General features: G+C 35.4%; 2 long non-coding RNA genes across 2 annotated transcripts; both read left to right on the top strand.

Moving 5' to 3' along the window:
* The first annotated feature begins 33,588 nt into the window (after positions 1–33,588).
* LOC149415781 (uncharacterized) lies at positions 33,589–55,362 on the top strand. Its single transcript, XR_016303545.1, has 4 exons — positions 33,589–33,648; positions 35,794–35,946; positions 36,054–36,085; positions 55,354–55,362. It is a non-coding gene; the product is annotated as an uncharacterized LOC149415781 (long non-coding RNA).
* Positions 55,363–60,269: 4,907 nt separating this feature from the next.
* LOC149415780 (uncharacterized) lies at positions 60,270–61,261 on the top strand. The gene is made up of 3 exons (XR_016303481.1): positions 60,270–60,410; positions 60,510–60,688; positions 60,883–61,261. It is a non-coding gene; the product is annotated as an uncharacterized LOC149415780 (long non-coding RNA).
* The last annotated feature ends 10,828 nt before the right edge of the window (positions 61,262–72,089 follow it).

Below are 72,089 nucleotides of genomic sequence, written 5' to 3'. Positions count from 1 at the left end.
CTGCTCCTTCAGTCTCCTACAGTATTCCACATCATCTCCTCCGGTTAGCAAGTCGTCCATATAGAAGTCATTTTCTATGACATGACTAGCTCTAGGAAAATTAATATGGTTATCCATACCGAGTTGTTGTAGACACCTCGTGGCTAAGAAGGAGGAAGGTCCTAACCCATACGTCACTGTCCTCAGTCGGTAATGCTTGAGATCCTCCTGCGGCGATTCGCGCCAAAGTATCTTCTGCAGATTGCGGTCAGCTTCACATACGTTGATTTGGCGGTACATCTTCTCGATGTCAGCTGTTATGACGACTTGATGTTTCCTGAAATGTAACAGTTGGGTGTATAAATCCTTTTGTATAACCGGTCCTATCATCAAGGCGTCATTGAGTGAAATCCCAGTAGATGTTTTAGCTGATCCGTCGAAAACTACCCTAACCTTAGTGGTGGTGCTTGATTCTTTTATTACCGCGTGATGTGGTAAGAAATAAGAGTTACAATCCTCTTTTAATTGGTCACATACTTCCATATGGCCTAGTTTCTCATATTCACGCATGAATTGTATATATTGTGAACACAATTCGGTATTTGACAAAAATTTCTTTTCCATATTTTTAAATCTTTTTTCCGCAGTGGCCAGTGAGCTCCCCAGCTGATCAATGCATGCTCGGCGCGGTAATTGTACCATGTATCTACCGCCCACATCTCTAGTATGAGTGTTAGCGAAGCTGGCTTCGCAAGCCTTTTCCTCATGATTTTGAATCTTAATAGGATTAATTTCCTCTAGTCTCCAAAATTTTTCTATTTGATTACTTATCTTGTTTATAAATAAACTACAAAAATCTGATACAGGCCTTTGCTTAGGGTTCATGCTGATTGGCCCTGATACAATCCATCCCAGTTGTGTGCGTTGAAGCGTAGGTCCAGATTCAAGTTTTAGTCTGTCGTGAGTCAGGATTTCCCAGAAGCTCTCTGCGCCCAAAAGTATGTCGATAGGGGCAGCTATATGAAACTTCGGGTCCGCTAGCTCCAATCCCGACGGCAGCTTGAATTCCTTTTTAGCCAGGGTCACTTGTGGGAGGTTTGTCGTAATTTCCTGCAATATTAGACAAGATATTTTACGTTTATATTCAGTATTAAGAGAATTCATGTTCACTGAAACTCTTTCCTTAATGTGTGTGATGTTGTTATGAATTCCAGATATGGGTTTGTTTATCACTTCACATTTTAATTTTAATTTATTTGCGAAATCTTTTGTCATGAAGTTAGATTGCGCCCCTGAATCAATCAGGACTCGTGCTTTAAAAATGTTATTGTCACGACCTACCACTCCTATCATGACGGTTGACAATAATATCAAATTTTCTGCTATTCTGGCTGCAGAATGATTCGAGACTGACACCTCGGCATCAGAATCTAAATTTGAAGTATCCCTCGGATGATCTTCTTTGTGTAGCAAAGTATTGTGACTTGCTTTGTCACAATGCCTGCAAGTAAATGTTACCTTACAACTCTGTGCAAGATGACCTAATTTTAAACATTTAAAGCATGCTTGGATTGATTTGACCGCTTCGATCCTATCTTGAATTTTTAATTTGTGGAATTTCTTGCAGTAATATATTTGGTGCCCTTTTTCCTTACAAAAAACGCAGCCATTCGGTTTTACAGCTAAAAATACCGATGAATCTTTTTTATTGTAGTTGTTGCCTATTTGCCTTGGATGTTGGTTGGTATTTTTTTTCTCGGAAGTATTCATTAATTCTAACACCTGGGCTCTAGTGGTCAAAAACTTCAACAATTCTTTTAACGTAGGTAGATCACCTTCCAACGTACATTGTTCCCATGTTTTACGAGAAACCGTGTCTAATTTGGATGAAATTAAATAGATGATCAATGCGTCCCACTGCTCTACTTTAACTCCGATATTTTGTAACGCTTTCAGATTAACATTCGTTTCGTCTATTAAATATCTCAACGCGACCGGGTCCTCCTGTTTCATTTCTTTTAATTGAAACAGCATATGGATATGTTTATGAACGGTAGCTCTTAAATTTGAGTATCTCTCCTGCAACAATTCCCAAGCCGAAGTATAATTTAATTCGGAGATTTCTAAATTGGCAATAACCTTCAAGGCATTTCCCTTCAGCGTGGATTGCAAATAAAAGAATTTCTGCACGTTATTTAAAGAACTATTATTATGGACCAGAGCTTTAAAGTTTTCGACGAAGTTAACCCAATCTTTTTGATCGCCATTGAATTCGCGCAATTGTAAATGTGGCAATTTTATTTCAACTTTGCTTTGTTCTACCGAATCCATCGCCCCCTTAGCCGTTGCTAATACTGCGAAATATTGATTTTCGAACGCTTCCCTCTGGTTGTCGTTGTCGAGTTCGTTTGTTTCTGGTGATGATTCTATCTGTTCCTGAATTGTTTCAAAGTCATCCCAGAGTGATTTTATCCGGTCATATCGTAATTTGATCTCAATTGCTGATAATGTATTTATTGCCTCTGCAAAACGAGTCAATTTTCCCTTAATCACGCCTCTTTTAGACACTAACAGCTTTAATTTCTCCATGTTTGTTGTTTCCGCACAACAATAATATTATTTATTTATTAAAATTTATTTCCGTGAGTGCGAATTAAATTAATTTGACTAAGCCGTTTTAAAGATACAACAATGACACCATTCAAAATTTGTACCTGAAATTGCTATTTAACTATCACTATGCAGTTTCTATCGTGTAGGTAGTGAATTATTTTTTGAACACTGATTCTAATATTCAAAAACAATAAAATAACACGTTTTCAATACATGAGGCTTGACTAAATTCTGAAAGGAGCTGGAATATGATATAGGAGGCACTTATCTTACGTGACCTGAAGCGTAGTCTCGATTTCAATGATCATCCTCTTCTTGCATTCAATCTGGCTTCCAATTTGATTTATATCCTGGCAGCTGGTTCTTGTTTTTTATAATCCTTTGGTTATAATCCGGTTATTAACCACTGGAACGATTTCGGTCGAAAAATCGACCACTTTTATTTTTCTGCGATTGATATCGGTCCAAAAATGGACCGATTTTTCTACCATTCGTAAAATATTTATTGTAATTATTTAAAACGTTTCCATGGCCAGCTACTTGTTTTATCGAATAGCTGATAATATATTCTCTTTGTCTATGAACTTATCCGTTGTCTTTGAAGTGTTATTTAACGAGTTTTCGCGGTTTTTTTATGGCGTCCTGTCAAAAACAAAATTATAAATTTTCAACATTCACGAAATTTTGGACTCTTCCTAAAATGCCGTAAGTAATTAATTTATTGGGTTTTTAACGCATAATTATATATCTGTGTAATCATGATTGACTTATCTATCTTTGAAATGCGTTTTTAATTCGTTTGTTTGTATTATATTGTTTTGGTTGAAGTTTTTGTGTAAGATTACGTCAACTGAAGACGTCATCTGTTTTTGATTTACAATAATGTCTTAAATACTGCACTCGCGCATTTGAAATATAGATATTCCATCACAGTGATTCAAAACAAAGAGATATATATAAGTTTTATTTGAATTGGTTCATTATTAATACAGATATTTGTTAACCAATTATTTTAAGTCATATGTCAAAAAGTTGACTCTTTTTCACATGTAAAATGGTGTAAAGCCTTCGTCACACAATAAAAATTTAGTAATTTAGTTGTATAATTAATTAATTTGTTTACTTTTACCAAATTTGTGCAGAAACAGCTGTCGTCCAGGGAAAGGGATCACTCCACAACCCAATAATTATTTTCAAATTTTATATTAGTGCAATATTTAACAAAATTTAAACATTTAAGTACTTACATTAAGTGTTTTCAATTTAAAATTTATAGAGCGGTGCTGACTGCAAGAGGAGGCAGAGGAAAAGGGAGACGTGGGGTACGAGCTGGTGCCGGACTACCTGCACGTGGACGTCAACGCAGAGCTGCAATTGCAGCCTCGTCTGGAGTGTTAGTATTTTTTAATGTTTTTTTATGAAAGTACTTTGCTGTGGCCGTTGAACTCATCATATATTTGTATTTATTTAAACAGCGACCCTGCTTTGCTACTGGTGCGAGAAGATCGCGTCAAGGCCCTAAAGGCTGTTAGGGCCCTGCCTGCTTCCATCCGGCTAGAGCTGGAAAGCCGAAAATTGAAGAAGCAGGCGGCGCGCATTTTGCTCCCTACCGCACCTCCAAGAAAAACTAAACAAAAGTAAGTAATCGTATTTAGATGCTTGGTACAATATTATTGTTTTTTCCTGACAGCGTTCCACTCTTACAGTGAGAGTTGGTAAGTTCAGCGCTCTGTGCATTTGGCACATTCAGTGCATATTTTACAGAGTTCTTATTTTATTGTTTATTTACATACTGTACTTACTGTTTCACACGTGAATGAGAACAATTTTCTATGATTTATGTAAATGTTTTCAGAATTCCATCTCCGGAGAGAACAACGTGTCCCTTTTCACAAGGGACGCCTTCACCGTTGCCACGACCCGTACCACCACCGTGGATGTCCACTCCCGCACAGACCCAATCAACGGCTCCCAATGCACCAATTATGCCTATCCGTGCAGCATCTCCCGAGCCGTTACCTGGGACATCGCGGAGTGGGGAACTCTTCTCTCCGGAAGCCGGCTATCACAGCGAGCTGTGGGTGGACGTACCATTCTACGAAGAATTGTCGGCGTTTGGGAACGGTGAGTTTATTTTTTGAAATGTCATACCAGGGGCTCAATATAAAATCAATTATCTATATTTTATATTGATATCCCTAGCACAGTTTCACTGTTGGTATATTGGCAGGAAATAAGCATAGTACTTAAAAATTCCACATAACAAACATACAAAATGTATTGTTGTTATGTCGTGGATGCATCATTACACATCTTTTTTCTGTAACGGGTATTGCAGAGTGAGAAATAAGACATGCCGAACTTCTTTGCGAGGATTACATTTGATTCACCGGCTTCTAAACGGTGTAATACAGCATTTTTTTCTTAAATTGAAAAAACACTTTCGCTTCACGGGACTCATTGTGTTGCGAGGCTGTATTGGTAGGTGGGTTTTGTAACCGGACAAATTATCATTAAAATAGGTCGCTTTACGTAGTTGGTCACTTTAAACGGATACGTTTTCCTACTAAAAGCTATGAAACCTTACTAGAGTTTACATTATCGTCACTTAAAACAGTAGACCGTTAAATGCAAAGTCATTATATCCAAATTCTACTGTAAATTTGTGTTTTCTTTTATTTCAGAGTCAGACATGGGCAGAAAAAGTAACGTGGACGAGGCAGCTGTACTAGAAGAGTCTGTACTTGGAAACCGTGAGTTATAAAACTAACTAACTTACCTTCACGCCATTTCGGTAGGCAGAGAGGATGAACCACCATGCAACTCGATCTTGGCACACACACTCTTTTCTTCATTCCATACCTACCTGACTGTGCTATTCTGACTCCTGACATTGCCCGCCTCAAGTATTTGATTAACTTTTTATATTTTTTTTTATATGAATACCTCACAAGAGCCTCAGCTGGAGCCAGTGAGACTAATGCATCCCCAATTGGGGGATGTTGTGAGGCTGAAGGTAAGTGGGGAAGGGAAAGAGGAAGATGGGGAAGTACCTGGCTATTCAGATCTAGTCACTAAACACGGCTAAAGCCATTTGGAGCAACGTTTCAATTCTGAATGGTGGTCTTACACCAGGGCGATACTGGTAGTATCTTCCACTCTGGAACGTGCCGCAAATATACTATATATTATTTTAATTATTATTTTAATTAATTAATTGTGAAATAACACAAATCAATCAAATAAAATTTATTTGCGCACGCCGGGTTCGAACCGGCGACCTTCGGAATGGCAGTCCAATGCGTTACCACTGGACTATGCCGGCCGTCAAAAGCCATTTCAAGCAACGTTTCAATTCTGAATGGGGTCTTACACCAGGGCGATACTATGGGTATCTTCCACTCTGGAACGTGCCGCAAATATAATATATATTATTTTAAATGAATTTTGTGTGAAAATAACACTAATTATTCAAATATAATTTATTTGATTTGATCCCGCGACCATCGTATTGCGAGTCATAAGCCGTACCAGAGGCAGTGGGTTATCGTAATATAGACACATTAAATTAATTTGGGTTTTCTGTTGTTTCAGAAATGGACAGATCGAGCGACGAGGATGACGAAGCGAGTGACGTCGACCACGAAGAGAGCGATGAGGATACCTTCTGCATGCCGCCAATACCTTATCATAATATTATCAACGTTTCACCTAACTCCGCTATGGCCATAGACTTTAGTAGACAAGACCAGGTAGATAGTGAGGCAATGCGTTTGATTCTGCCGCCTGAAGGTTACTCTTTCGATTGGTCTAATGATATCTTACGTTTTACTGGGATAAGGGAGACTTTCACAGGCACGCCGGGACCAACTTTCAATACCGACGAAATGGGCAAACCTGTGGATGCCTTTCTTAAAATCTTTGATGCAGATTTCGTTGAACTGATCGCGAGAGAGACCAACAGGTATGCAGATCAATGGATTGCGAAAAAACAATTTAAGCGTCATGCGCGTACCAATAAATGGGCTCCCACGAATAAAGAGGAAATGTATGTATTCTTGGCAATTTTAATGTATCAAGGTATTAGTCTTTTCCAGATCTAGTCACTAAACATAACTAAGCCAATTCAAGCAATGTTCAATTCTGAATGGTGGTCCCTCACCAGAGCGATACTCAGAATCTCACTCTATAGCGAGGCACAATGATATTATTATGTATTGATTTTCTTAAATTATGAATAAACCAATAAACTGAATACATTTTTATTATGACAAAGTGTGTAAACAATGTTTAAATCAAAATACTGCTCTTTCATTGTAACCATACAACTGTAATATTGATTTAAAAGGATATTAGGGCTTAATAAATAAATCAATTATTGGTTCCATCAATTATTTTCCCCTCATCCATTTTTTTTCGATACCTTTGCGTTTAGATATAAAATTATCACTATGATTTTATTTGCCATTCTACGGTCATACAAAGGTTTGATATATATATACAAATTTATCATCATTTTACATATTCCGATATACCCTATGTAGATTGACCTTAAGGTAGCTGTCAGTAGTGATTTTTCGTCAAATATTGGTGAATTTCATCAACTTTCAAAGTATCCCCCTGAAATATTGGCAATGTTTATATCTATGATGTATATCTCATTTTAAGCCTTATTTCCTCGTTTTGCACGTTATATAAAAACATGGTTACAAATCTCCAGTTCTAATTTACAATTATTTAAAAAGTAGCACCATGATTTTGACATCGTGAAATAGGCTCTCTGTATAATTCATCAAATGAATAAAATAAAGCCAACACGGCGACTATGCTTATTAATAATTGTAGACAGTTAATGTATCTTCCTAACGTAATACCAGTTTTTGTGGTAAATTTATTATATAGTATAATACAGTGATTTCAATTTTGACACGTCACGCACTCAAATTTTAAAAAATTATTTTCTAACCAAACTTTTGAAGAGAGCATAACGTACAAAAAATTATTTTCCCATTATATTCTTGCATCTGTGGTTATCAAACAGGCCATAGAGAACATAAAAACGTAGAAAATATTCTATAAAGATATTTAAAACTGCCACTGGCGGCAATTTCAAATCACAAAAACGCTAATTTCGCGCATTCATAAAGTTTAAGATTTTTTAATAATTTATCTATCAATTCTAAAAATATAGAATAGTTATAAAAATATAGGTGAATTCATTGGCTGTATAGCACTACAATCAGTTTTATGTCTCCGTATTAAAATTCGGAGGTTTGATTTTTTTAATGTTGGCGGAAAATATTTAAATTCGTCGCCAAAAAACCGCGAGCAATCGGAGAAAAAAGTTTTTTGACGCGCGATCGTTCGAGTGGGTAAGGACCATTTATATTTTTCTGTTTTTGGAACTTGATTGGAAACACTTTGGTCGTATTTTTAACTGTTTTATTACGAATCACAAAACATGCTTTTTAAATATCTACGTTAACAATAACTATTTATTGATAACGGGCCTCGACCCTGGTACAGATAAACACTGTTTATTGTAAGAAATTTCTGAAGGGAAGAACACTTTTAGACTGAGAACAGGCCCTTTATAGGTTAGAAACACTAACATTGACAGTTGTTGATATACACAAGGATAAAAAAGGGAACTACTTATCGACAAAGTAGAGCTCTAAAATGTTAGCACAGATTCACACCATTTCTAATGATTAACTATTCAAACAATACACAGATGGTGACTGTATCCAGATTTTTAAATTAATAAAGAACTTCATTACAAAATTGAACAAAATGAACTGCGTAGGTTAAACAGAGTTTTGAAACAGGGTCAAACCACTGACTGAACAAAACACGTGTCAATTAATCAAATAAGTTATGATTAGACAATAATAAAGTCATAGACAATAATTTGAGTTATCATGAACCCGGCATTTGAGGTTCGTGATAATTTCATCGAATATAATATTACAGAGCTATCATATCTTCAACCTATTGACAGGTGGAAGCCGCAAATCTTGAGAAAAAATTTGCACAGTTGATTTGGTAATTGATGGTGCCAATTGCCTGTCTTACTATATAGGCCAAACAGGTAGATCATTCTTAATTTTAAATTCCATTTGATGAAGTTCATCCATATCACCCAGAAGTTCAATTAACCTTTCACTGTTATATTTTTTATAATTTCTGTATTTTATTAATTTGCTGGTTTTCGTATAAGTTCTTTTTGTGTTATCTGTAATGTGGATAAGGTTATGGTCGGTTATTTTTGGCTCATCTAGAACTTTTACATTCAAATCTAATCTGTTGGATATGACAAAGTCAATTAACGTCCAGAATTTATCTGCTACTCGTGTCTTACTTTTGACAAGTTGTTTCATTCCCGATGCTTGGATAATTTTTTTCAGTCTTTTAGTATATGTATCCTTCAAATTTTTGAAATTTATATTAAAGTCTCCAGTTAGGATATAATCTTCTTCTTCTTCGAGATTTTGGGTGCACCAGTTCTCTATAAATGATAGAAAGTCTTTGGTACTTGCATTTGGAGAATGGTAAACTACTCCATAGCTAGTATCCAGCAGTTCTTTACGTATTGTATGTGAGAAACAACTTCATATAATAAGTCTTTTTTAACACCTCGACTCCGGTGATGGGTCTGATTTGACCCAGTGTTTTTTAAATAAAAGATTTTGACGCAAATATCTCGTTTAGGCTAATTTCCTTTTGTCTATTCTTTCATCAAATATTTACCCGCATTTCGATTGAAAAATGATTTAAATCGGACACGTTTTAAAAAAGTTATTAGAATAATTGTGTATAAAAACACGCAAAAACTCCATTTCTTCTCAGTTGAATTCGAGCAGCCGACGAAACAGCATATCTCTTGCTCTGTCCTTCCGTCTTTGTCTCTCACAGTCCCGCGCAGATGTTGTCAACCATTCGGGCACATTTCTAGTATGTATTGTGATTTTTGTTTGTGACTTTGTTTTAATTTTTTTTTCGTACCGTACGAACGCAATGGCAAGGCAAAATTATTTATCTCATAATGAGATCGAAAAGCTACTTAACAGTTCGAACAGTGAGATCAGTGATGATGGCGACTTGGAATTCGAAACATTAGATCCAGAATTTGTAGTAATAAATCCATTTGGTGTTTTGTGTATGTATATAAATTTTATTAATCGTCGAATCATTTTTGTATTTTCGTATTTAGAATATTGCTTTTATTCCTTTTTTTTAAATGAAAATTGTTAATTTAAATTTGTTTTGTTGAAAAATAAAAGTTTTAGTATTTTTAATGTGTGTCATTCAATGGAATAATTGTGACAAATAAATGTGTGAGGAAATTAAATACTCAACTTGAATTAGAATGCCATTATATAATATTTTCTAATATTTGCATAAGCAATCATCGTTTAATATGGCTATAAATTGAATTTATTTTCTCTTTACACATCTTTGTATTAGAGGTACAGCCACAAGGAAGTTATCAAATAAGTCATTTTATTTCTGGTATTTAAAATAATACACGATATTCTTGTAAATGCACACCATCGAAAATTTTAATAATTATAGAAATAAAAAATTTTGTTTCCGCTGACGAACGCTTCCTGTCCCCCCCTCCCGCACTGCCCTCCTCATTCCCCTGACCATCACCCGGCACTAGCATCGGCCGTGCGTCGGGGCACGCTGCCGTCTTCGATTCAGTCGTTGATTAGCTGTTGCGCGGGATTTCCGCGCTGCTGTATATCGACGAACCGCAAAATTTACGGAATTCTAATTTCTAAAACTTCCATCTTCATACAAGAAACACAAGGGATATGTTATGAGTTAATGAGGAATTACATAATATCATATAAAAGTAAGGATATGAACGAAAAATGCATAAAAAGTCTTTTTATTTCATCATTTCAGCCGGGTCAATCTGGACCCACCATCGCACCATGTGTTTTATTTTGAACCTCCGGGTATTACGTGTTAAGTGACATTTCAAGCATTTTTCGAGTGCCAATATCCACTCACGGAATAATGTTTCAGTTCGTATTTGTTCAATCTCCTGGATATTGAACAATCAAACACTCAAAGTTATGAATATAATATTTTTTAAAAGTTCATAGATATTTGTTCAACATCCCGCCGAACGTTGAGGTCTTGAATGTTCAATCTCCACTGTCAACCAATCAGGAGCCGGCTAGTTAAAATGTGCGGCCATGTTGATTTTTAGTTGTATACTAACAACTAAATTGTTCCACTCAAAATACGTTTAATTGCGAATATATATGTACTGTTATTGAACTAAAAAATGACTTCACCGACTCCAGAATCAATAAACCTTAGAACAGTAGCTCAAATAGAAAGGTAAGTATTAAAATTAAGTCATTTATAGGCTTTTTCACCATATTTTACATGTACTTCTTGAATTTCCAAGCAAATATACAGGATGCTTCATTTATTTTTTATTTATTCAATTATTTATTTTAAAACTTAGGACTTTTACCTAAAATGTGTATTAATAAATTATATTACTGCATTAAAACTTATTTTTATTCAAGAAATATAACAAACAGCCAGGACATGGAAATGTGCAAAAAGTCGACTGTCCTCATAGTCTGATTGAAAGACATCTACGACACATATTAAGTCCGTTATCACTGCTGAGATCGCTGATGAAAACGAAGTCCAAATATTTCAATTTTGAATTCTTTCAATTAAAAGTTTCTGATTTTTTTGTTTTTTTTTGTCAAATAAAAAACAATAAACATATTCTTATGTAGGAAGTACAATAAAACCAACTAGGCAAACGACTAACAACAATAAATGTAATGTTAAATAGCGCACACCCATAACAAAAATCGCGGGATATTATAATTTTAGGATTTTAAGAACTGAAAGTATTTAAAAAAATAATATTTTATTCACGATAATCAACATAAATAATAAGCTCACGGCAAATAAGACCTTCCGAAAGAAAAAAAAATCTTCCTGAAGTAAGTTTTCAGATATATTCTGTTGCTTATTCTGTGGCTTATTTCTGTTGCTTTTATTTTTGTTGATTTTTCGTTGATTTTTGTTGATATTCTGTTTCTATAATTAAATGTAATTTTCTTATTGTACAATATTTTGTAGTATTTTTATAAATATTCTTTTTCCATTTTTGTAACTATACATATTATTATCTATATATAGTATATAAGCACATAGACTAGCTCCCCAGTTTGACCCGAGAATATTTCTCTACAAATTGGGTAAACAAAAAAAAATGATGTCTGGTATGTGAGTATCTATTCAGATTTGATCACCAAACACGGCTAAAGCCATTTCAATTCTTATGGTGGTCTTTACACCATATCTTCATCTCTGGAACATGCCGCAAATAGACTATTTGTTATTTTAAATGAATAATTTGTGAAATAACATAAATGAATCAAATAAAATTTACTTGCGCACGCCGGGATTTGAATCCGCGACCTCCGGATTTCTAGTCAAGAGTACCCCTAGACCACAGAGGCCGTAATACGTACGATGTAAGAATATTTCACATCACGCATGCACCGACAGCCGATAGTAGTATATCAGCGGTAGGTACCTTTGTACTTGTGCATTGTTTTCAAACATCCAAAATATTGGATGATTTATATAGAGCAGTTTTTGTAAAAAATCAACTCAAGGACTCTGTTTGTATGTTTTAAAGTAATACTTTTAAGTTAACTACTTACTAAGATAAAAGTAAAGTATTTAAAATCTGTAAATCACCCTGTATATACAATTTACCACTAATTGGCTAATTAAACAAAAAATACCTCAAACTTATGGGAGCCGAATCGTTCAATCTCCAGACGATATGTTCAATATCCAAAATAATCATTCATCATTTTCTAGCCATGTTCAACGTCCACCTTTAAAGTCATTATATGGGCTTATTATAGCTTCAATCTTCGAAAAATGATCTTTAATAATATCCTGTTACACATATGTACTAAACGAAATGACCAAAATCGAGAATTTTTTAGAATTTGCCCGTAAAAACAAAAAAAACGTCTCCTGTAAAATTTGCTAAATTGTCTATTGAACATACAAGAACTAAGGCAGCGAGTTTGCATTGGGGAGAGAAATTTCCTCAACAGTTACCTGAATGTTTTGCTTTATATAGATATCTACTCCATCATTTTGCAAATAGTTCATCTTTGTTTTGTAGACTACATACTCAGGAATGACAGGCATATTAATCAAACTGCCCAGCCAAGCTTCTGTGAAGACTAGTACTTCTAGACGATGATTTGCAATCAAGCATAGTAACAGTTTCATCAAAAGTTTTGCTTAAACTTCTAATATTCATGCACAATAAAAAATTGAATTTTGAATCCCTCAAAAATTTTTTGTAAGAATGTGAATCTTCTAATGTTATATTAGGTTCATTATTGTCAGCCAAATCAATTCTGTTGTAAAATATCATCCATTTAATTTATTTTTTTAGATAAAAGTGACAGTCTCTGAGTGATGATTAAGACAATTGATTCAAGTCATCCGCGTGTTTAATGATTAGAACTCTTGAGGATTGTTCCGGGTTCTTTTTCATACAAATTTTATTGTTATGAAACCGTACAAATTGAAACTTAGCTTCTTTAGCTTTTTGTTTGGTTTTCCAAAGAAGTTTTTTTAAATAAGAGGATAAAACTTCACCAATGAATACTTTACAGTCCTTCAATTGCTTTATTTTTTTGCGTGCGTTAAGAAATTCAGATTGGGACTAGTCATCTTTGAAATGAATTATCATCCTCTGAGCTCCAGGTTTATTGATAGATTTATCAGGATATTGAGTAACTTTATTGATTCTACCTGGTTCAATCGGAATGTCAAGTTGTTTTATAAATCTTTCAACGGTTTCCATAGAATTTTCTCCGTAGAATTCCATAGAATTTTCTAATTATATTTTATATCAAATATTCGGTTCGCGGCCAACTGGCTAGCGGCTGGCGGCTGGCACAAACACAGCTGTGCGGTCGTAGGTATCGATTTGTCTAAATCAAAAAAAAAACTGCAGACGTGTGGATGTCATATATATCCGCATAGCGAATTAAAGCGGGACATCGATAGCGTGTCATTTCCTCGCACACTCTTCGCGTAGCAGTGTCACACGGTTGATTGCATTGGTGTATTTGTTCCCAATTTTTAACAAAATTCTCTGATTTTCAATTGAATTTGAAAACTATGTAACGTGCATAAATGTATAACGGAGGAATACCTAAGATCTGAACCCAGAGTTTATTTTATTTATAGAGTTATTAAAGTTATTCGAAGCAATGTGTAGTAAATACACACCACAGATAAGGAAAGGTTAAAATTATTTTGTTTAAATACTAACGGCACGACATGTGCCATTAACATGAAATAAAAATATAGTTAAAAGAACAATGTAAGTATACAGCATAAAGATGAATTAAGAATAATAAGATTTATTAGATATTTGATTTGTAGTTAAAAGTGTAATATTTACAATTTTAAATATGTTGATAAAATCCCATGTACAAATGGGTGTTACATTTATTCCTATTTTCTGTAATGTAAGTATACATTATTTTCAAAAAGATTTCTTAAAATTGAACTATTTGTGTCATAAGTTTAAATCCATTCAATGATGTAGAGGAACGTATTATTTTTGTTATTTGTTTTCGGGGTGTTATGCCGTGTCGCGCTAACTCCTTCTTTAGCCTAAAGTAAAATAAAATACTAGTGGCCGTGAAAATCTTAAATCATATGGGAACATATTATTTCGTTGTTTTGTTTAAAGATAAAGATCCTTTGATTAATGATTAATGGCATTATTATAACATATTTAACACAACTAGGTATTATTATTTCAAAATAACATGTTAATTGAATTTTATAATATACAAATTAGTGATCATGCACTAAATCAATCATGGAAATGAAGGTAAATTGAAGAGGCCAAGTCTTTATAAATTGATTATTTCTTACAATATAATGATTGGTAAGAAATGTTTAGTAAATACTCCTTAAAATAAATATTCAACACACTTTAATAACTATAATAAACTTTAAATAATAACAAGGTTTAATAGTTACATGTGCAACCTATATATAGTTACATATTATGTAACTTATTTAACCTAGTTTTTGTTTCATCACTTTTCATAACTAACCATTTTTATATGTTTGTTGAGTTGTCATTTTTATGAGTTATCCGTTCATCGTTGAAGCAGAAAACACCCTTTCCTTTAAGACATATTATGGTTTTTTATCACCTCAAACAAAGGAAAGTAATTTATTTAACATTAACTTTTCATTGCAATGGCGATGCCATCAGTGAACGGCGAACAATGCCAAATGCGGTTGGTAAAGTTAGACGAAAAGTAACGAAGTGTATAATTGCATGAAGGCATTTCGACAACAATTTTCAAAAAGTAAAAAATTGAAAAAAATTTAAAAGTTAAATTATTGTCGGTTCTGCTGTGTACGGAGAAAAAAGTTACATTTTAAAATATCTACAAATATCGACCAATCTTCATTAGTCAAATCAATGGAACTTTTTCCTGTCTACCCAGGTAGTACGTTCTCGAGCGCTTGAAGTACCTAGCGGCTGTGTTTACCAAATAATTCTCTTAGGTACAAGGTGCGATCTCCGCAAGGTAAACAAAAGAAAAAATTTTCTAGAACGCCCTAGTAGCTGCTGCTACAATTTTATAGTTTTGACAGTCAATTTAGAAGTGTAATTATATTATTTGAATAATTAATTAAATTCATTATTGTACACATATTCACATATATTTTGATATTCGTGTAAGTAGTATGACATAATTATCTTTTTTACACATTTTTTTAATTTTTATTTTTTTATGTATTTATTAAATTTAATATAATTACATTTAATACAATATAAGATATGGGTAGTCCCACAAAGCTGTGACAATCAGCTTGTCTGTAGGTTCTACCATTTAATGTTATAACATAATACACATTGGCTTAAGTTTAAATATTAATACCAAATATAATGTTTAGGAAAGATAAACGTTTTGTTCATTTATTAACCACTTTTTTGTCAGTTTAGGGTAAGGTTCCTCATTTTTTTTCAAGTTAAAGTTTTCGTTAAATTTGTTATAAATCACATGTATCAAATAGTCAAGTGTTCTGCTACCATACTTATTTGATATTAGTGGAATTTTTAGGCCTTTTTTTCAGTAAATCTTGTTTTGTGACTATGCACCAATGGCTTTTTGTACGCATTTTCTCCCGCATTATCCATAATTATAATAAACCAGAGAAGCCCTATAATTGGGAGTAGGCCCTCAGAGCCATACAGTAATTTTAAGTTTTTTCTTTGTTTGTAAATGCTAGGTTTAACAATTTTTTTAATTATAGCAGTTTGTAGATTTTGAATGTATTTAATATTAATATTACTCGAAATAGTACATAATTCGTACATTTAAGTTTAAAAAAAATCCAATCTTTTACAATGCGATTCAGAACAAATTTAAAGAAATCGAAAGGTAATAAATATTTTGACCATAACAAATGATACATCTTTTATATACAAACTCTCTGGTGAAACATCACGTCTATAACTAAAAATTATTTTGTAAATAGTTTTCGTGAAGAATGTTAACACAAGGAACAAAGAAAGTATACAGTCAAAGAGTCTCTTCGAGAAAATGCATAATTGCATATGTAACAAACTAGTCTTCACTGTAAGTGTACAGGTGTTTTTTTAAATCTATCTTTTGAGAACATGAATAATTGCAGCCAGAAAACGAAAAAGTGTTTTCTTAGCTGTGAGTCAGCATGTTTCTCTTCAAGGTAAACTGTTGATAACTTGCATAGTTGCACTCGGAACAAGAAAAATAGTTTTTCTCCTCTGTTGGTCAGCATGTGATCCATCAAATGTCCAATATTTCCAATAAGAGGTGTTATTTTGAATAGCCCGCTATTTCGGTAGATGTTACTTTTGAAGCTGTCATTTTTTGACATTTGACAAGTAGAAACTAAGCCATTAAAAAAAATGGAATGATACACGCTTCAACAACGGGTCCTTGAAATGCGTGAAAATGATCTTGAGTGATGAGGCCCGATTCCACCTCGGTGGCTTCGTCAACAAGCAAAATTGTCGCATCTGGGGCTCGGAAAACCGTAATTTTTAATTGGAAAAAAGTAATTTTTGAAAAGCCTTTCTATGTCTATCCTCAACGTGTGACTGTTTGGTGCGGTTTATGGTCCGGAGGAGTCATTGGACCTTACTTTTTCGAAAATGAGGCTGGGGCAACAGTAACGGTGAATGGATTGCGCTATCGAGAGATGATTAATGTTTTTTTATGGCCGGAATTGGATGGTATTGAACTGGACAACGTTTAATTTCAACAAGACAGCGCTACGTGCCACACAAGCAACGAAACCATTGATCTTTTACGATTGAATATCAAAATAACAACTTTTATTGGAAAACCCGTTATATCTCACATAGTGGTAAGATAGCCTTTCCTAGAAACTGAATATGGGCACTTGGAAAATTAAAAAGGTGTGTCGCCACTGTGAGTTAGCATGTGGCTTTTTGATGTGCTATTTTAGAACATCCATTGATGAACAAGGAACAAGAAAAAGTTTTTCTCCGCAGTGAATCAGCTTGCGCTTCAGATTGCCTTTTAAAACATTAAAATGTGGACTTACGGAACATAAAACAGGTTTTTCGCCACTGTGAGTCAGCAACTGGGCCTTTAGATGGGCGTTTTGAACATGAAAAATGTTTTCCTCCACTATGAGTCAGCATGTGGCTCGTTAGGTCGCACTTTCGAAAATATGCATAGTTGCACACGGAACATGAAAAAGGTTTTTCTCCACTGTGAATCAGCATGTTTCTCTTTAGTTTATCCTGTTTGGCTCGTTAGGTGGCACTTTTGATAACATGCATAGTTGCACACGGAACATGAAATAGGTTTTTCTCCACTGTGAATCAGCATGTGTCTCTTTAGTTTATCCTGTTGATTACATGCATAGTCACACTCCAAACATGAAAGTGCTTTTTCTCTACTGTGAGTCTGCATGTGGATCTTCAGGTTACCGTGTTGATTACTTGCATAGTCACACTCCGAACATGAAAGAACTTTTTATCCACTGTGAGTCAGCATGTGATTCTTCAGCTGACCCTTTCGACAGCACGCATATTTGCACACGGAACATGAAAAAGGTTTGTCTTCACTGTGAGTCAGCATGTGTCTCGTTAGGTGGCACTTTTGATAACATGCATAGTTGCACACGGAACATGAAAAGGGTTTTTCTTCACTGTGAGTCAGCATGTGTCCCGTTAATTTGCTTTTTTGATAACATGCATAGTTGCACAAGGAACATGAAAAAGGTTTTACACCACAGTGAGTCAGCATGTGCATCTTTAGTTGACCCTTTCGATAGCACGCATAGTTGCACAGGGAACATGAAAAAGGTTTTTCTCCACTGTGAGTCAGCGTGTGTCTCGTAAGGTCACTCTTTCGATAACATGCATAGTTGCACACGGAACATGAAAAAGGTTTTTCTCCACTGTGAGTGAGCATGTGAATCTTTAGTTGATCCTTTTGACAGCACGCATATTTGCACACGGAACATGAAAAAGGTTTTTCTTCACTGTGAGTCAGCATGTGTCTCTTTAGTTTATCCTGTTGATGACATGCATAGACACACTCCGAACATGAAAGTGCTTTTTCTTCACTGTGAGTCCGCATGTGTCTCGTTAGGTGGCACTTTTGATAACATGCATAGTTGCACACGGAACATGAAAAAGGTTTCTCTTCACTGTGAGTCAGCATGTGGCTCGTAAGGTTGCACTTTTGATAACATGCATAGTTGCAGACGGAACATGAAAAAGGTTTTTCTCCACTGTGAGTGAGCATGTGAATCTTTAGTTGATACTTTCGACAGCTTGCATATTTGCACACGGAACATGAAAAAGGTTTTTCTTCACTGTGAGTCAGCATATGTCCCGTTAATTTGCTTTTTTGATAACATGCATAGTTGCACACGGAACATGAAAAAGGTTTTTTTTCACTGTGAGTAAGCATGTGTCCCGTTAATTTGCTTTTTTGATAACATGCATAGTTGCACAAGGAACATGAAAAAGGTTTTTCTCCACTGTGAGTCAGCATGTGGCTCGTTAGGTCGCTCTTTCGATAACATGCATAGTTGCACACGGAACATGAAAAAGGTTTTTCTCCACTGTGAGTGAGCATGTGAATCTTTAGTTGATACTTTCGACAGCACGCATATTTGCACACGGAACATGAAAAAGGTTTTTCTTCACTGTGAGTCAGCATATGTCCCGTTAATTTGCTTTTTTGATAACATGCATAGTTGCACAAGGAACATGAAAAAGGTTTTTCTCCACTGTGAGTCAGCATGTGGCTCGTTAGGTCGCTCTTTCGATAACATGCATAGTTGCACACGGAACATGAAAAAGGTTTTTCTCCACTGTGAGTGATTATGTGAATCTTTAGTTGATACTTTCGACAGCTTGCATATTTGCACACGGAACATGAAAAAGGTTTTTCTTCACTGTGAGTCAGCATATGTCCCGTTAATTTGCTTTTTTGATAACATGCATAGTTGCACACGGAACATGAAAAAGGTTTTTCTTCACTGTGAGTCAGCATGTGGCTCGTTAGGTGGCGCTTTTGATAACATGCATAGTTGCACACGGAACATGAAAAAGGTTTTTCTTCACTGTGAGTCAGCATGTGGCTCGTTAGGTTGCACTTTAGAGAACATGCATAGTTGCACACGCAACATGAAAAAGGTTTTTCTCCACTGTGAATTAGCATATGTCTCTTTAGTTTATCCTGTTGATTACATGCATAGTCACATTCCAAACATGAAAGTGCTTTTTCTTCACTGTGAGTCAGCATGTGCCTCTTCAGATGACCCTTTTGACGACTCGCATAGTTGCACACGGAACATGAAAAAGGTTTTACTCCACTGCGAATCTGCATGTGTACGTTTGAATTTCGCTTTTGAAAATTCATGGCAAAATTTGACTTAGGAGAGAAGGAGTAGTTGCGGTTGAGAGGAGTGAATCCTTTTTCCACAAAATGCGTCCGAAGATCTGTCAAAAAATTTGAAAAATAACATGGATGAAAATGATTCAGTTAAACTTAGAGTAAATAAGCGAAGTAAGTTCGTAGAAACGTTAAAAAAAATAGGAAATGCCCAATTTTTCATGTTTACGATAAATATTGGTTTTACCTGCTTCCTTGGTAAATCTTCCAAAGCGTTCCAAGCATTCCTCTTTAACATCCGGCAGGTCTATGTCAATTTTCATATAAGTAAGCCCCGCTTCATCTTGTGGGGATCCAAGATCCGCGTTTATGGTAACTGTTTCCACATTAATGCTTCCTGGAAAAAAAAGGAGAATAAATAGAATGTATCTTTGAATGGCCAGCCCTGAACCAAACGGCGCCAGGCGCGAGTTTAATTTTGGTTGCCCTTACAGTATTAATTAGTATACACCAAGGGTGGATATCAATGAAATCAATAAAATTATGATTTTTGGTTTTTTGTAGCACGGTATTTATCAAAAATAATATCAAGGGCGATGTGTTAAGGTGAGTATTCGACGCCTGAAGAGAACTGGTCCAATTGCGTCTACATAAGGCCAGCCATGTATCTTCGTACCATTGATGTAAAACGAAATATTTTTAAATTGTTACCCTTTGTGCTATGCATAAAAATCTTGTCTTAAAAACATTAGTTTACCAAAAAATAATAATTTTTTAATTAAACTATAAATTATTTTTTAACAAATAAAGAACCCATAAAAGCTGGAATTTGGATGAAAGTTTTAATGGTCAATATCAGATAAAAATGAGCACAGACGTCCACTTGAGGGACAGATTTAACAAGAAAGAAAAACTCTGATCTAGAGCACCTTAAGTAGGAAGTTGTAAGTCAATGGGATAGTGTTTTCTAAATCAATATTTATGAATTTTTAACGTTTAAAAAATACGTGTTATTTACATCATGTTCCAATAAAATTAGGGGAAAATAGATGAACCGACAACTTATTGTGAATAGTATGATCATGTTAAAATAGGGCTGTATTTTGGAAGTTTCCGGAAAGGACGCATTTTAGGGTAAATACCCAATACACCTTTTGTTTTATAAGAGAGGATGAAACAAGTATGTGTTCTGTTTGCACGACATTTCAAAACAGACATGGATTCCGGACATCCGTATTTAAAGTTCTATATTTTACATGTATGCAATGCAACTACTCTCCGCATATTGCAAGAATTCCGTCGTTACAGCTGGGAGGTCGAAATCTAAATCCGAAAATGCAATTTCACCTCCACCTTCTTCCTGGAGCCCTGGTTCCGTCTTGATGGATATAGTTTTTGGCTTCAGTAGATCCATGGTCTGCTTTGGTGGGGTTTGGTAATTAGTTTAACCCTGGAACAGAACAAAGTTGTAACGGAATTCAGTTTTTAAAATTTGGCTTCTCAAGTCGTAACAAAAATACACAATAGAAAACCTTGAAGTTATGACAAAGGTTGAGAGAAACGTGGTTTATCTTGGGAAAACTCTTAATTTATTTACTGTCTATTTCTAGCGCCATTCCGTTGTAATCCACCTGTGATTAAACAACTGTTATCCGTATATTTGTGATCATTTTAATAAAATGCATTTGAAATACTTATCATTTAATAGGTTGATGTCATATTGACAGTTGAAAACATTCTGCTGTGACAAAACGCCCGATGATTCACTAACTAAACTGAAGGGAACGGCCGCTACCAAAATGAATAGCAATGGATTTAAGTATTATTTCTTACCAATAACCATCACATGCATGGTATAATAAGTTTAACAGGGCGGGATAAACAGAGTGTGGAAACAGGAAGAAAGACTGTCGGAGAAGAAAGCACTTGTCAGAAAATATATAGGTTATGCATAGACAAGAATGATGTCATAGACAATTATTATAATTTTCATGAACCTTGTCTTTTAAGAACATAATAATTTCTACTTTAATTTTACTGTGTACGATAAGTATGCCTCTCCTAGTAGTAGTACAGTATATATTAATCATTTACCAACAAAAAAATGTATTAAAAAAAAATGTATTTATTTATTTAGAATTTACGGCACAAGTGCCATTTACATACAAAGTTTTTTTTTTTTTTTACATATACATAGTGCAGTATTAAATTTTGATGAAAAAAAATTAAAGAATTAAATTTAGTAAAAACATAACAAATAAAATTACAGCATAGAAAGAAGCAATGACAATAGCATGTTATGTAGTGACCTCATTAAAATAAGTGGCGTTAAAATGTGTTATTAGTGCAGCTTTATATTTTACAAGGGGAATATTAAAAGTATCTGCGATTTTAGCACAAAAGTTCCCAAGTGTGTGCAATCTGTTTATAACTGAGTTATATCCTGAGATTGTGGTATAATTGTCACAATAAAACATACTAGAGGACCTTGATCTAATGGTAGGTACATGAAATTGAATCAACATTTATATGTCAGGGCTGTCCAACTGATAATTTATAATTTTGTATAAGAATATAAGATCAAAAATTTTTCTTCTATCACTTAACTTAAGCAATTTCAATGAATATAATAAGAAATCATAATCTATTGTTTCTAAAGGAATTCCAAGCCTAAAATTAATACATCTCAAAAATTTGCGTTGGACTCTTTCAATGGTATTAATGTGATTATTAAAGACAGGTGACCAAATTGTACAGTTGTATTCTAGAATACTTCTAACGAGAGATGTGAACAGAATTTTTAATGTGTTGATATTTTGAAAATCCTTGGAAATTCTTACTATAAAACCTAACACTTTCATAGCCCTGTTAGCGATAGAAGTTATGTGAGATACAAAGCAGAGTTTTTGATCAAACATTATGCCTAGGTCAAGTATTTCGATTACAGAGATTAAGTCAACATTACATAATGAATAATTATACATTATTGGGTGTTTGATTTTGTGGAACCTCATAACTTGGCATTTGTTGATATTTAGTTGCAGTTTATTACTAGAACACCATTTGAAAAAGTTGTTAAGGTTCTCTTGCAAGATTATGCAGTCGTACACATCATTAATGACCCTAAACAACTTCATATCGTCAGCAAAAAGTAAAACTTCGACATTGTAGAAAATGCTGGTAACGTCATTGATGAAGAGGATAAATAATAAAGGTCCCAGGTGTGAACCTTGTGGGACTCCACTGGTAGCAATAAATTCATAGGATAGACAGTCATTAATCTTAACAAAAAGTGATCTGTCAGATAAGTAACTGATCAACCATGCCAGTAAATTACCACTTATCCCATATTTTACAAGTTTGTTGATTAGTATTTTGTGGCAGACCTTATCGAACGCCTTGGAAAAATCTGTATATACGGAGTCTACTTGTTTCCTGTTAGAAAATGCTGTATTTATGTAGTTTACATTTACTGTAAGGTTTGTGAGAGTAGATCTAGACGAGACAAACCCATGTTGGCAATTGGTAATAACGTGTTTAATGTTAGAGGATATTTTGTTAAGAATGATTTTTTCAAAGAGCTTAGGTATACTAGATAGAATACAAATAGGTCTATAATTGCATACATCATTTTTGGAAGGTACTAATCTTTTAATAGGTTGATGTCATATTGACAGTTTAAAACATTCAGCTGTGACAAAACGTCCAATGATTCACTAACTAAACTGGAAGAACGGTCGCTAACAAAGTGAAAAACAATGAATTTAAGTATTATTTCTTACCAATAACCATCACATGCATGGTATAATAAGTTTAACAGGGCGGGATAAACAGAGTGTGGAAACAGGAAGAAAGATTGTCGGAAAAGAAAGCACTTGTCAGAAAATATATAGGTTATACATAGACAAGAATACAGTCATAGACAATTAATATAATTTTCATGAACCTGGCCTTTTAAAAACTTGATAATTTTTACTTTTATTTTTACTGGGTACGATAAATACGCCCTCCTAATAGTGGTAAATAATATATTATTCATTTTGTATGTCCAATAATGATCTTTAATTTAATATCCTTATATTTGTATAAATTTAACTCTTATTAAACAAAATAAAAAATACTGTGTGTTCCATTTTCCTGTTAAAAGCAGAAAAATGTCAAAGTTCGATACTGTCGTAAAAAGCACATCTTCATATTTCTAGATTAAAAGAACGGATTGTTTCGGAGAATTTAAATAATTTTTCAAATTTGAATGATAATTTTCATGTTCTGGGAAAGATATTTTCAATTCCTGTTACTATTTCAGCCTATCGTTGAAATTTGATCAATTGTTCAAATTCTCCATTATAATTCTTCTTTAAATTGATTTCAAATCTAATCCTTTATTTAAAGGATTTCAAATTATTCAAATTAAGCTCATTTTTGCAGGACAGCACTTTGTTCTATGGATTTTTCTTGTTGTGATTTATAATATTTTGAAATTTGAATTTTTTAAAAATAATATTTAAGGCTAATAAATGGGATAGGCTACGAATAAGAATAATATTGTCTATGGTGGCGCCTTTTTTATTTTCCTAACATTTTTTTTTCTTTGCTACGTACAAAAAGCCCGATGATTTCGATCTAGTGAGTGGTTTATATATGGGTCTGGCCTTGAAATCCATTTGAAACCGACAAGCCCAACTCCGTTTCTTTTAGAAAAAAAATAACAGATTTCATTCGCTTTGAGTTTAACATTTCGGTCAAAGCCACGCGACACGGTCGCCGAAATTAGTTAAATTATAATATCATGTCGTGTCTAAAATATTGCTTGTTAAAGTTCTTTGTGATAAAAATATAAAGCCAGTGTAGTGTTAGCGAGTTACAAACATCTATATTCAACTTGATGTACTAACTACGTAAGTTCACCTTAAAAGTGAATTAAAACTGAGTTTAAAATTTATTTATTTAAAGTACATGCGTAGTAGGGTAATTCTTTTTGTAATTTTAAATAAAATGTATTAGCTGTTTTGTATAATTATTAAAGCTTTAATGTCTTAGTGTAGTAATGTAATCAATCTTTAATTTCTCAGGTAAATTACATATATACATCTATAAACTGTCGTTTTCCAATTAAATAATGTTACGGAGATTTAATCAACAATATCATAAAATACATAAAGTGAATAAAGTATGCATTATAAATTATCTTTTCATTCTTGAATACGAAAAACATATTTTATATGCATCTTTTATATGATAACAGACTTCATTCATCATTGATATCAAAATCATCATTTCTTTATCTACGAAGAAAAATAGAAAATTTTGTTCAGTATTAGTGGCAGTATTTTTATAATAATATGAGTATAATATGATTCTAGTTGGTTTACTAGGAACACGATAATTTATCAGCGATACTATTTCAGGGGATTCAAATCAGTTACTATTCATCTTAATAAAAAAAATAATAATTTAGTTTTCGTTTTATCAAAAAGAGTCGCAATTTTTCGATAGTGTAATGCGTCCTGCCCATCACCAAAAGGGACCACACAATCTTCCTTCCCATCTACTCCCGTCCTACGTCTCTTTATCCTATACCTATATCCCCCATCCCTCTCACACCCCTCATCATATCTTGTAATAAACTGACATCACTTATATTGTCGCACTTTTATAATTAATATTAGCAAAATGTTAATATTTTCTAATGATTATATTATTCTTGGTATGACCCGTATATCAGTCAGTCCCTATCATCGCTATGAGAGATATTTTATACTTCTATCAAGTTACTTCCTGGCGGGAGCCCTTGCCAGTGATATGATTAGAAAAAAATACCAGCACACTATATGTAAATTAATTTGATAGAATTACTGTCAACCTTACGAAAAAAAAAATTGTCTATGACTTCATTACTGTCCATTACTGTTGACACATTGTTCTTCTTCACCGTCATTCCTTACCCGTTTCCAAACTCCGTTTTACCCACGTTGTTTAATTTATCATCTAATACTTGTGATAATTATTGGTAAGTTCAAACGCCTAAGGCAAGGAATCCATTTGGGGTTTTTTAAGGAATATTTAGACTATCACGACGTCATATTTCCCATTTTATATATTATTTCGAAGACATTGATTTAAAATTATACCGGATTATAAAAACATGGACTTCGTGACTTCTTATTTGGATAAAAACTGAACAATAATACCGATGTATCTTTATATGTGTCATCTGACCATTTTAACGATTTTAACAGAATATTCCAAGTGAAATCAAATAATCAAAGCTCATACAAATTAGAATTCCGTTACAACAATGTTCTGTTACAGGTAAATTGGTTTGGGCTTGATCTAATCATCAAACGCTACCACAGCAGTGCTATGGATCTACTTAATCCAGAGACTGTTTCCATCAAGACGGAACCAGAGCCCCAGGAAGAAGGTGGATGTGAAATGCCGCATACCGATATAAACTTCGACCTCCCAGATGTAAAAAAGCAATATTTGCATAATTTGGAGAGAACTGGGACTGCTAGTTAGTTGCATTGCGTAATTTATGTAAAATATTTTGATTTGTCAGGCAGACGAGGCATGTGCTTGTTCACAACGTCCTCTCTTTCCGTAAATACGACTATTTGGTATTTATTGTTATTTTATCTTTGCCGGAAACAGCCAAACTACAATACTGTTTAAACATAATATTTTGTTTTTGAAAAATACCGCACAAGAGTCTCAACTGCTTCCAGCCTCTTGGAGCAATTGGATAAAATTGTGAGGCTGTAGGTTACAGGAAGGAGATATGCAAGTGGAAGGTGCTAAGAACCTTGCTATTCATATCTGGTCACTGTTTTATTTGTTAATTGATCAATGTTATATGTGTTAATGTGAAACCCGGACGATACTGAGAATATTTTCCAAATCTTTTAAAGGGATACATTGTGAAATAACTCAATCATGATAAATCAATTTGAATTTGTTTTAATCAGATTTGAACCCGTGGCCCCATGATTGCTAGTCGAGAGCCTTACCCCGACCAAGGAAACCGCTTTTGCCAACGATAAGTTCCCAATTCCTCAAGTTTTCACCTCATCCTATTTGGGACGTGGTGTCGGTTATGCGTAGTTATATGAATTAAAAATTCGTTAATATTGATGTAAGAAAACTTGACTCCATTGACTTTACCCAACCAAACTTCGTACCGAAAGTGTCCTTCAAAAAATAAAAAAAATTATCTCAAAGCACCGGTCTCTGAAGTGGACATATGGAGTCATTGTTTTTTCTTAAATTAACCTTCAGGTCTGTTAACCTTACTCTCGCTTCTGTATCGTTAATCAATTAAATATTCTAATAAGTTTTTTTTTTTTTTTTATGTTTCTAGGTAGCATTACTGTGGAGACAGTTCCCATAAAGGCGGAACTTGGACCCCCAGAAGTTCATATGGGGGGATTTCCTTACAAAAAAATGGATATAGACCTTCCGGATGTTAAAAAGGAATGCTTACAACGCTTTGAAAGAATTACCCAGACAGCAGGTAAAATCAGTTTTTTTTCTTAAAATCAACAATTTGTTCCATCCTATTTTGTAAGCTTTTTTGGTACTTACTGTCTTTTATAAACGTATAATTTGTGAATTTACCGACAGATCTGAAGACGCATCCTGTGGAAAAACGATTCTCTTGTCCCCATTGTAACAACTCCTATTCTCATAAGTCAAAATTCAAGAGGCACTTACGCACTCATACTGGTGAAAAACCCTTTTCATGTTCTGAATGCAACTATTCATATTTTCGAAAGGAACATCTGATGAGTCACATGCTAACTCATAGCGGAAATAAACCTTTTTCATGTTCCGACTGCAATTATTCATGTTCTCTAAAGGGAAATTTGACGAGACACATGCGGACTCACAGTGGAGAAAAACCCTATTCGTGTTCCCATTGCAGCAATTTATATTCTCAAAAGTCACATCTGACGAGCCACATGCTGACTCACAGTGGAGGAAAACCTTTCTCGTGTTCCGACTGTAATTATTCATGTTCTCAAAAGGGAAATTTGACGAGACACATGCAGACTCACAGTGGAGAAAAACCTTATTCATGTTGAAAGCAACTACTCATATTCTCAAAAGGGACATTTTAGGAAACACATGTCGACGAACATAGGAAAAAACCCTTTTTATATGCCCGAAAGGACCATCGAATCTTTTCATGTTCTGACTGCAATTATTCGTTATTATTTTTTTGGTAAACTAATGTTTTAAGACAAGATTTTTTTATGCATAGCACAAAGGGTAACAATTATTTTACTCGCAATAATTATTCGCCTGAAACACTCATCCACATTGAACAATCATCCACATTGTAAAGCGGCCGCTACACTACTCGCTTCGACGCTTCGACGAAGTCCTCGACGAAGTTAGCCGAAGTCCGAAGTGCGTGCCCACACACTCGTGCAACTTCGCGGGTAGCTCAGGAGTCCGTGCACTAGGCAACATGAACGTTCAAGTGGCAAATAAAGGATGAAAGTAGATTAAATGCTGTTGAAATGAGATCCCTGAGGCGTATAATAATAATAATAATAATAATTGGATAATTTGTAAAGCGCCGTTTTTGTGAAAAATCACCTCAAGGGCGTATGTGTGGTAAAACCATGTTTGATCGTGTGAGGAATGTGGAGATCCGCAAAGAGGGCAAGGCTGATGTAAGCGTAATGAGTAAGATTAAGAAAGGGACGCTTAGATGGTTTGGGCATGTAGAGCGAATGAGCGAAGATAGAAGTGTAAGGAGGATATATGATGCAAATGTGAATGGTAGCAGAAGTCGGGGACGCCCGAGGAAGACATGGCACGATCAAGTGAATCAGATACTCGAGTCGGGCCATGTCAAGAGTCAGAATAATAGAAGAGTATGTATGAGACGATGTACGAATGTGAATGAGGCAAGGAGTGTGTGCCAAGACCGAGTTGTTTGGCGGTCCGTCCTCTCTGCCTACCCCTGCGGGGAAACGGCTTGATGGTTATTTTTTTTTTTTTTTCATAGTGAATACCTCACAAGAGTCCCAACTGCTCCCGTCTGGAGCCAGTGAGACTATGGCATCCCCAATTGGGGGATGTTGTGAGGCTGAAGGTAAGTGGGGAAGGGAAAGAGGAAGGTGGGGAAGTACCTGGCTATTCAGATCTAGTCACTAAACACGGCTTAAGCCATTTGGAGCAACGTTTCAATTCTGAATGGTGGTCTTTCACCAGGGCGATACTGGTAGTATCTTCCACTCTGGAACGTGCCTCAAATATACTATATATTATTTTAATTAATTAATTGTGAAATAACACAAATCAATCAAATAAAATTTATTTGCGCACGCCGGGTTCGAACCCGCGACCTTCGGAATGGCAGTCCAATGCGTTACCACTGGACTATGCCGGCCGTCAAGTTTATTCAAGGTTAGTTAGTTAGTTAGTAATCTTTATGGTCCCTTTCAATTGGGTCCCAAATAACCGCCTCGGATTGGAGTGTTTCTAGGAACAAAAAAATTAGGTCCTGTGACCACAGTGTAGAAGCCATATTTTATTACGTATAGTCACTATGACTCTGCGCACGCACAACCACCAAACACGACGTCTCGAAGCGAACTGAAGTGAACCGAGTAGTGTGGGCAGACACTTCGTGTTCGAACTTCGAGTCCTTTGACTCGGGCGCATTTACCGACAACAATCGGAAGTCGGGCGAAGCGAAGCGAAGATGCCCGAAGCGAAGCGAAGTTCGTGCCCACACTATCGTATTCGGTCAACTTCGATCAACTTCGCGAGTAGTGTAGCTGGGCTATTACCCTTTGTGCTATGCATAAAAAAATCTTGTCTTAAAACATTAGTTTACCCAAAAATAATAATTAATATTTGACAAGTTCTAGTATATCTCCTAAAATTGTATAAAAAACCAAATTAATACAAATTATTATTGCGATGCCGGTCGGTAAGTCAACATTGAAGTTAACTGCGCAACATTCAGTATTGCCAGGATCAAAATATGTTTTGTAGTTTCGTTAATTTTACGCTGGTCCAATTTAACGACCGGTCCAATATTCCACTTTCTCCCCTACATTGAAGTCATTTAGAGAATGTGTCGACTATGTGGTCTTCATGTATGCATTATATCTATCTATTTAAATAAAAATTCAAATTTTCGTTTGTAACAGAACACATTGTAACATACTTTTCTTCCGCATGGGTTCTGGATATATTGTTTAAGAGAAAAAAAATATTTTGTATACTGGTTCACTGAATCATTATTTACTTGTTTGTGAACACCCATATGGGGGTATAATATATATAAATATATACTTTAGTGCATTCATGTTATTTATTAATTAATCCTATGTTAGGTTTGCTCACATCGTCGTGTGTGCTGCTGTATTAGAAACACATGAAAAAAATACAGTGATTATCAAACAATGGATCTTTAAATATTTATGTGTATGTATATATTATATGTCACAAATAAAAAGAAAAAACATCAGTATTTGAGGAAAGTATGTTTTCTCAATTCCTCTAAACTTAACCATTTTCTCAATCTTAGTATTTTCTTTGGGGATTTTGCTATACAGTTGGACGGCCTGGTACAAGAGAGATTTCTGGGTGCTTAATTATTTTCTTGTTCGCAATCTGATGTTCCTTTCATTTCTCGTCCCGTGACTGTGTATCTTGTGGTTGTAATTTATTTTTCTATTCAGTTCCTCCGACATCATCCCTATTTAATTTTATATATAAAAATAATAACATTAAAATAAATAGTTTGTTTAGCCGTCATAAAATTTTGCTCACTCATGTCTCTTATCCGTGTATATTATGTTTCGCTTGAGTATTATTCGCTTTGCTTTATTTTGCAGTGCATTTTTTCATTTTCTCTTCGTTGCAGAGAAAAAGAAAACTTGAACAGTAATTGATATGACATTTTTCTTTATTTACCTTGTTTCGTATTCTGCCAAGGAATAAAATTGTATAGTCTGCATTATCTGAAAAGTTCATCTTTGAGCTTATAATTAAATTGTTTGGTCCGCATTATCTGAAAAGTTCATCTTTGAGCTTATAATTAAATTGTATGGTCCGCATTATCTGAAAAGTTCAGCTTTGAGTTTATAATGAGGCCTAGATATTTAATTTCTTCCATTTTTTTAAATTATTTCTTCATTAATATAAAACTTTAGTTCGTCGTGCGTTTTTTTCCGCCTATATTCATGTATTTGGTCTTAGAGTACTACAAAAATGGCCCCTGATGCTAAATGATTGGAAAACCGGAGCTATAATGAAACGAAAAAAATATTACACCTTACTTCGACATCGAAATGGGAGGACACATCATTGAATGGAAAGATGAAGTCACAAATCTGGGCCTGACTATGGACTCGCGCCTCAGCTGGAAATTTCACCAAGCTAGGATGCACGCATTGCACGCGTGCACGCGAAAAGCGATCGGCGCAATTAAGCTATTTTTAACAGACGAAGCCCGCTACTTCCCAGAACCAAACTCCTCATCTACTACTCGCTTATTCGCCCGGTACTGTCCTATGTGATTTCTGTATGGATCAGAATTTCACACTCGGACCATACGAGACTAAAGACGCTTCAAAATCTTGAAGATCTCTAGATCCAACTTGAAGAGACTACACGAACGATAACAAATACCGACATTATACGAATTTACACACAAACTGACTAGAGTATAATTCAATTATCTGGGCTCCATTGTATAAAATTTACCAACTAAAAATCGAGAGAGAGCAGCATTAATTTCTTAGTTGTATTAATTATAAATTAGGAATTCCTATCGAAGATCTTAATTACACCTTTTTAGTAAACTTATAACACTTGACCGACTTATCATCAATACAATAGCTATAATAATGCGCACAATAACTGAGTTAGTTTGTCTTTTCAAAGTTGCCATGAGCAAATTGGACGCCATGGATTCAACGAACCTTATTTCGTATCGTGTACCCACTCGTAATACAAGACAGAATGGTCTCTATAATGTTCCAAAGTCTGAATAATTATTTCGAAAATTCGCCAATTATTGAGAGGCTACACAGACTAGGTAATAGTAATACTCAGTGACCAAACTAAAAAATATGTATGGTAGAATATTTGTAACTGATCCAGAAAATGACTTTTTACTTACCAGCACACTTTGTTTTCTGCAATTTTTTAAAAATATAAATGGAATGTTCCATAAAACACCCAATCGAGCGTTATAATTTATATAAGTCTACCATTATATAAAAAATACCTAAATGATGTTTTTATGTAGCTTATATTATTATTTAGAAATATCGCGTAGGAACGTTAACATATTTTTTTTACTTTCTTCTTATTGTAAATTCCGTATTACCAACCTGTACTATTATTTTTATACCATCTATTCTGCACTTTTAAAACTCGTTTATTTATTTTTTTATATTTTCTTATATTATGTACAATGTATGTTAATTTTTTGTCATTCATTTTGGTATTTTCTGTTGACACTGTAGTATGCAGTAAAATATGTAAGTATCATATACAAATCCATCAGGGTGATTGAATTAATGAATAAATAAGTTTACTGTATATTGACATAAAAAAACCGACATACGCACTCACACACACCTCAACATGCAGGTCATCATTTAGCGATGTTACTGAAGGCGGTCTCTGTTTCAAGACAAACGACTGTTTCCTCCCGCATAAGGTTTGCAACATGCAATTTTTGTAGCGTTTTTAGGTAACAACTTTTTTTCGTACCGAGGAAATACAAGTCCTCCAATCTTAAAGGACTGGGACACGGTCAAGCGGCTTGATCGCAAGCACGTAGTTTATTGTCTATGGCACTTTGTGACAAGCATTTTGACCGTGTACCGAAGCTGGCTTGCAAGCATTGCGCAATTCTACGTGCTTGCGGCGGGGCTTGATGCGAATTTATATTTTTGTGGGAATAGACAAACGACAATAGACAAATAAATATCACGTATCATAAACAATGATATAAATTGAATAAAATTGTTATAAAATAGGTACTTAGTTATTGTTTTTGTGTTCAATTTGTAGAAATCCATCTAATTTAAAAAATTCTGGAAGTATTTTAGTATTTTTTAAAAATTATGACAGCGGTTTTCAAGGTCATTAATAATCAAACTGTAGAATAAATCATTTTCCGAATTTTCAGTGGAGAAAACATATTTTTTGTATGAATAATGAATACCGCACAAGATATTCATACAAAAATAGCTGTAGCCTGTAATACACTTGGCAAATGCTCATGGGAAAAGCGGTACCTTAACTTGTACCATTCTTGACACCAAATTCGTTTCTTTTTATTATTTTTATTCAAACATAAAACTAACGTAAGAGCCAAGAACGCTTTGTCTTTGACAGATTCCATTTTGCCGCGAGTCACGAAATGACAGGAAGGCATAGAAGTACATATACATAGACCACCACGAAATCACAGGAAGGCGTGGCCATGCTTGACGGAGAGGCTTGATGCGGGCTGGCAAGCCGCTAAGCATAGACAATAATAGACAACAATAGACAACAATAGACAAAAAAACTACGTGCTTGCGATCAAGCCGCTTGACCGAGTCCCAGTCCCTTTATATTTATATTTATTTTACGCCTATTAAGGCTTTTACATACATAATATATAACAATATTTAAAAAATTATACTAAAAAAAATTGCAGGAAATTACTATTTAAAAAACTTGCACAAAAATTTAAGGTAAAAATTGTGTTGCTCAATGACGCAGTTCTATTTGTATAAAGAACAGTAACATAAAAATCAGTAAATTTAAATGATTCATCAGTTCATGGTAAATAAGAATCTAGAAAATCAAAATAAAAGACCACGTTCATGGAAATCATAATAATTTTCTATGAATTTTCTCTTGTCTATGCATAACCTAAAAATTATTATATTTTTTTTTGTATTAGGCAATTCACCCTAAAAAGAGTTCTATGTCCTAAAAATTATGGTGACGAGTGCTTTCTTCGCCAACAGTCGTTTCTTCCTGTTTCCTGTTTATTTATTCCTGTTTACTTATTCCATGCCTGTGGTGGTTATTGGTAAGTACTTTTTTTTTTTTAATTCCTTTATTTTTCCCAATTTTTACATTAATTACATACAATATTATATAAATCAATAAGAATAATGGGAACCCACTAAGGCGCAGCCTGTGCGTGGGTAATATATTTAAGTTATTATTTTATTGTACCTAGAAATAAACAAATTGTGGGCATATAAAATAAAAACAAGATTACATTTTGTATTAGCGTTTTGTATAAAAAGTGTTTATGATAGTGAATTGTGAAGTTATAAGTGTTTAGAGCAATATATGGTGAATATTTTATGAGAAACATAAATTGATTAAAACAAATTAAGTAAAGAAGCTTCAACTGCTTTATCGAAAAGCCATAATTTTAATTATTTTAAATATTGAGGAAGTTTAGTAATCACTTGAATATTTTTCGGTAAAAGATTGAAAGTACGAGGTCCAATGAAACTGCAGTGTGTTTGCATTTGTTTTGTGTTCGTTTGGGGGGTATAAAATACATTATTATTTCTAATGTTGGTTCTGTTTTCATTTATTTTGAATTTATTTTTGTTTTTCAATATGTATTTCATCGTTTGCAAAATAAATAGTTTACGAAGACAGAATACTTAGTTACTAATGCCTATTTTCATCGCTATTCATTTTGGTAGCGGCCGTTATTCCAGTTAAGTTAGGGAATCATTGGGCGTTTTGTCAGCAGAATGTTTAAACTGTCAATTTGACGTCTACCTATTATTAGATTAGCAATTCGAAGGCATTTATTAAAATATACTGAAATAAGAAATATACGCACTACGCGTATGCGGAATAGCGGCAGACACAGTAAATAACTAAAGAGATATCCGACGATTCTCTAAACCGTTGTCATACTTTCAAGGTCAAGATCACCATTTACATCATTACTACCAAATATGTGTTTTGATATCACATATTAAAATCTCACTGAAATGAGAAGTTCTGTTAATACTATTTGGGAAAAAATTCGGTTTATGAGCGAAATTCCTAAAAAATAAAACTTGTTATTTTTATTCTAACTTTGGGCCGGGGAATCCGAATCTGGAAGAATTAGGTTGCGGCAAGCAATATTAACTGAATTACACGACCTTAAAATTTCGACGCACAAACAATTTAACTGGCCATTTTGAACGCTTTCTGACAATAAAACTAGTTATCTTTATACATCTTTATACTAACTTTGGGCCGGGGAATCTGAATCCGAAAGAATTAGGTTGGGGCAAGCAATATAAACTGAAATACACGACTTAAAAATTTTCGATGCAGAACAAAATACAATACCCCATTTTCGACACGTTTTTGACAATAAAATCCATAGAAAAATAACCAAAGATATTACATACAGCGTTACCAACTCTATGGATTTTCTTGCAACCTAATTCTTCCAGATTCGGATTCCCCGGCCCAAAATTAGAATAAAAATAACTAGTTTTATTTTTTAGGAATTTCGCCCATAAACCGAAGTTTACCCACTATTTGTTGTTTCAGGTAATTTGTCCTCGCCTTAACTAATTTCCAAACGCTACAACAGCAGTCCCGTGGATATACTAAATCCAGACATTGTTTCCATCAAGACGGAACCAGGGTCCCAGGGAGAAGGCGGAGGTACAATGCCGTATACGGATATTGATTACAACCTCTCAGATGTAAAGAAGGAATGCTTGCAATATGCGGAGAGTACTCAGACAGTCAGTTAGTTGCACGGCATACGTATAAAATGTTGAATTTTAAATTCGGATGTTCGGACTCCATGTCCGTTTGGAAATGCCGTGTTAACAGGACATATATTATTTACGTTCTGGTCGTTTTTAAGTTTATTTGATATTTACTTTTATATGTACTTTTGTAGAAAACTTTAAAATTAGAGAACTCTTATAACTTATATATTTCTCACAATACAGTCTTCATTATTCAAGCTTTCACTCAGCCAGTGGGTCAAATGGTTCTTCCTAGTTGAAGCATGCATCTGACGATCTGAAGCGGACATCTGGAGTCATTCTTATTCATCAAAGTCACCGTTTTTTTTTTTATCAAAAATCACGCTTTTCAATATTTTTAATGGGGTATTAAATCCTAAAAGAATTATTATAAAAAAAAAACACTTTGTCGTGTATCAAATTGTAGGTATTATTGATTTTTTCAGTTAACATTAATGTGGAGACTGAAACCATCAAAGCGGAACTTACTCCCCGAGACCAAGAGGAGAGGGGATTTTCTTATATGGATATTGACATAGACCTGCCTGATGTTAAAAACGAATGCTTAGAAAGCATTCATACTATTACCGAGACAGCAGGTATAACCGATTTCTTTGTAATATTTAAATTCAATCGTGCTAACTTATTTTTATAGGTTTTTTTATGAGCCTTCTTTATCCGTATTATTTTTCAAATTTGTCAACAGAGCTGAAGACGCATCTCGTGGAAAAACTATTCGTATGTCCCCACTGTAACTACTCCTGTTCTAGTAAGTCAAATTTCGGAAAACACTTTCGCACCCATGCTGGAGAAAAAACTTTCTCATGTTCCGACTGCAACTATTCATGTTCACGAAAAGGCCATCTATTGAGCCACATGCTGACTCACAGTGGAAAAAAACCTTTTCTATGCTACAAGTGCAGTTATTCATGTGTTCAAAGGGGATGTTTGGCTATACATATGCGGACTCATAGTGGAGAAAAACCTTTTTTATGTTCTAACTGCAACTATTCATGTTCTCAAAAAAGCAATCTGACGACTCACATGCTGACTCACACTGGAGAAAAACGTTTTTCATGTTCCAAGTGCAACTATTCATTTGGTCAAAAAAGCCATCTGACGACTCACATGCTGACTCACAGTGGAGAAAAACATTTTTCATGTGCCGAGTGCAACCATTCATTTTTTCGGAAAGGAGATATGAAAAAACACATGATGATTCACGGTGGAGAAAAACCTTTTTCATGTCCTGAGTGCAACTATTCATTTACTCAAAAGGGTAATTTGAAGAGCCACATGCTTACTCACAGTGGAGACAAACCTTTCTCATGTTCCGAGTGCAACTATTTATGTTCTCAAAGGGGCCATCTGACGAGCCATATGCTGACTCACAGTGGAGTTAAACCTTTTTCATGTCTCAAGTGCAATTATTCATGTTCTCGAAAGGCAGATTTGAAGAGACACATGCTGATTCACAAAGGAGAATAAACTTTTTCTTGTTCCTAGTAAACCTTGACATACTATCAAAAAACGGCGGCTGACCCGCCATTTGCTAACCCAGAGTGGAGAAAGACGTTTTTCGCTTTCCAAAAATTTTCGATTATCAGAAAAACGTGCGTATTCATGGTGGATTTTTTTTTTTAATTTTGAAACCTTCTGTTATCCTTGAATTGAATTCAATCTGATTCGAGTGGTAAATTATTTATTTTTCTTTTAAAACTTAAGTGAAAAATGTAATATATTTATTCAATATTTTAACTTCGTGCTTTTTAACTAAACGATGTTTTGTTTTTGAAATTGAAGTAAGTCTGAAAATTGAATGATACTGTAATTATAATTATAAAAAAATATTTATCTTGTACTTGCAGAAAATTCAATAGATAATATAAAATAAATATCATTAGATCACTTTGCCTTAGTGTTTATACTTCCACATTGAAAATTTTGCGGCGAATTTTATTTGTGTAGGCAAACTCTTCAACCACTTCAAAGTTATAGGAGTTTTTAAAATTCACTTTATCTTTTATTATGCGGTGTGGGGTTCTGGTTTGCATCATGATTTTAGTTTTGTTCTCATTGATTTGCAAGCCCACCTCTCTTGCTGCAGTCTCCAAAGGGTCAATAGGCAAATTCAAACTATTTCTCTAATTTGGTAATTTCGTTTTATATACATTTGTTAAACAGGAACTGTTTAAATTTTCCTAATTATTTACCGCTGATGTGAGTTTTACTAAAAAGTTTATTTACATATATCAACCAAATATTTTTATTATTGTATCGAAAATATAGCTTATTTACTTATATAAACTATATTTTCTAAATATAATATAATTTTTTCTAACATATATATATTTTTTAAATAGATCATCTTGCATATTTAACCAACCCCTTGGGCTCATATAAACTTATTTGTAATTATGGCTTTGCTTTTCTATCGTCAACTTACGCGTAGAAGAACATCTACGATAAAGCATTTTCAGAATTCGCGAGCCATTTGATTGAAACTTACAATCTTTTGATAAAACCTCTGGAACTAAAATATTATATATAAACGGAATTAGGGTAAATTCGTAAATGATTTTGATACCCTTCAATAGTATTATTTTATTTATTAGTCTTCGAAGTTTAAGCAGTTTGTAAACTTGATGTACATATAAATAAATATATGAACGTAATATTATTACTACTTATAAATAAATTCTCGACCTTAAAGGATAAAGTACTGAAGTCCACATTGGACATTTGTTCAGGAAAGTAATTTTTGTGTTCTGGATGTTTGAAACTTTATAACTTTTTTACTTTATTCAACAATTAAGATCTGTGAATGATGAAACCATAATTTTATTCATGTTTTACCATAGTTAAACAAACATGTCAATAATTGATGAATATTAAATAAATAAATGGACACCCGTGTTTTATGCTCTAACACATTACTGCCGAAGAACACAAAATACAAAATATCCTATAGATAAAACAAAGTAGTCCATTTAAGTATAAGAAATGTTTTCATAGAACAGAGAATTTTTTTATGAAATCACAAAATATTTTATTGACGGAACCAAAGAACTCCCACAAGGGAAAAATGGATAGCAAAAAATATGAAAAAAAAACTTATCATTTAATTATGTTCATAAGAACATTAGCATAGCTTGAGTCTAGGGCTATAATAAAACAACAAATAAACACACACATGAGGGGGCTCGGACCTCATGCCCAGTTCAGGGATCATTTGATCCCAAACTTACTTTTTCAGATCATAAAGTGGGATTGGTACCATCTTGTTATAAACTTCTTGGATTTATGATAGGTAAAGTAAACAATTCTCCAAGCCCGAAGCAATGATATCGATGTTCAACTGCCTTATACGATCTAAAATAGAATACGCTTCTGCTGTCTGGGCCCCATACCAGCAAAAATACATAGAATTATTGGAAAAAAAAAAAATTATTTTTCTAAGAGTCTTTATATGAGAACGCATGGTGAATACCCACGATTTATGCATCATATAGATTTTCTCTCCGAAACGCACTACGAAAGTCTCCAATCTAGGAGAACATTGACAGCCCATACCTCTTGGAATGCTATAAATTGTTTGTACCGAACAACCACCGTCAGGGTCGACGTATTCCACACGGAAGAACGGACGTTATGGCCCAGCGTAGAGGTAAGAAGTAAGAGGCTTGGTGCTGCTAATGATGATACAACGAGGTCTCTTGACATTTTCAACATCGGCCTTGAAGACTTCAAAAGTCATTTTAGGCAAGAACTTTAAACATCGGTTATTGTAAAATGTTTCATTAGCCCTCCCCCCGTCGCGCCTTTTTTCTAACGCGAGGAGTCGTGCGGGGTCTCTAAGGACCCTAAAAATAATGATGAATTGTTGTTATAGCAAATATTTTATATTTTATTTTGACTGATTATTGTCAGGTGATAGGGGCTGCATTTAAATAAAAATTAGATATTTGTTTTTAATTTGAAAGCCAAAAAATCAAGAAGGAACATTTTTTTATAATTTTGAATCATACTTATTTTAATAGTAAGCTTTTTAAGAAAATCTTAACATATATTAGTATTATAACAAAAAATAAATCAACATAATACAATATCTATGTTTATGCCAAAAATGGCTAATTGTTGATTCATAGAGAATTATTTTATGGCAATGAATTTTTTTTCCAGAACCCCGTTTTCCTCTCCTTTATACTTCTCCCCTCTGTCCGGGATTCTGTCAAAAACCTACAGCCGTGACGCGAACTGGACATTATTACCTATAACGCATCGCATAGCAATCAGAAATCATTACATACGCATCGCAATAAATACAATTAGTCAAACCAAAACTATAGTGAAATTAGCATCCCAACAAGTGAATGTTCCTCCACCTCTGTAAGTACCTTTATACCTTTATAAAACTATAGTGAAATTAGCATCCCAACAAGTGAATGTTCCTCCACCTCTGTAAGTGCCTTCTACCTTTATAAAACTCATTGCCAAAATAATATATCAACCTAGATTAATTGATTTGTTTATTAAAAGGTCCACAGCTTTAACATTTGATCAATTTGAGCAACATACATTATTATGTAGAGATATGAACCAGCGCATCGCGTAATTATGATACGTAATTACGCATTTATCCACGATATTGTGTTTCATTGTTAAATACGTGTCGATTTATTTATGTGGATAGGGTATATGGTTTTGTACAGTAAGATCTCGCATTATTTATTTTATTTAAACGATTTATTGTTATAAAATTATTTATCGTACAAATGATTAACGAAACGTCAAACGTAGAAATTAAGTTTTCGAAGCTCGTCGAAATTCATTCTTTTCAAGAGCTCAGAGAATATTATAGCATAAAAAATTTAAAGACGACATCGTCAAAAAACGCTTTTTTCGCAAATGCCACATTGTTACCAGAGATTAGGAATACATTTTTGGAAATGGTTAGTAAAATAAACATGCTAAACCGTACAATAAATCCGGAATATATACCCAATTTTCAAATGGAACAATCATTCGATGAACTTTACGCCATTATTCAACTCACCGCCCAGCAAATGAATAATGAAAATATTTATAGGCAAATTCAAACTATTTCTCTAATTTGGTAATTTCGTTTTATATACATATGTTAAACAGGAACTGTTTAAATTTTCCTAATTATTTACCGCTGATGTGATTTTTACTAAAATGTTTATTTACATATATCAACCAAATATTTGTATTATTGTATCGAAAATATAGCTTATATACTTATATAAGCTGTTGGGGACGGATATAGCACCGTCGCAACGCGGAATCATAGGAAATGGAAAAGGTTCGGAATGCCGACTTACCCCTTTCTATTCTTCCACGGTTTTCAATCCTTCTTTGCGCTGGTTCACAACAATTCACAAATTTCACCACGCGCGAGCTCACGATGGCTTTGAATTTTCGATACGGTCGATAAAGGGGGCTCCGTAATCAAACGATGTTGACAGGACGAATATTTTAACTCAACTAAATCGGCATAGGAGAGGAGAGGAGAGGGGAGTTGGGTAGATAGGCCACAATAATTTTAGAAAGGATATAAAGGTAGGTAGCACGATGCTAGGTGCCAACATTTCCGCCCACCTAATTTGAACGAATTAACAATTATGATACAAAATTTAATAAAAGGTAAATTTAAATATATACATAGGTAAATTGTTCATTCAAGTTGTATCCGTAATGCCTCGCAGAAAATAATAAAAAAAAAATAACTTTTACTAAATTAAGTATAACTTCGAAGAATGGTTCCTGGACCACAACAAAAATTTTGGTTTTGAAAAATATTTAAAATTGCTAATAACTCCTTTGGTCTAGAATCTGAGTAAGAAACAAAACGAGAATTAGAGTATAGACATCTAAAACAACAACAACAAAAAATATATAGATCCCAATGGTAAATAAAATAAAAATAAAACATAACAAAACTGGAAAATGAAAACGTATTCAATTTTAGATGTATATCTTAAGAATTATCACTAATAATAATTTTATTCTTCTGGTAACGGGCAAAGCTTTATCACTGGTCGAACCAAGGAACCAGATTGAGTTTTAACAGTAGCTAACCTAACTATTCCATCCTTACCGGGATGAACGTGGATAATTCGTCCTAATACCCACTTCATCGGTGGAAGACGATCGTCCTTTATTAACACTAATTGACCTAATTTAATGTTTGGATTAATTTTGCACCACTTTGATCGTTGTTGAAGCGTATTTAAATATTCTAAATGCCAACGTTTCCAGAAATGTTGCGACATCTTTTGGAGATGTTGCCACCTACTTAAACGATTAGACTTGGTGTCAAGAAAGTCATATTCAGGCAAACCTAGTAGGAATCCACCGATTAAAAAGTGGCCCGGGGTGAGTCCATTCACATCCTCGGGGTCTGAGCTCATTGAACACAAAGGGCGGGAGTTGAGGATGGCCTCAATTCTAGTGAGAACTGTCGCAAATTCTTCATAAGTTAGAACGGTCTCACCTATCACCCGTTTTAAATGGTATTTTACAGATTTTATCCCTGCCTCAAATAAGCCTCCGAAATGAGGACTCGCTGGAGGGTTAAAAGACCAAATAATGCCGCTCTGAATTAGATGATTAGATATAACATCACGCTGTGATGCCAAGAATTTATTTATACCGAGTAGGTACCGATTTGCACCGACGAAATTGGTTCCGTTATCGCTTATGATTTCAGAACATAACCCTCGACGATCTGTAAACCGGCTAAGGGCTGCAATAAATGCTTCAGAAGATAAATCAGACACGATCTCTAAATGAACTGCTTTCGTCGCCATACATACAAATAGACATAAATAACCCTTTGACGTTTTTGCTCCCCTACGTTTGTGATCTTTCAAAGTGAAAGGTCCTCCGAAATCTACACCAACTCGAGAAAAAGCACGGCTTTGTTGCACTCGAGAGGGAGGTAAATCACCCATTAGGGGAGGTAGCACCGAAGATTTCATTTTATAGCAGACAATGCATTTCGACAGTTGTGAGCGAATTTTATTCCGTGCAGCCACTATCCAAAATTTACGCTGAATAGTGAATTGAAGGCTTCGTGGCCCAACATGAAGATATAGTTTATGATAATAATCTATAATTAAATAAGCTAAATGACAGATTTTCGGAAGTAAGATCGGAAATTTACTTTCATATGACAAATTTGAATACTTGAGTCGACCGCCCACCCTGATAATACCGTGGCTATCAAGAAACGGTTTCAAGTTTTGAATTTGCGTTGAACATGGACTGCCATTTCGCATATTACGTATATCAACAGAAAAATACGTTTCCTGTTCAATGCGTACGATTTTCATAAGCGAATCATTTAATTCGCGAGAACTTAGATAAGTCGAGTTTGAATTTCCACTACCAGGACGTTTCTGACAATTATTTACGAAACGCATTATCCAAGCGACGACGCGTTGCAATTTATAAAATGAAGAATATTTACTAATAATCGAATTAGGTACTATTTGAGATGATACAAACGTTTTAAGGTTGCATGTTTTGAGTTCTGGTATTTCTCCGTCAGATTGATTGTACACAGCTGAACAAGGCCAGAGTGCTATTGGTTGGTGAAGCCATTTTGGTCCCGTAAACCACAAAGGGTGTGATATAATGTCTGCTGGGAAAAGCCCTCTTGAACCAGAATCGGCACAATTTTCCTCCGAGACAACATGCTTCCAAACAGCATTTGGTGTATTTTCCAGTATTTGTACAACCCTATTAGCGACAAATGTTTTCAATAAATATGGCGGCGTTTTTAGCCACGCTAGTACAATAGTCGAATCTGTAAATAGAAAAACGTTTTCTATTTGTTCGGCAAACTTTACAGATGACATAATATACTTTACAAGTTTCGTGAGAAGAACGGCCCCACATAATTCTAGTCGTGGAATTGACAGGGTTTTCAAAGGAGCGACCTTCGATTTTCCCATTAAGATGTGAGTGGTATTGCTATTACGCTCTAATAAATATACCACTGCAGAATAACCCAATTGTGAAGCGTCACAGAACCCTACGAGGAAAAGACGACTTGTCATCACCGTGTTGTAATATCTAGGAATATTCAATGTTCGAAGTAATGAAAGTTGACTTACAAATTTACTCCACGTATTATGAATATGTGGTGGAACATCACGATCGTCCCAATCGACACTTAACTTCCATAGTTCCTGTAATAGACATTTTGCGAAAAATGTCACTGGGGTGATGATCCCAAGTGGGTCGAATAAACGAGCTACCGTTGATAAAATTGTTCTTTTTGTGCATATCTCATTTAAAGGTAGATCGACCTTGTAGGTAAAACTATCAGTCGTTGGACTCCACTGAATGCCTAATATTTTAACAATTTGATCAGTTCCGGCGTTATCAAAAGAATGACCATCTTGCTGGTGCTCTTGCGAAACGTGATCCAAAAGTGAAGGTGTATTAGATTGCCATTTACTAAGTTCTAATTTCCCAAGATTTAACAATCCAATGATATCTTGTTTTAGTCTGAGGGCTGTGCTAATCGTTTCTGTCCCTGTTACCAAATCATCTACATAAAAATCATCGCATAGAACCTTGGCAGCATCAAGATACTTTGATCCTTCATCTTGTGCTAGCTGACGAAGGGTACGAATGGCCAAGAATGGTGAACTAGACAACCCGTACGTTACAGTTTGTAACTCGAAATCAATAACCGGTTCATTCTGAGATTCTCTCCACAAAATATTTTGGAATTTACGCTGAGATGGAATAATTAATATTTGCCTATACATCTTACAAATATCAGCTGTAAATACATACTTATGAAAACGAAAATTTAAAATCATACGTGGAATTTCAGTTTGCAATTTTGGACCGTTCAATAATAAGTCATTTAGAGATAAGTTATTTGGTTGGGTTTTTGCCGACCCATCAAAAACCACACGTAGTTTTGTAGTTTTACTGTCAGGATTCAAAACACAATGATGAGGTAAATAGAATGCATCTAAATTCCGAGGTACCCGTGTCATGTGTCCCAGACCCTCATATTCTTGTATAAAATTTCCGTAATTAATTGCTAACATGGGACCCCTTTTAAAACGAATTTCTAGTTTGTTCAATCGCGATTCCGCAAGTTTTAAGGAATTTTGAGAAGGCATAATTTCAGATTTTGTTAATAATGGTACAACATATCTACCATTACATTCTCGATAGTGATTCGAAGCGTAGATTGTTTCGGCTAATTCGTCGTCCGGATTACTCGTCACAATTGAAGGTGTTTCTTCAATTTCCCAAAATTTTCTAAGAGTATTGCTTAACGAATTTGTTTCAACAAATAAAGACGAAGGCGTTTGAAATGACGAATTTTCCATCTTCCCCATTATAATGTAACCGAATACACTGTTTACAGCACATGGAGAGCCGTGAATTATTTCATGGCCACTATTAAATATATCCAAGTATACGTCAGCTCCTAACAAAAGGTCTATTTTGCCCGACTTGTAATATGATTCATCAGCTAATTTTAAATTTTTAAATTGTGACGTTCCACTCGATGGTAAATCATATGACGGATGATTAGAAGTGATTTCTGTAATCACGACAGTTTGACATTGAAGAATAGGCCCTTTTTTATTTCGAGGTTTTATAAAACATTTTGTTTTTCCATGACAAGAATTTATACTAGAATTTCCTAAACCGTTCAGTGAAATACGATGTTTTTTAATTGACAAACCCAAGAGCTTAGTACATCTTTCCGTAATCAGAGAGACTTGGCTCCCACAATCCACGACGGCGCGGATAGGTATATAATCATTATACTGATTTCGGACCTCAAGTTGTACCGTTCCTAACAAAACTGTAGAAACGCTCGGAATCGTTGTTGCGGCCAGGGCTGCACTTGAATTATTAAGTTCATTTTCGCCCAATGGTTCGGCGGCAATGTGCAACATTGAATGGTGGTTTTTATTACAAACCTGGCATGTAAATTTTGATACACAATCTTTTACATGGTGTTGTTTCAAACAATTGAAACAACGGTTTAAAGTTTTAATTTTGTCCCTCCTTTGATGGGGACTTAAAGATGTAAAAGATGCACATTTGTAAAGAAAATGTGCACCTTTACATAATGGACAATTAAGGTTATTATAATTCTTATTGGCAGATAACAACGTTTTAAACGAACCTTTTTTCTCTTTTGTAGTATGTGAAGATAACATTTCTAAAATACGCGTTTGATTTCTCAGAAACTCGAAAATTGAATCCAACCCTGGAATCTCTTCACCGGGCAATTTGGATTCAAATTGACGTTTAGTAGTCAGATCCATCGATCGTATCATAATATGACCAACAAATTTATCAAAGATATTTTCTATATTCATCGCTTTTATAGCGGCGCAATTCTCTTGAAACGTACTGAGTAACCGCGCTATACCTGACGCAGACTCGTTTTGTAATATTTTGAAATTAAGAATTTCATCAACATAATGCGTGAAAAGAATTCTAGAATTTTGGTATTGATTTACCAGAATATTCCAGGCAATGTCATAATTCTCTTCGATAAGAGGCAATGATTGTATAGGTGCCAGTGCCGGCCCTGTAATTACCGATAAAAGATAATGGTATTTTTCTACATTCGTATATGCATTGCTGTCATGTATAAGACTTTTAAATAATGAATGAAATGAGCACCAACTTTTAATGTTACTATCAAAAGTAGGCAGCTTTATCACTGGTGCACGAATCACCGAATTACTTGCCGTTTTAGGAATTGAATTTTCATTATTACTAGTGATAACGCTTTTCATTTGCATGATCTCGAAATACATTGAATCAACATTATTCGCAATGTTTCCTAGTTCCGACATTTCTGTAATCTTGTCTAATGACAGTAATTGTTCCTCAATCTCGTTTTGAACTGATTCAAATTCTTCTAACCAATCTTTTAACTTTTCACATCTAGCAAGAAACGTATCTTTTTTCTTACTATCATCATAAATGCTCGATATGAGCTCTTGCGTGATACGAATACGAGAAACTATTCGCTCACGTCGGGATTGCAACAAAAGTACTTTTTTCTCAGCCATTGTATTGAGAAATTAATCTGCACAAAAATGCCGAGTGAATACAACAATTTATTTTAAATATTAACAAATTTGTCACCAGTTAAGTATTTTTTACTACCTACAGGCAATTTTCGCTAACAGCACGGCTGACGCGAATTTTACACATAGATCAACTTTTATGAACAATTCAACCTTGAAATAATTAAATTAACCACAATTTTTTCAATTAATATAAATTATCAGGCTCGAATGACCAATGTTGGGGACGGATATAGCACCGTCGCAACGCGGAATCATAGGAAATGGAAAAGGTTCGGAACGCCGACTTACCCCTTTCTATTCTTCCACGGTTTTCAATCCTTCTTTGCGCTGGTTCACAACAATTCACAAATTTCACCACGCGCGAGCTCACGATGGCTTTGAATTTTCGACACGGTCGATAAAGGGGGCTCCGTAATCAAACGATGTTGACAGGACGAATATTTTAACTCAACTAAATCGGCATAGGAGAGGAGAGGAGAGGGGAGTTGGGTAGATAGGCCACAATAATTTTAGAAAGGATATAAAGGTAGGTAGCACGATGCTAGGTGCCAACATAAGCTATATTTTCTATATTCTCAATTTGGTAGGCGGGAATGGGTACCGCCGCCCTGGGAACCATTTATTGGATGACCAACACCTCTGCCACAGGTCACCTCAAGTGGTTCGCTACGTTTGGTGACTTAGAAGGGGTGCCCGGGTTCATGGGTTAAGGTTTGCCTAGGTCTTGGTGGCGGGTGCGTCGGCCCACCTTCTGCGTGGCGGGCCGGTTGGGAGATGCTGGTTGAGGGAGACTCTTTACAACCAGTTACCGCTGTCCGGGCCGCTCGATAGTACAGGGGCCCGACCCTCAGGCTTACGACTAAGGGTGGGCTGCCCCATCAGCGAGTGAAAAAACCCCGCCACTGCTGTTGTGCCGGTTCGTGACCGGAGGGGACCCAGCAGCAGCGTTTGGGGCTCATTGGATGCCCTCTCCAGCCGGACTCTCCCAGCCTATCGCCTAGCACCGCAGTGGGTGGGCTGGAACTAAACGCTCATCACTCCTGGACAGCCTGAACCCCAGATTCCTACCCACCCCTCATACCTTTCCTTTCCAGACCTTCCTTTCACCTCTTCCCTTAAAAAAAAAAATAAAATCACAAAAAAAAAAATTAACATCGTTACAGCGGCGAGTAGCAGGTGTCCCCGGTGCGGGCCAAAACTGTTGGTAAATTTTGCCGACATTCGCGGCCTGCACACAAATTTAAATTCCATTCATCACCATCTTTTGTCCCAACGTCCCAACCTTCTTTTCCTATCCAGACTCTTCCTATCTGGACTGCCCGGGCTTTACCCTCGCAAGCAAGTTCCGACTCAAAGGAGGAGTCTGCCTCTATAGCCGAGCTGACGTCAACTGTGTACGACTATTGAGTCTGGAAAACTCCAGATTCGACGTAATGTGGGTGCGCGTCAATCTTGCCAGTACGGCAAGATTCTACGCATGTCTATACCGCTCACCGAACCATAGCAAATCAGACACTTCCGAACTCTTCAAACATTTGAGCGATACTATTGATGATCTCTTGCCCCGTTACCCTTCGGCCGAGTTTATTGTTCTGGAGGACTTCAATGTTCATAACGAACCATGGTTAAAGTTCTCAGGCCCAACGGACTCGGCTGGCCGACAGGCGGAATCCTTTGCCATTTGCTACGGATTAGAGCAACTAGTTCAGGAGCCTACAAGGGTTCCTGGTGTCCAGACTCACCGCTCCAATCTGTTAGACCTATTCTTACCTACTGTGCCACACGGTTATAAGATTGACGTCACAGCGCCTCTGGGATCATCCGACCACTGCCTAGTGACGATATCAATCCCCGTTAGCCTCAGACCAACCAATGAGAGGCTGAGGAGAAAAGTGTGGCACTATAGGTCAGCAGATTGGTTCGGTATGCGGGCCCATTTCAACGCTTTTCCGTAGTTAGCTGTTTGTTTTCGGACTTCGGACCCTTCAAGATGTTCCCAGGAGATTGGTGAAGTCATCAAATCGGCGATGGGTGGCTTCATACAATCGACTACTAAAGAAACTGGTGTGGGCTCAAAGCCGTGGTTCAGTCGACAATGCTCCGAAGCAGTTCGACGAAAAAACGCGGCTTACCGAGCCTACAACACATTTCGAACGCCCGAAAGCAGATCAGCGTACAACAAATCGGCAAAGGAATGCAAGAGAATCATTTATAGGTCAAAATTCGAACATGACCTGCAGATCAGCAATAAGCTGGCTGCCTGCCCGCATGGCAGCAGAGCATTCTGGTCGCTTGCGGGCTCAATAGGTCGAAATTTTTGTAAACCCAGTATGCCACCTCTTACCAGACCTGACGGCTCACTAGCAAACACCGCCACCGAAAAGGCTATCCTATTAGGGAAAATGTTTGCGGTAAACTCGACCCTCGACGACGGAGGTGCTGTTCTGCCGTCGGTTCCTCACTGCGGCTTCTATATGAAAAAGCTGAGGATCCGGCATCGGGATGTACTCCGCGTTATACGGAGGCTCGATGTTAATAAAGCTAGTGGACCTGATGGAATACCTGCCCTGGTATTGCAGAGGTGTGCTGCGGAAATAGTTCCAGTTTTGACAAAGCTCTTCAAAATGTCACACGAACTCCAACGGCTCGGAGGGCTTTGAAGCAGAGAATGGACGGTTATCTCTATATATAGTATTTCCTCCTGGGGTAAAAACAATCTTGAAAAATTTAATGTTTCAAAGACCCAATCCTGTCTGATTACGTCTAAAAGGGATCCAAATGATAATTTAGTTTCCTTCAACGGAAGCAATCTTCCGAACAGGCCTTCCATTGATATGCTTGGTGTAACTATAAGTGACCAGCTCAGGTACGGGGGCTCCATCGAAGCCAGAGTAAAGTTGGCCTCTCAGAAGCTGGGCGTACTGTACAGGGCCCGCAGATACTTTAATAGTACACAACAGCTGACCCTGTACAAATCGCAGGTGCGCCCTACTGTCGAATTTGGCAGCCATCTTTGGTCCGGAGCCCCTAAATACCTGAAAAAAACCCTTGACTCTGTGCAAAAACGGGCGGTCCGTTTGATAGATTCTCAAGACCCGACTCGATAGACCCAATCTTAACAAACGGACTGCAATCTTTAGAGCACAGGCGTTAGGTAGGTATGCTGTCCTTGTTCTATCGGTATTACAATGGAAGATGCTCTGAGAAACATGCGTCATTGATCCCTTCGGCACCGGTGCGTAGTCGGGATACACGCCAAACGCGCGCCCATTATTTGTACACGGTTGACATTTGTCACATGAGAACGGGTCGCTTCTATGATTCGTTCTTAAGTTCAACAGCTCGGCTGTGGAACGAACTGCCGGCTTCTGTGTTTCCTCCCTTCTACAACATGGGACTCTTCAAGACCCATGTTCACTCCTTCCTCTCCACAAAAAGACACCTCACACAGCATCCCCAAAGATGACATAGGCCCTGAGGGAAATTATTTTCTTCAGGGCCTCCTGTGTGGAGTTAATATAAAAAATAAAAATAAATACACTTATTAATTGAGCGCAGCGAAATCCTGTTTTAACCAAACATTTTTGAATTTCATCTTGACGAAAAATTTGTTTTGTATGTTCCTTCTCCGATTCAAGATGGTGCCTGTTTAATGGTTCAATAAAGATTTTTTTTAAATTTGAGATCGTCGTTTTTATTTGGACTTTCTTGCTATCGTTATATTCATTTTTTCATGGGACATTTACTCGTACCTGCCTAAAAAAAATAAAAATAACAATTTTTTTTGAGATATTTTCTTTGGACAAATTTTATTATTCGTTATTTAACGAAGCTCGTCAAAATTCATTCTTTTCAAGAGCTCAGAGAATATTTGATAGCATAACAAATTTAAAGACGACATCGTCAAAAAACGCTTTTTTCGCAAATGCCACATTGTTACCAGAGATTAGGAATACATTTTTGGAAATGGTTAATAAAATAATCATGCTAAACCGTACAATAAATCCGGAATATATACCCAATTTTCAAATGGAACAATCATTTGATGAACTTTACGCCATTATTCAACTCACCGCTCGGCAAATGAATAATGAAAATATGAATCAGTCGTCATCTACTACTGGAAAATTTATTATGAAACGTTTAAAAATATTATTGACAAAAACACAGATCTCTCTAATGCAGAAAAAGTCCAACATTTAGTCGGTTCATTGTCTGATAAAGCATTGCATATTTGTGTTGGGATTCCAACAACAGCTGATAGTTATGAAATTATTTGGAATGCTTTAATAGAGAAATATGAAGATAATAGAGCACACGCAGCGTATTATTTCGATCAAATTTTAAACATTAAACAAATAACTATTCCAACAGCATCTAATTTAGAAGCGTTTATAGATCAGTTTCATTCGTCAATTTTGGCGTTACAACAGTTAAAATTTCCGAATTTATTACAATATTTCTTTCTTTATATAGGAACTCAAAAATTAGATAAGGAAACAGCTATGGCATTCGAATTGTCAGTGAGGAGATCTGAGACACCTTCTTATAAAAAGTTCGTGATTTTTTTGCGTGAACACGCAAAAATATTACAACGAACATCTGCATTACCGGAATGTAAATCGCAACAGCGCATGGAGAAAAACTCACTTAAGAATCAATATAGGCAAGCATTTGTTAGTGTAACAAACAGCAAAATAAAATAATACGAGTACGCTGTATGTAACCTATCAGATCATACATCAATTTATAAATGCCCAACATTTTTAAAAGCATCTCCTAAGAATAGATTTGTAATTGCTCAAAAACAAAATCTAAATCAAACTTCTAAAATTAAATTATAAATTTGGCACTCTACTCTAAATTCCAACGATCTGGACGTTGCTTTCAATACCTTTTCTAATATCCTCTTGCAATATATTGAGGATGTCACCGAAGAATCCAGTTTTAATAATTAAAATTATTCTACCAACCATGTAAAAGCCCTCTGGGCGTTAAATAAATAAATAAAATAAAAAATAAAATTATTGTTTAGATACAGTTGCTACATATTTCTTCCGAGTTTTTGTTTGGGCATTCCTTCCATTCGTGATCCTTAACACAATGTAAGCAGGTCGCGCTTTTGTCTTTGCTCAAACATTTCATTGCAGTGTGTCCAAATTTCAAGCAGTGGTAGCACTGCGTCAGGGGGTGGCATTTTTTACTCGTACTCTGCTGAATCCTATATTGATTTTTCCTTTTCAATGAGTTAGGACCTCAGTGCTTCGCTGGTTTTCAGTATATAGTTAGTGAGTCCATTTTGTAATTTAGGCTTAAACATTTTTATTAGTTTTACAGTGTTTTTTGTATCATTTTCCATAATATCTTTGATACCTTCATTTTGGGTTTTTAAAGCCTCGATTATATCTTCTTCTGTCAGATCTGCCTGTAGATTTTTTATGAAAATTTTGGGGTTTTTCTTTTTTAGTTTTGTTAATTTTATCCGTCAATTTGGACTTTAGTAGGTTAAGATATTATCATTTTGTTTTGGGCAGCTTTACGAACTCCATTTACTACAGTGCCTAAATTTGCTAATTTTATTTTTTTGACAATTTGGTCTTTTATTGCGTCTGATGTCATATTTGAATTTTCACTTTTAATAATCAGTGAATATTTCGATTCCAGGTTTTCTTTTAGTCGACTTGCATAGGATTTTTTCCATATTACTTGAATTTTCTTTTTTTTTCTAATTTTTCTATTAGTTTGGTTTGCAGAGAAACGCTCCTGTTTTTAAAAAAAAGTTTTTTCGTGCATCCATTTTTCTTCTAGAAGTTTGATGTTTGTTTCCAGATTAGTTTTGGCCTTGGGGTCCTGTTTGATAGAAATATTTGAGATTTCTAGTTTAATTTTTTATATTATTTGTAGCACGTCCATAATGGGTTGGTTTTAGTGACCACAGTCACCTCACTCGTGGCAAAATACTAGTAACGGTGTAACAATACTCTAATATTGTAAAACGAAATTATTTACGTATACGTCCACACACCACCGCTGTGCGGAAGAATGTGAAGTGCTAACAACCGTTCTTATTAATTACCGTGATTAATTATCATATGATGAATATGTATGTTAACAATATGTATGTGTTCAAAAGTCACATGATGAAAATGTTTTTTTTTTGAGTTATCTGGCCGCCATGAAAATTATAATAATTGTCTATGACTTCATTCTTGTCTATGCATAACCTATAAATATTTTTGACAAGTGCTAACAAGTGCTTTCTTCTCCGAAAGCCGTTTCTTCCTGTTAAACTTACTATCCCACGCCTGTGATGGTTATTGGTAAAGTAAGTACTCATACTTATATTCATCGCTATTTATTTGGTAGCTGCCGTTATTCCAGTTTAGTTAGGGAATCATTGGGCGTTTTGTCACAGTAGAATGTTTAAACTGTCAATTTGACGTCTACCTATTATTAGATTAGTATTTAGAAGGCATTTATTACAATGATCACAAAAAAATCATATTATGGTTAACAGATATTTTGTTAAAAGCGGAATGGCGGTAAACATTGTAAATATAAATATAGTTTTCCCACGATAAACAACGTTTCTCTTAATCGTTGTCATATCTTCAAGGTTTTCAAATATGTTTTGGCTACGACTTCGTTATTTTGACAGGATATTTCAAGCGAAACCACATTTTATTATTTATTTAAAAAAAAAAAAATATTCTAGATAAAAGAAAATTACATTTTCACTTATTTAACTAGAAAAAACTAATACATTACACAACGATTTTATTCACGATCATTGTTTGTTTGATTGATCATAAAACTGAACAACTTTTTTTTAAAATTACCTACACTTTTTTCATTTTTAATTTCGTCTGGGATTCAATTATGTTTGTTCCATTCTCTTTAAATATTTTTGTTTTAGTGTGATAATTATATTTTAATTTTTAATCTTTATTTTTAGTTTAAATTTATCTTTATATTAATGTTGTTTTTTTTTTGAAAATATCTTTCTAAGAACAAGAAATTTAACTTTAAAATTTGAAGAAATATTAAAATTCTTTGAAACAACCCGTTCTTAGATTATGAAGATGGGCTTTTTACGACAATATAGAATTTGGAAATTTCTTTGCTTTTAACAAGAAAATGGAAAACTCAGTATTTTTTATTTTGTTTAATAAGAGTTAAATTTATACATATGTATTATTATATTAAATTTAAAATCATTATTGGTGATATATTCTTTATCACAAAAAAAAATTTTTTGGTCCTGATAAGAAGGGAGCCACGATTCTTTGCGATGTTTTGCACAAAATATAATTTTATTAATGTATTTTTTTGTTAGAAAATGATTAGTATATACTGTACTTCTACTAGGATAGGCATATTTATCGTACCCAGTAAAATTAAAATAGAAATTAGCATGTTCAAAAGGCCAGGTTCATGAAAATTATATTAATTGTCTATGACTTCATTCTTGTCTATGCATAACCTATGTATTTTTTGACAAGTGCTTTGTTCTCCGACAATCTTTCTTCCTGTTTCCACTCTCTATCCCGCCCTGTTAAACTTATTATCCCAAGCATGTGATGTTTATTGGTAAGAAATAATACTTAAATTCTTTGCTATTAATTTTGGTAGCGGCCGTTCTTCCAGTTTAGTAAGTGAATCATCGGGCGTTTTGTCACATCAGAAAGTTTTAAACTGTCAGTATGACATCAACCTATTAAAAAATTAGTATTTCAAATGCATTTATTAAAATGATAACAAATATACGGATAACAGTTGTTTTCATCACAGATGGATTACAACGGAATGGCGGTAGATATAAACGGTAAATAAATAAAGAGTTTTCCCAAGATAAACGACATTTCTCTCAACCTTTGTCATGACTTCAAGGTTTTCTATTGTCTATTTTTGCTACGACTTGAGAAGCCAAATTTTAAAATCTGAATTCGAATACCACTGAATACCGTTACATCTTTATTCTGTTTCAGGGTTAAACTAATTACCAAATCCTACCAAAGCAGACCATGGATCTACTAAAGCCAAATACTATATCCATCAAGACGGAACCAGGGCTCCAGGAAGAAGGTGGAGGTGAAATTGCATTTTCGGATTTAGATTTCGACCTCCCAGCTGTAACGAAGGAATTCTTGCAATATGCGGAGAGTAGTTGCATTGCATACGTGTAAAATATAGAATTTAGAATTCGGATGTCCGGAATCAATGTCTCTTTTGAAATGTCATGCAAACAGGACACACACTTGTGCACAACATCCTCTCTTATAAAATATGAGGTTTATTGGGTATTTACCTTACTCTGCGTCCTTGCCGGAAAATACCAATATACAGCACTCATTAAACTTTATTATATTTTTCATAAAAAGTTGTCGGTTCCTCGATTTACACCGGGATATGATGTGAATTACACGTATTATAAGTTAAAAATACATAAATATAGATTGGAAAAACAATATCTCTTTGACCGAAAACAACCAAACTCTCTACTACAGGTGCTCTAGAGAAAGGTTTTTCCTTCTTGAAGAATCGGTCCCTGAAGCGGACATAAAAATGCAATTTTTCAATATAAAAAAATCTCGTTTATAACAATTTGACGAAGATACAGCGCTGGCACTATGTGGGCGCAATTGATGAATTTCGCTCCGGGCGTCGAATACTTAACCTAACACATCGCCCTTGATATTATTTTTGAAAAATACCGCTCTACAAAAAAACACAAATCATCATTTTAATGATTACAGTGATATACTGCCTCGGCGTGTGCTAATTTAGACTGTTAGGGCAGTCAATATTAAACTCGCGCCAGGCGCCGTTTGGTTCAGGGCTGGCCATGCAAAGATTCATTCTATTTATTGTACTTTTTTATTCCAGGAAGCATAAATGTGGAGACAGTTACCATAAACGCAGATCTCTTACCCCGACAAGTTGAAGCGGGGCTTACTTATATGAAAATTGACATAGACCTGCCGGATGTTAAAGAGGAATGCTTAGAACGCTTTGGAAGAATTACAAAGGAAGCAGGTAAAACCAATTTTTCACTGTAAACTTGATCGACTCGGACTCTCCTATTTTTTTTAACCTTTCTACGAACTTACTTCGCTTATTTACTCTAATTTTAGAAAATAAGTTTAACTGAGTCTTTTTCACCCATGTTATTTTTCAAATTTGTCGACAGATCTTCAGACGCATTTTGTGGAAAAGGGATACACTCCTCCCCGTCACAACTACTCCTTTCCTAAGTCAAATTTTGCAATAAACGTACGCACCCATGTTAGAGAAAAAACTTTTTCATGTTCCGTGTGCAACTATGCATGTTATAAAAAGAGCCGCCTAACGGGCCACATGCTGACTCATGGTGGAAAAAAAAATTTTTCATGTTCCGAGTGCAACTATGCGTGTTGTCAAAAGGGTAATTTAAGGAGCCACATGCTCACTCACAGTGAAGAAAAACCTTTTTCATGTTCCGTGTGCAACTATGCATGTTATCGAAAGAGCGACCTAACGAGCCACATGCTGACTCACAGTGTAGAAAAACCATTTTCATGTTCCGTGTGCAACTATGCGTGTTGTCAAAAGGGTCAGCTGAAGAGGCACACGATGATTCACAATGGAGAAAAACCTTTTTCCTGTTCCGTGTGCAACTATGCGTGTTTTCAAAAGGGTAATTTAAGGAGCCACATGCTCACTCACAGTGGAGAAAAACCTTTTTCATGTTCCGTGTGCAACTATGCGTGTGGTCAAAATGGTCAGTTGAAGAGGCACATGCTGAATCACAGTGGAGAAAAACCTTTTTCATGTTCCGTGTGCAACTATTCGTGTGGTCAAAAGGGTCAGTTGAAGAGCCACATGCTGACTCACAGTGGAAAAAAAGCACTTTCATGTTCGGAGTGTGACTATGCATGTAATCGACAGGATAAACTAAAGACGCACATGCTGACTCACAGTGGAATAAAACCTTTTTCATGTTCCGTGTGCAACTATGCAAGTTGTCGAAAGAGTGACCTAACGAGCCACATGCTGACTCACAGTGGAGAAAAACCGTTTTCATGTTTGGAATGCAACTATGCGTGTTGTCAAAAGGGTAATTTAAGGAGCCACATGCTCACTCACAGTGGAGAAAAACCTTTTTCATGTTCCGTGTGCAACTATGCGTGTTTTCAAAAGGGTAATTTAAGGAGCCACATGCTCACTCACAGTGGAGAAAAACCTTTTTCATGTTCCGTGTGCAACTATGCGTGTGGTCAAAATGGTCAGTTGAAGAGGCACATGCTGAATCACAGTGGAGAAAAACCTTTTTCATGTTCCGTGTGCAACTATGCGTGTGGTCAAAAGGGTCAGTTGAAGAGCCACATGCTGACTCACAGTGGAGAAAAACCTTTTTCATGTTCCGTGTGCAACTATGCATGTTATCGAAAGAGCGACCTAACGAGCCACATGCTCACTCACAGTGGAGAAAAACCTTTTTCATGTTCCGTGTGCAACTATGCGTGTTTTCAAAAGGGTAATTTAAGGAGCCACATGCTCACTCACAGTGTAGAAAAACCTTTTTCATGTTCCATGTGCAACTATGCGTGTGGTCGAAAGGGTCAGTTGAAGAGGCACATGCTGAATCACAGTGGAGAAAAACCTTTTTCATGTTCCGTGTGCAACTATGCATGTAAACAAAAGGGTCTTTTAAAGAGCCACATGCTGACTCACAGTGGAAAAAACCTTTTTCATGTTCCGTGTGCAACTATGCATGTTATCGAAAGAGCGACCTAACGTGCCACATGCTCACTCACAGTGGAGAAAAACCTTTTTCATGTTCCGTGTGCACTTATGCGTGTTTTCAAAAGGGTAATTTAAAGAGCCACATGCTCACTCACAGTGGAGAAAAACCTTTTTCATGTTCCGTGTTTAACTATGCGTGTTTTCAAAAGGGTAATTTAAAGAGCCACATGCTCACTCACCGTGGAGAAAAACCGTTTTCATGTTTGGAGTGCAACTAAGCATGTTGTCAAAAGGGTCAGGTGAAGAGGCACATGCTGATTAACAGTGGAGAAAAACCTTTTTCTTGTTCCGTTTGCAAATATGCGTGTTGTAAAAAGGGTCAGTTAAAGAGAAACATGCTGATTCACAATGGAGAAAAACCTCTTCCATGTTTGGAGTGCGATTATACAAGTTATTACCAGGGTAACCTGAAGGCACACATGCTGACTCACAGTGTAGAAAAACCTTTTTCATGTTCGCTGTGCAACTATGCGTGCTATCGTAAGGGTCAACTAAAGTTCCACATGCTGACTCACAGTGGAGAAAACTCTTTTGTTCCGTATGCAACTATGCATGTTATGCCTGTATTTTTGAATAATTGTGCTACTAATCTGGCGTATCCTTTATATTTGCTGTTTAATCAGTCTTTACGAACAGGATGTTTTCCTACTAAATGGAAATCCAGCTTCCTTACGCCTATTTGAAAAAAAGGCGATAAACACGAGGTTATTAATCACAGACCGGTGTGCCTTTTATCAACGATTTCTAAAGTTTTTGAAAAATTTCTTCGCAAAAAAGTTATTTTCCGATTAAACTACGTCATTTCTCCTAAACATCATGGTTTCTCTACTGGCAAATCTACCCTAACTTGTTAACCTATCAAAACTATATATCTGATTCCATGTTTAGTAAATGTCAAGTTGACTCTATTTATACCGATTTTAGCAAGGCGTTCGATAGAGTCAATCATGAGTTATTAATAAATAATTATTGAATAAGTTCCAAAAATTCGGTATAGGAGGTAGTGAATAAGTGTTTTATAGTTACTTGACTAAAAGATTACTGGCTCTTAAAATTGATGGTACATTTTCATACACATTCACTGCTACGAGTGGTGTTCCCCAGGGGTCTCTTAGGTCCAATCCCGTTTTTATTATTTGTCAATGATGTATTGTATATGTTCAATGATTTTCAAGTGTTAATGTTTGCAGACAACCTGAAATTATTCAAAGCAATCAGGAACATTAACGATTGCCATATATTATCAAATAACTTGTCGAGATTAATTATATGGTGTCGTGATAACCGCTTGCAACTTAACATAAGAAAATGCCAAATTATGAGGTTTTATCGAATAAAGAATCCAATATTTTTTAATTATTCCATTTACAATATGTCGTTAGTATCTGTCTCGATAATTAATGACTTAGGCATTTGGTTTGACACGAAACTTAACTTTATCAAGCATATTGAAATAATAACCAATAAAGCTTTGAAAATGTTGGGATTTATTTTAAGGGTATCTAGTGATTTCAATAATGTAAATACTGTAAAAACATTATATATGTCACTAGTAAGGAGTCATGTAGAATACAATTCCACAGTTTAGTCCCCAAATTATGTGGTTCATTCACATGCGATTGAAAGAATCCAAAATAAATTTTTAAGAAATGTAAATTTTAAAATGGGCATTCCTAGAGAAAACCTAAATTATTATAACGTACTTTGTTCATTAAATTTAATAAAATTATCTGATCGCAGAATTATTTCCGATTTAACCCGTTTGTATAAAATTATTAATTCAATGTTTGATACCCCTGATTTATTATATGTAATCTCTTTTCATACTCCAAGCAGGTCGGTTACTTGACAGTACCTACCATATTATTGTAGCAATTCTATATCAACGTCCCAATATCATACTCCTATGCGACGGATTCAACAGCTTGGAAACAATTACTACGATGTTGTTGATATATTTAGTACATCAATTTAAATATATAAGCATACCCTATTGAAGTTTTTTTCATCAAGTAGTGGAATATTTTAATAAAGGTATTTAGAACGGGTTGTTTCGGAGAATTTGAAAAATTCATCAAATTTCAACGTTCATTTTCAAGCTCTGTGAAAGATTTTTTCAAGTTCTGTTTTTATTTCAGTTTTGTCAAGAAGCTAGCCTACAATGATATAGTAACAGAACTTGAATAGGACTTTCACAAAACCTGAAAATGAATGTTGAAATTTGATGAATTGTTCAAATTCTCCGAAACAACCCGTCCTTAATTTGATTTGACTGACACATAATAATTTTGTCAACTGAAACAGAAAAAAAATTATGTTTTGTGCCTGCATGCTGTTTAGATCAAGTTCAGTGATATTTTGACTCTATAGTTATTTTTCGGCAATTGTTTTAAATAGTCGTCTGCACTATTTTCATGTATATGTAATTTCGTAAATTTTTTTTTTATATGTATGTATGTAAAAGCCCTAATAGGCGTTAAATAAATAAATAATTGTAAAAATGTAACTGTAAATTCAATATAAAAAGATTTATAATGTAAAGAACCCGCTAGACAAACTGCTAAAAAGCAGTTTATCGGGACTTTTTACCTTATTTGTAAAGTGTATAATGTATAGTAAAAAAAAATAATAAATGCCCAAGCGTGCGAGCTTTTTTCACCAACGTTCACTCAGAAAGCACGTCAAAAAATTGCTCTTAAAAATTCACCCACATTCAGGGTCTAGAATACGTCATAATAATCAATCAATCTATCGGTAAATGATTTCCTGTTGAACAGCTACGTTAGCTATGTCTAAACGGTCGTTCTTATTCTTATTTCAAGTTCTGTGAAGTGACAGTTAGGGCGAGTTGTTTCGGAAAAATTGAACAATTATTCAGATTCCCGAGTTCTATTCGAATGTAAGAAAATCTTCACGTCGATTTTATTCAAATACAAATTGGGTTGTTTCAACTCCGAAAAAGCTTCCGTTATATTTGAATAATCCGTTCCAGTGTTCCCCGCCGAATCGCACAATTATTGCAGAGAATTCGATAGGAATTCATTTTTAGGCCGCAACACTCACAAGTTGTCTATGGAAGGCGGGCAAAGGTCCGTCTTCTGTCAGATTTCTTTGCTCGTATGTTTTGCGTAATATTTGTTTACAAAATAAATAAAACAGTGAGTATAGTTTTTATTGGCATTCAGTTAATTACGTATTTAGTAAAGTTAATATGGTAACATGCAATCGTATTACTGATTTATTTTATCCTTTTCAAGGATGGGAAGTTCTTCCTAAACATAACCTAAAAGCCACTGAAGAAATGGTGCTCAAATGACACCAGAATCATGGAAACAGATAGGAAATCAATATAATGCCCAGGGAAACTATAGTTAAACCAAACTATATAACTGTCAAACATTTAAACGCTGTTTATGTAGTTAAAACCTTGTGCCAGGTTGGTTACAATTGATATATACTTGATATTTCTAATGCTTTATGTAATTTCCCTAACGTTATTAATAATTGACGCCCTATGAATAACTTTACTGAGAGCACCCTCAGTTTCAATCTGACATAATTTTTAATTTTGTTTTTTTTCTTATCATGTACCATATAATATATATATAATATTATTAATACTTGTTTTAGCGTCATCGCAGTCCAAGAGATAAAAAAATACATATGTACTGAAGGAATGCAACAGAGTTTATGATGTTATGACAAGTCTGTATTTTGGATGGTGGCTGTTCCTATGCAGAAACCAAATTATCTCCATGTGTCTATATCAACTCTCAAATTAAACGTTCAAGGGAAATGAACAAAACGGTTTTCGTCAGCAAGAACCGTATTATTATGTACTGTTAATTTGATATAAGTGGTATATTATTTTGATATACACTCTCAATGTATTATGGCAAATATACATTGCACCGTCTATCCACATACAACTACATATATATATATAAAACATATTGTACCGATGTTACTTATAATTTTTACAATGTGGAAGTTTTTCCCCTATAAATAAATAAGCATTTGAAATTATATAACATGGTTTCGTTTTATTTCTTATTTGAAATAAATTGTAATATTGAGAACAATAGGCTTTTTATTTAAATATATTCATTTTATTTTTATTGATGCATCAGAATAACTTTTTTATAAAGTATGATTTGGTAAATTTTATACAGCCATGACTAGTGGTAATGAAGCTTTGATATTGCTTCTTAACACATATTTTATATCTGAAATTAAAGAAATTTGTTTTTAACTGTCTTCTAAAAATTTAAATACCAGTTACAGGTTTATGCTAATTATGCAACATCCCAAACTATGAAACATTCATCCGTGAGGGTAACTTGTCTGTTCAAAGGCCAGACAGGTACGATTGTCCCTCACGCAGATATCAGCTTAGTATGACGGTGCCAGTCCGTTCATTGCTTTATTCTTTATTTATAAAGTGAACTCTTTCTGTGACTCAAATCCAGTGTAGGAAATCATGCAGAAAGGTAGGGTATATAATGAACATCCAGTGGACACTATATAATATGTATTCAAATATTTATTAGGCAGACTAGCCCACAAATGTTTTACCATAGTACCTATCGTTGGAAGACATTTTATGGATTGTTGTTATAGTATAAAACCATCCCGCCGTTTCCGCGGGGGCAGGCAGAGAGGACAGACTTCCAAACAAGTCGGTCTTGGCACAGACTCCTTGCCTCATTCATACTCATACATCGTCTCGTACATACTTTTCTGTTATTCCGGCTCTTGACATTCGCCGACTCAAGTATCTGTCTCACTTGGTCGAAAATGTCAATCACATGAAGAATGTTTGTTAAAATATCAATTTTTTCAGTCGGCAATAGTTTCTGATACATTGGTAGACAAGAGAAACAAACTTGCACTATATCTTCGGCCTTCAAGGTGTTTTTAGATGTAATTATGATGGCGTGCTTCTGTTCTGGGATGTGTGCACTTGTATTCACGAAGTATTTATTGTCACCTAATACATTTGCATATGTCCTTTTGTTATTATTATGAATTTCTTCTAGTTTCTGTGCGTAGTGATGATTGTTTTTAATATTAGTTTCTTGTAATTCTATAATCTTTTTTTGTAGGTTTATTAGTTCATGTTGAATTTTTTCTTCCAGTGATATAATGTTCTGTTCCAGTGTTAATTTTATTTTTGAGTCCTTCACTGAAGTGATCTTGTTTATTAAATCTTTAATGTTTTTAATAATTTCTTGAGTTTCCATATTGGATGGAATGGAGCGCCCAGGTGGGCGAGTTATTAATGTAAACTATATTATTTGATTTACTTGTTACAAAATTACGCGACTGTACTCCTTCGATGCGGAGCGAGAATGTTTTGAATTCCTGATGAATGAATTGAAATGAATTCCTCTTACTATTTCAGCCTATCGTTGAAATTTGATCAATTGTTCAAATTCTCCATAATAATCCTTCCTTATAATTGATTTCAAATCTAATCCTTTATAAAGGATTTAAAATTATTCAAATACTTCAAATTAAAGGACACTTTAAGCTCATTTTTGCAGGACAGCACTTTGTCCTAAGGATCTTTCTTGTTGTGATGGAATATTTTGAAATTTGTTTTTTTTTTTTTAAATAATATTTAAGGCTAATGAATGGGGTAGGCTGCGAATGAGAATAATATTTTCTATGGTGGCGCATTTTTTATTTTCCTAACAATTTTTTTTTTCTTCACATATTTATGTTTAAATAGAGGACCAATTTGCTATGTACAAAAAGCCCGAAGATTTCGATCTAGTGAGTGGTTTATTTAGGGGCCTGGCCTTGAAACCCATTTGAAACCGAAACGCCCAACTCCGTTTTCTTTTAGAATAAAAATAACAGATTTAATTCGCTTAGAGTTTAACATTTCGGTCAAAGCCACGCGACACGGTCGCCGAAATTAGTTAAATTATATCATTTCGTGTCTAAAATATTGCTTGTTAAAGTTCTTTGTGATAAAAAATATAAAGCCAGTGTATTGTTAGCGAGTTACAAACATATATTCAACTTGATGTACTACCTACGTAAGATCACCTTTAAACTTAATTAAAACTGTGTTTAAAATTTATTTATTTAAAGTACATGCGTAATGGGGTAATTCTTTTTGTAATTTTAAATAAAATGTATTAGCTGTTCTGTATAATTATTAAAGCTTTAATGTGCTAGTGTAGTAATGTAATCAATCATTAATTTCTCAGCTAAATTACAAATATTTATCCCCTCTCGTACTATGTTGATCTCGAGCGACGGTACGCCAGGTATATGTTGATCCGTTTGCATTTGTTGATCCACCCCGGATATGTTGATCCATTACCCAAGCTGGCATACATATGTAAATCCCTACAGATCAACTTGTGTCATCGAGATTTAGCTGTAAGCCACGCCCATTTTTCGGTCGCATATACATTTTACACGATTTATTTTGTTGATCTATATATTTCTGACCAACTTGACGGCTTGCATGCATTGTAACTTGTATTTCGCGCGCGTTGTGGTACTTTTTAGATTCTGTTAGAACATCCATATTCTATGAAAATGACTTTGTACTTAAAGAGGATAGACTGCCTCACGCATATTTATATTGAAATGGAACTTTCGCAAACGTCAAATCCATGCTTAAAAAATCTTTTGAACTTGATTAAACAAAAATATAACTTTAATTCATCATTTACTACGTTTCGTGACTAAGCAGGGGTGCCCGGGTTCATGGGGTGAGGTTCATTGAGTCATTTTAAAAGAGAAATTTTGAACATTGATTGAATAAAATTTTATTTTAATGTATCTTTTACCATCTCTCCCGACGTAAGTTTCTTGTAATGATTAAGTTGAAACAAAGCGTAATATCCATAATTTGTGCCTATTAAAATTGCGGCGGTTAGATTGGTGAGAATTTAATTTTTCAAGTTTTAAATTAAAATTGCTGAAAAATTTATTCCAATTTGTTTTTTATTAAACATGGCTAAAGTCATTTCAAGCACCGATTCCAACCAACGATGTTTTAGTATATGTTCGTCAATCAACAGGAGCCATAATGTCTGTACATCAGAGCCCTCGAGAATTATTACAATTATGTGTACCGCCGCCCCGGGAACCATTTATTAGATAACCAATACCCCTACCATTAGTCACCGCCAACGATTTAGCGAGATAGTTGTTTATTTTTTGTATTTTTTTACATCGTCTCCACACAGGAGGCCCTTTTTGAATGCTGTGTTGGGGTATTTTGAAAGAAAGGAAGGACAGTGAGTTCTGGGAAGGAAATAGGTATGATGGGTGGGTAGTAATCTGGGGGTCAGTGTGTTCGAGTGATAAACATAAAAATCTAACTCTCCTACTGCGTTGCAAGGCGATGCGTTGAAAGAGGATTAATCGATCCGGCCCACCACGCATTTGGTAGGCAAGCGCATCCGCCGCCAAGAACCGAACAAACCTCACCCTATAAACCCGGGCACTCCTGCTAAGTCACCAAACATATCAAACTACTTGAGGTGGCTCTCGACTAGCAATCCGAAGGTCGCGGGTTCAAATAAATTTTATTAAAATTAATTTGTACTATTTTACAATTAGTGTTTGGTGACCATATCTGAATAGCCAGGTTCTCTCCCACCTTCGTCCTCCTCATCTCCTTCGAGGTCTCCTTTGAGGATGCCATAGTCTCACTGGCTCCAGACGGGAGCGGTTAGGACTGTATGACTCTGGTGCGGTATTCACACAAGTTTTTATTTGTAAAAAATGAAACAGAAATATTATAATCAGATATCATATTTCCTACAAAAAGCCACAGCTGCTAACTTCGAGAAGTTGAATAAAGTATTTTTAGCACACAAATGGCAGAAGTAGAACTAACACGTGCAGTTTATAGTAATACCAACTAAAAGATAAGATAAAACACTTCAATATATTTTATTTAAATTTTGATAATTCCTTCATGCTTCATATTAGTGTTTAATAAAAAAATACAAATCATATCACACTACATCTTAACTTAAAGGTGGATATGTTTTTATACACAAAAAAAGGTTTATTTGTATATTCTCTGTATGAAAACTATTTTCGTTAAAAAATAATACTGTATTGAAAATGTGATCAGACCAAAACTTCGTTGTTAAAACAATGCAGCTGCGGACTGCCGGGCTTAGAGTATTATTATTAATATTATTTCTCTAAGCTGCCGGGATGTGACAACACCCTGATTATAATACATTTAACCCATATAATAATTATAATTTTATTTGTTTTGTCTTTGATAATCAACGGCTATGAAATTCTGCGTCTTGCCACCGCGATACTATTGATTACTAAACACGACGAAATATTTCAAAACGACTTATTAACGATTCCAGAATGTACTTTATTCATAATTGTTTTAAGAATTTATCTGTTTCTTTAGACAATTTTTTTTAAAGTGCTTATAAAATATGTTTTATTACTTATCCACTGGAGCCATTTCTGCCATATTTTGCCAATATTGTGCAATATCTTAGTTTTACCTCTAGGTACACAATAGAGTGGGTACTTATGGAATCTAAAAATACGGGATTATTGATTAAATCTAGGTGGATTCGTTAGCTTTAAACCGCATTTAGTAGTTTATATGGTTTCTATGTTAATGTTTTTGGGGGATGATTATACCGGTACAATTGACCCCGTATTACAACTAAACTCCAGTTTCTGTGAGTACAGCTCCCAAGTTTTATAAGCTCAAGTGCATGTCCGTCCGTAACACTTAGTCAATGTACTTATTTGTTCGTTGTCCTCTATTTCCTAATGTGAAGGTGCTATTTTAATTTTAATCAATATATATACATGTTATTTGGGGGAAAGTTTTATCTCAATCATAAAAAAAAACTTTTTCTCTTTATTTTTTTATTGAGATTAAAGCAAACTATCATATTAACATTAATTTGTTTTGTTATTTTATTACATTAAATAGTTACGGTTCGTGATAAAACTGATTTACTTGAGGCCAGATAGTGTATTACGTTAAACATAATTGAAATTTTGAAAAGTAATTTTTTCAACTAATTAAAAAATATTATTTTCCTCGTCATTCCGTAAAAGCTGCAATGACCCCGGGGTCGGGATCATTGCAGCTTTTCACTTGTGTTGACTCGTACTCCTAACTGTCCTAGCTCGCTTGAATGAGGTTTTTATACCTCTTTCTCCCCAGCGTTCAGTTTCGCTTTTGCAAAATGATATCGTGCTGAGCCTAGCTAACTCTGAATATCCCCCGCCCCTGTGATATTGCACACAGTAAAATAAGGCCTTCGCTTTGGGGTTGATCTACAATAAATCCCTTAACTTTACGTTGTGTTATTTGTTAATTCGAAGCCCACCGTTATGGGGTGGTAGGTATTTAATGTCTCCTTTCCATGGTAACTCCCGGTTCTTTTTAGCCAAAGTGTGGGGAAAACGTCCATCGACCCTCAGCGAGTTCAAGGAACGAGTACGTGTCTCACCTAACTTTCGAATACTGGACCCTATTACTAATCGACCTAACAGTTTCTATCATATCCTTACAATTGCCTTGTATCCCCGTCATTATCTAATGTCCCCGTGTTTATAAATTCTAGATTGTGACATAGAACCGTACCCCCCCCCCCTCTTGTGTACGCGCTATTACACCCTTCGTTGAATAGTGTGTTGTTTCCGCATAAGTACTGGGACTCCCTCGTCGACCTCTGTAATGGTGTACTGAAACTATATAAATGGATTTAGCTGTGGTTAGTAAACTTTGGATGTTGCGGATGGAAGTGGACACGAGAGGAAAGGAGATGGGAACGGATTGAATGACGAGAAAAGAGTTTTTTGCAAACTGGGTCGGCACCTCACTGCCCCAAATGAAATGGTCGCTATTCTTCCAAATGCAAAACCCCAAGAACCAATACGTGTCTGGCTTTCCCCGAGGTCTGGTCTAACTTCTTCTTATAGTCGCCCTGACACCTCCGGACCGCTCACGTCAGAGGGAGAGGTAATACACCTGTTGGAATATCCCAAATCACCCCGCCCCGCTTCCTCCGACGGACTACGTTACTGACTGTAAAAGGGGAATTTTTCATTGCGTCCCTTGTCATGATGCTAAACGCGTGCATGTTTCAAGTAGGTTTGTTCTGGTGGGGCTTTCAACGTCCACTAGCCGCCAGGCCTACCATCCACCTCACGAAGGCTGCTGCAAAGGGTCTCGAGGGATTTCCAGTCGAGTTGCATCAACCTCCGGGTAAACCCCGCTTTAGTATGTGTTCGTCCTCCGATTTCGAACCCTCGTTCATCACGCCGACGTCCCCTCCACGCGATTTTGAAAGACTTGGAGCCCGTTCAATTAAACGCCTTCGCAGCGAACCAAGGCCCAAACATTCCAACTTGACATTAATTTTCATACTGCCTCTCGTGTCCTCTCACCCGACCCGGCTCCGCGAAAAGGGATGACCTCCCGAACTCTTCGTGATTCTCCATACAACGTTGACGCCCCGAAATCGCGTGATGAGGAAAGTAGAAAATCTTCTGAGCTGAGGAAGTTGTGTGCTTTCCCAAGACAGCTTACGGACAACATACTCCAACGGCGAGTTCTAAGCCGAGGCCAAAGGTATTCGGGAATTTGTTAGTGAACATATAAGGTTATACAAATATTATTAATTTGATTTTTTATTTGTTTTGAGCATGAGTTGGTTGCAGCTAGTCGCTTCCATGTTGATTTGAGGTGCCTCTGCGCGGCTGCCAACTCGGTAGAATGTACGACTTTTGTCGTCAGACACGGACGTCAAGTGATTTATGGGGGTCCCTTTTCTTCCTTTTGGGTCGTGTGTCGCCACTAACTGCTTACAAATAAGTAGGTCATTGGCCTCGTGCTAAACACAGCTGTTAGAAGCAAGCAAACAGTTCTAAATGTGATACTATTTTATCAGTATCGCAGCTCTGTCCGAGCTGTTGGTTGCAGCCCCATCTTCGTCGCAATTTTAACGTTCTGGAAATATATATTCATGCAAAATCACTTACCCAAAATCGTAATATTACCAGTCCAGTCGGGATATCGACGACATGTACATTAATCCGCGTCCAGGAACTGTAGGTATGAGTAGAAGCCCCTAAGCCGTTAAGGGTTCGTATTAAATTCGAAATCGATTATCTATGTCACCCGTCTACTCGCCAGTAGAAACTATAACCATATTGGATCTAATTTTTCTAGCTAAGATTTCTACTTTTTTACGCCGCCCCGTAGATAGCACATAAATTACCGGATACTAGATTTCGGAATGTTTAAGCGGATCATTTCTTTCAATAGAAGATCTCTTCCTCCCTAACCGTAAGTTGATAGTTGACATGCATAGGTATTTGTTGGCCTCCACTGTACCTAGTCTAGATATCTCTCCCTATCGACTATTTTAGAGTATCTAAGTAAGTATTTGCCGAGATCTACCCAAAACCCCCTCCCCCTCCCTAGAACCTTTCATATATTATTTGCCACGTTCACTTCGATTTTTTCACTAAATTCTTATATCGTGTAAACCGTTAAAATCCTTCCCGTGCTCGCAAGGAAAACACTGTCTCTTCAATTTCACAATAAATTTAGAACTTTGTCTTAGCCGTTTTCGTCAGGTCATTTGATAATTATTATGGTTCTCTATTTTTTTCTCCTCTAATGGCACACGCGTTATTATTAAACATTACTGCAGTTGAGTTTCATCGTTCTATATTAGTCCAAACCAAGAGACTCCAACCCGTGAATTTAGTATTGTCTAATTATGAGTCTACCCTTTTTTTGGTTGAATGTAATTAAATTTTAAAACACTTCAATTATTTCAATTTATATTAAAACCACTCTAACTTCGTGAAAATGCCTTGATTTTCTAAATACCCAACTTCACTACATTTAAAACTCTATCAGTTTAGTTTAAAAATAGCACACAAAAAGCTGTCACGACGTAAGGATCCCGAAGCCCGACTCCAACCAAGTTAAAACGAAAAAAGCCCCGATTTCCTCCAAACAACGCTATTTAATAATGTTTTTTTCGAATAAATCGACTTAAAATTTGTGCGACTTTCGTCTTTATGAATTCGAGGTTTCACTACCCGTTAAGTTTAGAATTGCATAACCCCGTTTCAGTTTTTTTGGTTCCCGCCTGCCGAGTTGAGGTAAACACCTACCACCCTGCCGAGGCGGGTACAGGCGTGTACTCGGTGACCTGACTTTCGGGCGCCCTCCCGTAAATGATTTTCGGCGATGTAGATTATTGCGCAAAATTATTTGATTATTTTTCCTCGTACACGTGTTGTGTCTGTAATATTGGTTGATTTCCGGCCTATAGACTAGGTGTAGCTCATTTCTATATCGTTGTTTTTGAAATCTTTCCGAGAAATTCGCTATTGATATCGATAATATAATCGATAAATTATCCCAACTACCGGAAGTTTTTCACCCATTATGTCCAGCGCTTGCGCATACAGTATCCTTCCTTGTGTGCTGCCTTCTAGCATTTGATTGGTGTCTACACGATCCGTGGGTGATCCCAGGACACATATACCTTCCCCTCGGTGATGACATACGTAGGCATTCGTTCCAAAATTTGATCCGACACGTTTTTGTAATTTCGCCTACCTGTTTTGACTCTTTTCGTGATATCCGCCGCATATCTTCTGGTAATCTTTCGTAACCCAACGCTGTCCACTACCCGAGTCGTTGAAACCCCTTCCATCATGAGCTAAACTACTTTTCGGGTTTCTTTTCGATTCCCGGTCCTTTCTTTTCGGCGATCTACGCCCAGTACATCCCTGTTTTTACAGTTTTTTGCGTCTAGTTTTAGCCCAACCCATTTACTCTTTTCACGCTTCATCTAGGAATTTCAATATATTATCCTCGTAACTTTGTTTACGCGCAAAAAAGGTCGTAAAATTTTGATCGTTAATCAAAGACTTCGTGACCCATTAACTTTTATGTCTTTTCTTAATTACCCAACTTGCATCTCCCCCGTGTTAATATAATTAGGCAATTTCGGCCAAACATCCTATCTTAAGTTAAAATTCGTGTCCATTGTCAACACTTGAAATAGCACTCAGAACTTCAGCGAACGTAAACAATTCTCTCTATGAGGATCACCTCGTAATATGTCTTATGGACCAAAACATTCTAAAACACCCTCTTCTTCCACCAGACCGTCACCCCCTTTTTTCGTTATCGATGGTTGGGTATGGCTTCGTTTCTGCCTTAGAATGCAAATTTATCGTCGAATCCCAAGTGCCTTTGCACGTGTCGTGAGACCGGATCCCAAGGTTAACTCAACAGTAAATCAACCTCGAGTGTATCGTGTCTTAGACCGCCCTTAATCTCCGTGATTGGCGAAAAATTATTTAATTGATTTTGGGAATGATCTGATTCGTTGAGCTCCATCACGCCTCTTTTCAATTATTACGTGGTTAACACCTATTACCGACGTAGGTTTCTATAATAAAGCTTCTAGTATGTCCCAAAGATGTCCATAGTCTGTTCGTTTCTCCCTATTCTCTGAACGTATTTTAATTTATGAAAAAAAATTCTTTACGTTCTTTTACCCCAAACAGGTCCATTACACACTCAATCGGTTTATGAGTATATAGCTTAATTTATATGAGATTAAAAAAATAAGAATTTGGTAGACAACTAGTTTTCTGCCGTTGATTATGAGAATTTTTATCGTAAGCCTAAGTTTTTATCGAAAGACGTAGAAAATGCTTAAAGTCAAATTGGTTCAATTGGCCCCATATAATATTCATTGGGCCACTGTGAAAACAACTTCACATAAAATATAATCGAACAAATTGATTAAATATAATTGCATTTGTAACCACCTTGTAGCTGTTTTTTTTAGTTTATGCTTTATAGAAAGATGCCGACTTCCGGTCATATTGTTTTATAATATTAAATATGAGATGATTTTAAAAGAATCATCTTTAGAGCTATTCGAAACATTCGCAAAAATCAAATCCATAAAAAATCATAACTTAGCAGGGGTACACTGTTGCGTTTGCTCAGCTACTACGTGGCGGGCCGGATCGAAAGAGACTGCTTGAGGGATACCTTTTGGCCATAAAAATCTAAAATGGCGGCAAAAGGAATAATATTATATGGTATATTTTGAACTTCTTACCACCTCTCCTGATTACGCTTCGTGACTTAGTAGGGGTGGCCGGGTTCTTGATTATAATGGGTAATTATTTAAAATGGGTAATCAATGGATGATTGAACGCGGTTGGAGATAACAAAAAACTGTCCAAAGAAGCGAAACTCCACAATGGAGTGCTGGTACCTACCCTAATATATGGAAGTGAGGCATGGAACTGGCAGAAGAAGGCTGAAAGTAGACTAAATACTGTAGAAATGAGATCCCTGAGGCATATGTACGGTAAAATCATGTATGACGAAATCTATTCTACAGGTATTTTATTAGAGCCTGTTAAAAGGAGCTAGCAGCATTGTTCCCCGGTGCACCGTGCACGTGCTTGATACTCGACGGACACGAGCGGAACGCACGTTCACAATAAAGTTGATGTTGTCTTTATGAGAACGGGTCGTTTTTCCAACTCGTTTTTCGTTTTGTAAGTCTCCATATTCAAATTCGGCGGTATGATTTTTTTATGTGACACCTCTCACTAGAGCGCCCCTGTCTTTACACTCTAAATACAGAGAAACTATGTCGCCAACCGGTTGGGCAGCGTTATGAGGCGGGTTAAGGTAGGGGCTGTAGGAATGAATTTATTAATGCTGGTCTTAAAGAGGCCCGGATTATATGGAGGAGGAAAAACAGATGCCGATAGCTCGTTCCACATGCGAGCCGACTTACGGT

The sequence above is a fragment of the Hesperophylax consimilis genome, chromosome 17 (assembly GCF_061612785.1).
Source record: "Hesperophylax consimilis isolate HC1 chromosome 17, BYU_Hcon_1.0, whole genome shotgun sequence".
Classification (NCBI taxonomy): Eukaryota; Metazoa; Arthropoda; class Insecta; order Trichoptera; family Limnephilidae; genus Hesperophylax; species Hesperophylax consimilis.
Note: the sequence above shows the minus strand (reverse complement) of the source record. Positions and strands in the feature narration are given on the sequence as shown.